At 45.6% G+C, this 72,089-nt stretch overlaps 1 long non-coding RNA gene across 6 annotated transcripts; it reads left to right on the forward strand.

Annotated features, from left to right (window-relative positions):
• Positions 1–7,381: 7,381 nt before the first annotated feature.
• On the forward strand, positions 7,382–37,154 carry LOC116572324. Of its 6 annotated transcripts, none has more exons than XR_004278230.1 (5): positions 7,382–7,516; positions 8,245–8,353; positions 10,293–12,513; positions 14,346–14,412; positions 14,834–15,126. It is a non-coding gene; the product is annotated as an uncharacterized LOC116572324 (long non-coding RNA). The 6 variants fall into 6 exon arrangements; XR_004278229.1 differs by lacking the exon at positions 7,382–7,516 and adding an exon at positions 7,825–8,149; XR_004278227.1 differs by lacking the exon at positions 7,382–7,516 and adding an exon at positions 7,825–8,115.
• Positions 37,155–72,089: the final 34,935 nt, after the last annotated feature.

The raw sequence follows: 72,089 nt of genomic DNA on the forward strand, positions 1-72,089 counted from the left end.
TTTTATGAGTATCTTTAAACAATGACAAGTGGAAATGGTCTTCCTTGATGGCCTTGGGATGCATGATCTATCCTCTACTATGTCTACTTTGAAAATGTAGGGCTCTAGTTTGCCCTTCTTGGAGTGAGGACCCATGGCATCTACATTGTAGTCTCACTTGAACATTTCAGGAGATTAATCTGACAAAAATTGGTTAAAGGTTCATTTGAAAGATAGGAACCCAGTGGCCAGTGTGTCCAAAACAAATAACTACCCCTAAGTGTCCTGATATTTTTACCTCAAAATGGCGGATCTATTTACCAGGGAGCTGAAGTGATTATTGAATTAAATACCAGACTAGAAGGAGGCTGATATATTTGCAGATTACTCATGGGAAATGCAAAATACAAAACCATATGACTTTATGAGTGAGCAACAGATTGTGAAATGATTAAAAAGAGAAATTTTGGATCAGTAAATTACACATTGTCCAATGACTCCTGGAATTATTGAACTAGAGGAGTTCCAACCCTCTGAGGAGGAGTCCAACCCTCTGACTTTCCAGGCGATGGGAATGCTTGGTGGCTAAGTGATCTGTCCAAGGTGATCATCCAGGAGAGCAGGAGGAAAACCATGGCTAAGAGTTTGGGTGGGACATCCCACGTCGGTGTTTCCCACAAGGATGTATTGATCGCTGAGCCATGTCTTCATTAAGCCTTGTAGGAGTTTGCAACTTAATGTAATTATGACAACATAATTATAACAAAAAGATCATACATACCCATTACGTAATTAAACATATTCTTAATACGCATTTGCTATATATCACACTCTGCCAGATATTTGAGATGGAAGGAAAACTGTGTTCCAGTGGTTACCCCCAAGGATCTTAGTCTAGTTGGCGAGACCAACATGTAGCAGGTAATTCGAATCCATTTCAGTGCATGGTTAGGCACAAGGAACTGAGGCCATACATGTGTGGGGTTAGTGCATCCAGCCAGGTGATAATGGGAGAGACGTTCATTGAAAGAAGTGATGTGTGGGTTAGTCAAGCAGAAGCAAAGCACGGTGTCTGTCTGCCTGTCCATGTCCATCTGTGACATCTTAGTTTAGAAAGTGCTGATGCAAAGGCAAACAGTAGCCCTCTTTGGAGGATCTCTAAGCAGACTGGCCCTTTTTCTTGGGTGTCAGGTTTCAGACAAGGACTGAAAAGGTCAGCTGCACGGAGCACACACAGCTTCCCTCACACTGCACGGAAGCAGCCCTGCTCCATTCGATAGTACAGCTAAAAGGAGAATAAAACCAGAGAAACAAGTGGGAAGACAGTGGGTATAAATACAATGAGGGAGGCTAGGAAGCACTCAATGGAAGAAGTAACGTATGAGAACAAGATTAGGGCGTCCCTGGTGGGAATCCAGGACGCAGACAGAAAAGCAGGGAGCTCCGTGTGGAAGGAGGCCGGCCGGGGCACCCAGAGGAGAGCGGCTGCCGTCGCTGCTCAGCCGTCCAGTCGTCCGCTCGGAGGAGAAGTCGCGCTCCTCAAGGCAGGAGACCTTCCTTCCAGAACACACCCCGCTTCAAGGAGCTGCTGTGTCGGAAGCCCCAAGTTATTCCCTCCCGTGAAGTCAGGGGTGACCTGCTCAGTCAGACGCTGACACTCTGACGACACAGCACCAACCACAGACCACTGAACCATAACAGGAAGTTGTGAATGATGGAAAACGTGTGGAACTTCTAGAAACCTATAGAAGTGATGCTGGAGAATTGCTTCCATCTCAGGCAAAAACACTGACAAAGAGAATCGGCCCTTAACAGGCACTGGTTAGCGCCGCGCTGGAGAAACCCCGCAGGGACCACAGGGCTTCGGGAGAAAGCGATGCAGAGATCAAGTCACTTCCTGAGAGAGACGCTCGGGAAAAAATGTGAAGACCTCGAATACTTGTTTGCCAGGGGACGGGCACTGTTATGCCGCAGAAGGAAACACGAAGACGAGGAGCTACAGCAGCCTACCTAAAAATGTGTCTGAAAAATCTTACCAGAAAACCCCCCAAACCAGAAAACAAAAACAGCAAAAACAAAAACTAGTAGCTCTTCTTGCTATTCCGGAAGCATTTTTTGTAAGTTGTAACGATTCCTGGATTATTGCTACAGGTGAGACAGAACACATCTATTTTCATATTTTGTTTTCAAAGTTCCAGGTAAGTGTCATCTTCACAAATTACTCAGTGGGACACGGTGGTCTTCGGTTCAGGGGGTGCACCCCATGTTACTGGGAGCACCAGGGACCCCCCAGGCTGTGAGACCCCTCAGGGGGTCCGCAAGTCCGTTCAAGCACGAAGGACTAATGAGGCAGCCCCTCTCTGGACTCAGAACCGTGGATGGCTTCCCGCTCATCCCACAGGAGTGAAGGTCCCCGTGTCGCCTCGCTGGAGGACACCCCAGCCGGCTCCCAGTGGCAGCCGGTCCTGCAGCCTCCCACGGAGCGTCCGTCAGAGGGCTTGCTGCCGTCCCTCTGTAGCCGATGCCTTTCCTCACAATCAACGCTTGCTCAGCCTAATTGGCGGACAAATAATTATCAAGGAGTTCCTGAGGGCCCACCTGTTCCAGGCAGGGGGTCAGGCACCAGGGATAGAGCCATAAAAGTCACAGTCATCATCCTGGCTCCCACGGGGCGGCCGCGCCAGAGGCCGGGGCCAAAGATCCACCAAGAGCCAACAGATGGAAGCACAACCTCGTGACCCGCGAGGAGGGCAGTGAGGGGAAGAGCCGGTTTCCAGGGGAGGGACGAGAGCGCGCCGGCGCCATCCAGGGAACGGCTGGAAAGCTGGTGAGGAGAAGGCAAGGCTTCGCGTGTGAACTCGGTGTGTTCCAGGCTCCGCGGGAAGCCCGGTGCGGACAGCGCCCGCGGTGACCGCGGAGAGAGGGCCCGGGGGGGGCCAGGCGCCCCACGGCTCTCTCGGCTCCTGCGGGCTTTCGCCGCGTGCCTCTCCCTTCCCAGTCAGCATCACATGGGTTGGAAAGCCCTGAAAGGCGAGCAACGGACATACAAGAAAACGCGTCGCCCCAGGCTCTCGGGGGAGGAAAGCCGCTGTTGCCCGGTCGGTATCCCAGGGCACCATGCGTGAGTGTGGAGGCTTCAGACGATCAGGAAGCAGCTTCTACACCGACAGCAGCTGCAGGGACTTTACTCCGTGCCCCAGTTTGTGGGCCAGATCTCGCCAGCCCTTCCTGCACACCTGCTCCTCCTCACCCGGGCTCGGGCCCCGTGAACCGGCCCCATGAACCACACCTGCCCCCTGCCCCAGCCTTGACACCTCACTGCTGTCCTGGGATCCTCCTTTCTGTCCACACAAGCATCTTCCCTCCCAGGCTCCTGTTGGCACACAGTCAAGCGGCTGGAACACCTCACCTCTCCCACATCTGGCCCCTCTGCGAAGCCCATCATCACTTCGGCTAGGTCCTTCCCAAAGAGCCTCCTCCCTCTTCCCCGCCTGCAGAGGCCCCCTTCGGAAATCCCTCTCCTGCAAGCGTGGAAGAAGTGGTGTAGAAATTAAAATAACATTTGTTCATGTGCTCAAAGCCGAGGAACTCCCCTCCTGCCCAGATGTGCTCAGCAGAGTGGCCGGCAGGTGATAAGGGCTGGCCCACACACACAGGGCAAGGTCCACGAAGGGTCCTCGCTGCTACCTATGGGATCCTGAGACAAATGTCCTCGACTTGTCTTTCTCGGTTCCCTTCTAGATGTGTGACCTTGAGCAAGGTCCACTCCCTGGGCCTCAGGCTCCTCACTTGTAAAGGGGGTCATCGTCTGAACCTTTGAGGGCAGCGGTGAATTTTAACTGAGATGGAGTGAGTAAATACTCAGCATGACTTCGGGCCTCCAAGAGACAGAGGCGTGCCCCCATTGCAGTACTGCTCAGTGTCACTAGTGGACGAGGAGTAATGGAATGAGGGTGCAGGTTTTGCCAAACGTAAGTACGCAACTGGATGCTTCCTTTTATTATTTTCACGCGAGGAGGAAGTGAGCCCTTCTTTGGCATATGAATAATTGATGTGGAGGGTGAGGTAGAGAGCCGGTAGCGCCTAACGTGCTGGAGCCATGGGAGCACGCGGGAGCCCAGGGCTGAGTGCCTGTAGCCTGCTAGGGAGTGCGGGCTGGGGCTTGGGCCGACCGGGGGCCAGGTGAGCAGACCGGGGGCCGGGTGAGCAGACAGGGGGCCGGGTGATTGAAGGGGCACAGGTGAGAACCTGGCTGGCCACTGCCCCCGCAGAGCGACTTCAGAGTCAGCGCCCCGGTGAGGAAGACCTCCAGGTAAGAGGGACTCCCCGGCTGTTACTGCGCGGGCTGGGGCTTGGACCGACCGGGGGTCATGTGAACAGACCGGGGGCCAGGGACTCCCCGCTGTTACTGCGCAGGAACACAGACATCCCTCCGGCTGCTAGCACTTCCAGTTTCAGTGTCTCCCCCGAACGTTGCACCCTTTCCTCCTCCTAAAACAGAGATGAAGGGACCTCTGTAACCCTTGCCTGGCCCGCTCCTCCTTACGGATGCTGTCCTCAGAAGGAGCGGAGGCACCGGGCCGGTCCTCTGTGTCCCGGACGCTGGTCCCTCCTCTTCCCATCTCCCGCCTCTTCTTGTTCCCCCGTTTTCAAGCTCCTGCTCGCAAGGGCCGCGCGCCCGTCCATGAAAGCACAGGCCCTCCCTTCCAGTCTGTTGTTTGTCACATTTCGGGGATGCGAACACCAGCTTCTAAAGATGGTTGGAACTGTGTATAAAAGAAAAAAAAAAAAGCGCAAATAAGCCCTAAGGGAACACCCGTGGGGCCGATGCACACAACGCCCCAAACAGCGTATGGCCGTCCCGTTCCTCAAAGAACGTCTGTGTGTTTCTTAATTCCGCAAGTGTGGGCGGGCAGGGAGGGAGGATCTGCCCGTGGCTGGGTCTGGAGGCCACATCTGGGCTTGCACCTGCCTTCTGCTCATCCCCGGGATTCTTCATGACGGCCTCCCCGTGCTGCGTGGTCTGCCGGAGAGCGAATCCGGCTTCCGTTCAAGGCTGCCATCAGCTGCCAGCACAGGACCAAAGTCGAGGGGAACGTCCTCCAAAGTATTCGGAAGCATGAGGAGGAAGTTTAACTTACGAAAAGAAAGGGAACGGATGCAGACACGAACACAAGACGAAAGCCCGCTGCCCTTCAGGCTCTGGAAAGGTCTTCGGGATCCAAGGATACTCCCAGCGTTGGCTCACAGCAGGCGATCTCTCCCGGATTAATGCTCGTTGAAATCCATTAAAAGAGTATCAAGAACAATTTGTGTGAACACGTTTCTGTGTATTTCCAAGGCTCGGTCAGGACAGCACGGAATCCATAAGCAATCCCGGTCGCACAGACAGACATCCACGGGTAAGAAGCAGAGATGGAGACCAGCGCGGCCGTGTTCAATGAGCTGCAAATGAGTGGAACGCTCTGTTTTCACAGTCCGGGAAGCCCGGTCTCCAGCACGTTTCGGGGCAGACCTGGATGGGGCAGATTTCCCTTCCTTGCCCTCCTTTGTCATGGGGGGCGTTTAGGCGTGAGGAGAAGGGTGTAGGGACCTCAGGCCGACTCGGGTTTGCCTGGAGGCTTGCCGGTTATTAGCTATGTAACATAGAGACAATTCTTGAGTTCTCTGAGTAGAAATGCACACGAGATGCAAATACGAAAATCTATCTGGTAATTTTATTGACCGATTAAATTGAGGAGCAAAGGTGAAGTTTCTGGCAAAACCCACTGTTCAATAGATATTAGTAATGGTATTCTAATATGCTACCTGGTTGAGTCCAGAGAACAACAAAATGGTCCGTAAAGGTCCAATACCCATGAGAACCAGGGGAAGAGAGATGTATGACATACTTAATGTACTATTTTAATTCTATCTACCTTCCCAGGGCAACAATTGAAAGAAACGGTCATAAGATGTGACATCTATATGTTTGCTGAGTTTGTACAAAGTAATTAATGTTTTGATCAGATTAAAAAAATCTTAATTAGGCCTGTGAGATCTGACGGGATATATCCTTTTCCCAGTGGGTCTGTTTAGAAGGCCAAGGATCACTGTTTTGTGGGCTGGCTTGTCTCCCTTGATGTGTACCCCAAGAGTGTACCCTGATTCTAACTCCGTGCCAGCCACCTGGCAATGACCTGTCGCTGCTTGCAGGGACACGGGGACTCAGTGGTGGGATATTCCCTTGTCTGCCCTCGAATGAGGAGACGCCTTCTGTACCTCTGCTGCATATGTGCATGGCACGTCATGGCTGGGTTTTCTATTTTGTGCACACGGGTGTGGTTACAAACAAAGAGGGAGTTAGAATGAGACACTCGCTGGGCCCACACACGTCTGCAAGCGAACTCATCTGTCTTCACTTCTGTTCTTCGTGCTTCTACTTTGCAACTGGTTCAAGCCATTTGTTCCCAGTGAGCCACTAACTTCTTTAAAGTTTTATTTACGTATTTACTTTTTTAGAAAGGGGGAGAGGGAGTGAGAGAAGAGAGGCGGGCGGAGGGAGAGAGAGAATCTCAGGCAGCCTCCAAGCGGAGCACAGAGCCCGGCATGGGGCTCGATCTCAAGACCCCGAGATCATGACCTGAACTGAAATGAAGAGTTGGATGCTTAACCCATTGTGCCACGGGGTGCCCTGAGCCACTAACTTTGTAACTATACCAAGGGATAGCCCCGCGTAACTTTGACACGTCGTTTTTTATCAGTAAAATAGGACTAATACAGACGTGGGCGGATGAGAGGGCTTTGCCATAAGTAACTTTGAAAGTTGCTAACTCACTTCAATTCGGGGTGATCTATTTGCATTTAATAAATTCTATGGTAATGTTTCCAATCAACTTTGTAGTCATAACCACCTACTTATTACCCTTTGATAAAAGAAAACAATCGGCCCTAAAACTTGATAAAATGTTAGTTAGAGCTTAAGTTCTGAAGAGAGAAGAGCAATGCATTTTCCATTTGCTTATGCTGCATTTAATGGAAGTGGGCAGGGGTTCATCTCACCACACCCGGTGTGTTGCTTTGAGGTCTTTGCACATAAGAAGTCTTACAAGTGTAAAGAGAGCTGAGTCTCTAACGGGAGATGTCAGGTCCTCAAGCATCAGTGCCCTTTTATTAATGGCCTGAAGAGCCTATGAGACCATCTCAGAGATCCCTAGAAAACAAGCTTCACGGAAGTCATCTAAGCCCGTGTAACTCAATATCCTTGGGTAGTAAGGAGTCTTGAATGATTTTCTACAGTCAAGCATGTCGGCTGTCCGAACGGCCCCAAAGGAACCCCAGTGACCCGGTGGTCTCCCAGTCCCCCACGCACGTACCCCGGAGGTTGCTCCTGACGGCTGTAGCAGACAAGTGACACTTTGGATCTCATACTTTATATTTGTCTTGATATTGTTATCCAAATCCTTAATAATATCCAGCATTTATGAGTAATGGTTTTTCTCTTCAGATCTTTTCATAAACATTAAGGATTAATCCTTCTTGCACTTCTGCAGAAAGGGTGTGTGGGAGGCTTCACAGTTGTATATAGAAGCAGCCGAATTCCCTTTGTTCCGACTCTGCCCAACCCGAGGCTTTGGCCCAGAAGGCACATCCGAGGCGTCTCCCTGAGTCTTTCAAGGGTACAAAATGGCACAGTTTTAACATCACTTCGTTTCCCAGAAAGTGTGTTTGTGATCTGCTGTTGCCCTCGGACACCCCTGAAATGAATCCTGGCCTAAGAAATCTGGTGATTCACCCTGGTGCTCTGAGCTCTCTCTCCCTGCAGAGCTGTCCCACACGGCACGGAGACGAGCCAGGGACCCGGCTTTCCCGGGGGCAGACCTTAGCCCGGAGCTTCCACGGTGCCCGGCCGGCGTGGTGACCCTGGCAGCCCCTGCGGGGACCACCAAAACTTTGCTCACCCGGACCTTGGGAGGCATGGAGAGCACAGGCTGTTTGGGGGTTGAGCTTGGCAGTCAGGAGGTCCCAGCGTTGGCGTGAAAGCCCCAGGTGACCTTCCCAACAGCCTCAGGGAACTTTCCTCCAGCAAGAAGGCCGCGCCTAGAGCTGCTCCTCACAATCACCCCGATGGCGGGCAGGCTGTTCTCGGGGTAACAGGTGCCAACCCTGACAGCGACTCTATGCTGAGAAGGTGTCCCCGGTAACAGGCGTGATGCGCGGTGAACCGAAATCTGCGCATGTCTGCGCTCCGTGGGTAATCGTCTCTCTCACCTTCTCCGGACACAGCATTCGCCATGGAGGTGGCCCAGAGCCCGCGTCCCCAGCACCGACACAGGCAGAACACCAGAAGCCCTCCACGGGAGCACCACCGCGCTCTGGTTTCTGGGCTGTGCAGGTTTTGTTTGTTTGTTCCCCTTTCCTTTTTCTTTCTTTCTTTCTTTCTTTCTTTCTTTCTTTCTTTCTTTCTTTCTTTCTTTCTTTCTTTCTTTCTTTCTTTTCAATAACAGGAAATAAACTGGCAAAGACTGAAGACCGTTAAAAGATCCTTCTGGAATGTGGAAGTGCTCGTTCCCTGGTTCCTTCAGGAGTTACACTGAGAGGAAACTGTGCCTGAGCCAACATGCCAGCGCGCCATCTGTATAGAGGGGGAGGGGCAAGCGTAGAGGGGAGGAGGGGAGGGGGGGCAGGGGAGGGGGAGGAAACGGAGAGGGAAAGTGGGGGAAGGGGGAGGGAAGGAGGGAGGGAGAGAGAGCGGGAGAGGCTGGATGTAGGAGGAGGGAGAGGGGGAGCAGGGGCAGGAGAGAGGACAGACGACGAGGGGGAGGCTCACGGGCGAGAGAGGACGGACGGGCTGCCAGGCCGAGAGAGGACGGACGGGCTGCCAGGCCGAGAGAGGACGGGCTGCCAGGCCGAGAGAGGACGGGCTGCCAGGCCGAGAGAGGACGGACAGGCTGCCAGGCCGAGAGAGGACGGGCTGCCAGGCCGAAGGGAAGGCGGCGGAGGCAGAGGGCTCCGAAGGTTTGGGTCGGTCCGGCTGAGGCGACGTCCGGCTTCTCCGTGGAGGGTCCCGGCCGGCGCTCCGCTCCTAGAAGGGCTCTCTGGGTGTCCCAAGGATCACTTCTGAATCTTCCAGTCACTTCGTGGGTGGCCTCCGTGCTGGGACTTTGGGCCCTTCCTCTGGCCCTAGGGAACCATCTGGTGCAGCCCAGCAGCCCCCAGGGGTCGGACTTGACCCCCAAGGCTGGCGGCTTCGAAGGGCCCTTCCAGACTTTCGGGGCCAACTTCCCCAAGTCAAGGCTTCGTGCAGAGGTGCCCCTCGGGGCCCACGCCCCACCCAGGGCCTCTGTTGCTTTCTGGCAGGCCCCTGCCCCTGGAGGTATCCAGGGAGCCCAGTTGCCATGGTGACCGAGCAGGTTTGCTCCGCCCGCCTGGAAGGAGCCTGGCCAGGAGCCCCTGCCAGGACTGCACTGGCTGCTGGGAAAAGCAGGGCCCGGTGCCAAGCAGGCCCTTGTTCTCTAAGGCTCTCTCCCCTCATTTCCATTTCTGCCCTCTGCCGTCCTGCTGCCCCTCTGGGCCTGTGGACATGAGAGAGGGGCCCACCCCTCCCACAGGAGCGTTTTAGGTGGTTAGCAGGTAATGGGGTTCCGACAGCCAGGCCGCTGGCTGCAGGTGGGGTGCGGGCCGCTGTGGGCGCCCGAGCCGCTGGCTCACTCCAGAGGCTGCTAACGTGCTGGCAGGCAGCCGTGCTCAGGGATGCGGGTTGCGTGGGGGCCTGGCTCAGAGGCACGGCTCCCGCTTGCCAGGCCTTCCTAGCCAAGCTGGCCAGATTTTTAAAAAGGACCGACCCACCCTCCCGTGTGTCGGAATCTCCACTTCTCTGCGTGCACGAGATGGCAGGAATGGTGAGCTCCAGACATTAAATATAGAGTCTGAGTGTTCCTAACAACAAATCTGGCCGCACCGTCTGGCCTCATTGGCCTTCCAGGCTTGTGCTGACAGCCCGGGGCTCACCCAGAGCCACGCAGTGTCCCCGGAGCCGGGAGGACAGGGATGCTGTCTCCGGGCCGGCAGGGGCCCGGGGTCAGCATTTCCCACTCTTTCTCCTGAGACATCACAGGGATCTTGTAGGACACAGTGTAGCCTCCCGAAAGGGGCCCCTGGAGTGCTCCTGCATTCCCTACGGGAAGTGCGTCAACTGTCATTCCGCACCTGCCCACCCCCGTGGGGCTCGCCGCCCACCACCACGTGGTGCAAGGGCCCTGGGGGCTACTCTGGGGGGGAGGGACCTCCCTCCCTGCTGCATTTTTGACCGACTCAGGTTCCTCTCTTATTAGGAGACATTTTATTCCCGCAACTTCTGGGACCCCTTCAACAACTGTGAGTCTGTCGGGAACCCAACATCGAGGTCCGAGCCTCTGCCGACAGCGCCGCTCGCTGCTTACCCATCATAATTCACTCAAGAAGGTGCCATCCCTAGCAGAGACAGATGTTTCTGTGGAATTGTTCCTAATATTGTATTTGCAGAGTGATAGGTTGGTCCACAAAGTAACAAAGTGCCATAGTTCCTGAGCCTAAATATAATGAAAAGAACCCAAGCTACTTGAAATAGGTTCAACCGGATAAAGCGACCAAGAAATAATCCAGCGTTTTATTGTAATGACCAGTGTGGGGAATGTGCAGTCATGGGGACTGATGTCTGCTGCAGAGTCTCTGATTCTTTCAGGAGACGAAAAAAGAAGTCTTATAAATCTGAGAAAGAAAAGATATAAAATCAAGAGTAGAAAATACAAAATAAAGTGCGCATCAAATATCCGTCTGTGTTTCAAGCAGCTGTGCGGAAGGACCACACACGTATCAGCTACATGAGGGTTTGGATGAAAATCATCTCTCATTTCTCCTCCAACTCTGATGTTAGATTATACGTATGTTTTCTGACATTTCACAAAGCCTTTGGACAAGAAACATCAGCTATCATGGATGACTGGGCTGTTTCTCCCCCTAGAAATGTGGGTCCTAGGAAAGTGACGGGGTTTTCTAGAGCAGCAGTGTTGTGGGGGCGCGGATAAGTGAAGGCAAGAGGAAGTTGAGTCCTAAGGCCTTGCCCGTCCTGGTAGCGATTCTTCTCTGTTCCTGAAGTCCAAAGGCTGGGGAAGGGGACGACTTGAGAGATAGCCAGACAGCCCCACGGATGGCAGAGCTGCTCACCGGACATGGGCTCCCATGTCAGAACCACTTGGGTTGGAATCCTTGACCAGCACGCACGAGGCAAAGCCTCGTCCACTTCCCATCCATCCTGCCTTTCTCTTCTTTGATCATTGACTTGTGCATCTTATCCCAGGGGCAAGAAGTGCTCAAGGGGCCACACAGATAAAAACCCCTGGTCTCGCGGGGCTTACAGTCTGTGGTGGGGAGAAAAGCACAAACAAAACCAAATATAAACATACCCCATGTCAGGTAGTGGGCAGCACTATTCAGGAAATAAAAAGCAGGCTAAGCTGAGAGGGATGTAGGCAAGGGGAGGTGATATTACGACAGAAATAAGGAGACCCACATGGCGTGATGTGTGTCCCCCGAGCATCTCTACCTTGTCACCATCGCCAGTGTCCCCGCACACCTGTGCTCAGAGGATGCGTCGCTGTATGGCACAGGGGAGCTGGTGCAGGTGGCATTTCCCACAATGCAAGTGGAGGGATCCACACTGCAGGCCTGTGCAGAATGGCCATCATCTTCCTCTGGACACACGAGGTAAGATGATTCCACAGAGGCCAGGAGGAAGCTGCCGTCTCATGTCCCTAGATAGAGGTATGTTCCTTGGCAACCTGATTCAGAAGCTGGAAATAGCAGTCTACACTGGTGTGCCATAGCTTATAATCCACTGTGAGATTTTTGGGTCAGAAAATGCCCTGTGTGGACTGGAAGCCCTCACCCATGAGGGCCAGGGCTGGGCACCCTGTGCTCCCAGGTCTCCTAGGCAAGTGGAATGATTGCACCCGTTTCGGGTTGACTTGGGTCCCCTAAAAAAGGTTCAAGACTTAACTGCTGGAACCTCAGAATATGACCTTATTTGGTTAATTTGAGGTCGTACTGGGCTAGGATAGGCCCTAACCCAATGTGGCTGGTAACCCTATAAGAAGAGAGAAAGAATATAGTATAGAGACCCAAGGGGGAAGACAGCCAGGTGACGTCACGGAGGCAGAGAACATAGTGATGCGTCTGTAAACCGGGAACACCAAGGTTTACCGGCCACCACCGGAGGCTGGAGGGGTCCTGGAACAGATTCACCCTTAGAACTCCATGAGGAACCAACCGTACTACCCACATGTGGCTCTTGGACTTCGGGCTTTTAGAAGGGAGGGAATGACTGTGGCTTTTAAGGCGCCCACATTTGTGGTCCTTTGTTACCAAAAGTCCAGGAACGTAATACACTCTCTTTTTACAGATGAATAATCTGCGGGTAAGACAGCTTGTCCAACTTGGCCAATGAGGGAGAAACAAGGGCTAGAGTTTGAAGATCAGCTAGACTATATGCACGCAGACCCTTGGCCCATTTGCAAAGTGAGAACCACTTATATTACAAATGAAGAAACATAGAAACCAATCGACTGGGGTTGGTAGCTCCCTTTTTCCTTTTTTAAAAGCTGTGACTCATGGCTGAGTAATTGAAAATGACAACTTTATTTCAAGAGACCCCTGGCACAAGTGCACCTAATAGTTTCATCTTTAGAATTGAAGTGTCCAGGTGAGAAGGGGGTGCACGCCTTCTGAGGCGGGTAACACCCCAGGCGAGGGGCTCTGTTCTGCTGGGGCTCTGTCAGAGTCGAACATGCCCCAGGCAAGTGTTTAAAGGTCAGTGGGACAGATTTCCAAACCAAGTTAGAGGCATAGGGAGTTTTAAAGGTTATCTAAGCCTTGGGGGTGTCATATGGACAGGAGCCAAATAGCACCACTGGCCAAACCATCAAGAATTCTGATCGATTGTTCTTCTGCTGCTCTGACCCTCATTCTTCCCAGAGCATTATGCCTTGCGCCAAGGTGAGTGGGGTTTCTTCTCCATTTAGAGGTGTGAGATCAGTCTGAGCTTTCTCCCCAAACACTGTTGTACTCAGGGATCTCCAGAGAAAGAGAATCAGTAGGATGTGTGTGTCTGTGTGTGTGTTTGTGTTGGTGTGTAGTCCAATGTCAGTCTCAACCAGAATTACCCTCCCAGATGCCTCCTGTCATGTTCCAACGAATATCTGGGCATCTTGTGTACCAGTCGAATCGACAAATAACACCACACTTGCCTATTGGTCGAGGACGTCTTTCTTCCTGAATGGCCAACAACCTCATTTCCTCATGGGCCATACATCTTACACTTAGAAGCACTACCTCGCATGCTTATATTCAAAAAAAGACATTTGCCCCTCAAGCAGCCGTATTATTTCTAATAGGATAGCGCTCTACCTGTGTTCTTTCCCTTTGGTATTTAAGCATGTGAGTGGTCTACTAGCCACTTGTCCCTAAGGCGTATAGATCATGTAGTTGTTGAGATTTAAATTTTATTTAAATTTTGACTCCAGCCATTATTTTTCAACCAACCCAAAGGTGATAGGCTCTGCATTTGACCCTAATATTCCAACCTATGAACCAGTTTCCTTAGTGTGAAATTACAGTATGTAAGAGGCTCCCCTTTGTCCATTATCCGGGCATTTCAGTGACAGAGCTCTCAAAGAGGCGCGATATTGTAAATCAGGAGGGGCCAGGAGGTGGAAGGGGAGAGAATAATAGTTTTAAGGCCACCATGGTAATTTCTTCTATTCTTAATGCCATAGAAAGAGCACAGTGAAGAATGGATATGAGGTGTTTCTTCCTGGCAACTTGTCAAAGGAAGAATATTTTATGCAAATGGAAATATTCTATTCCGAGAAATAATAGATCTATAGTGATTTCATTCTTGTGTTTAACTGGACAAGGTTTACCTTTAAAAGATAGGTTGGCCCTTACCAGTACTACTTGTTGAATAAGGAAGGAATGCCGAGAAGATATTAATTGTACGACATTAAGCTAATAGCCAGCAACCCACATGCCGTACTAGAGAGGGGTCATTGATAGAAATTGGTTAAAGAATAATTGGGTGGGCTGAATTACTTAAATAGGTATTGAAAATGACAAAGTCAGTGCAGAAGGAGTAAAAATAAAAGGCATTGAGAAAATGCTGGAATTCTGACCTTCGGCTATCAGCATTGCCTTGTAACGGGGGAAATTGAGTCACAAATGAAATGTTTTAATTTTTTTTCCCTATTTTGAAGCTGAAAGTCTCACCAATAACCAAGACATGCTATAAATAAAATGAAAAAAAAAAAAAGGAAATTTGATTTTCTGGCTTTTTTGCCTTTACTTACTTCTAGTTCCCATGTGAAGTCATACAAGGTCCATGGCCTTCTGGCAAGATTCCTTACCACATCCTTGGCAATGGTAAGTGGCAGTCCTTTCCCAGTTTCAGTCCTGAGAGCTGTTGGTGGGATGGTGTCCCAGTGTGGGATCGAGGAACAGGATGTCACAGTAGCCATGCAGAGTGCACGATGCCTTGGGTTCAGCATTCACACGAAAGACCTGAGGAATTTAGTATCATGTTGCAAATGCTTATGTGTGAAGCACTGTGATAGTCACAACACATAAGAGGCAAATTCTGTTCTTGCTGTTGGCTTGAAGTCAGCAAGGAAGAGAGAAGATAACTGACTTTGTTACAGCATGTGTGTGTGTGTATGTGTGTGTGTCCTGGGGTTGAGGAGGAGGGTACAGACAGAGGAACCTATGAAGAACCCGGTAACAATGGGTGTCCACAATATTTAGATTCGGAAAGGTTTTCACACTGCATTTCTTCTCTTCTTAACAGCTCAGTATTACTATCTAGTCATTTTTAGATACATTGTATGATGGCCACAAAAAACACCTTCTGGTCCAAATCTGCAAGGAAATGGGTAGACAGAGATGCTGGGAGTACTGCTCCCAACTAGGCGGCAAATTTCCAAATGCATTTGGCTGGCGGGTTTGGATGCAACTCACTCTATATTGAAAATAAAGCATTAATTCTACGTATCACTCCATTTGTTCTCTCAAATGAAAAGTGAAAGATTAATTCGTTAGAAACAAATCCTTTCATAGGTCACTAGGTAACCAGTATGATTTTTTTTTGATGGAGGCGTATCAATTCTACATTAATTTCTATAATTTATACTCATTTCTTGAGGTTTTGAGATGTTATGTGCATTTTTAAATCATACGCTGTCTCTAAAAATGTATAGTATATAATAATTTTGATAATGCTATTTAAAAATACGAAATAAAAATGTATTAACAATTCCATGCTAAATACGATTTACTTTGGAAATACATTCTTACGATCAAGGAAAATCTTCCATATGTATACATTATGCTAGGTCCTGCATATGCTATTGAATCAGAATGAAACAGAATTATTCTGAATTTGAAGAAAAATGAAAACTTTGTTTTTTTGAGGGAAAAAGATTCTTAGTGGAACTACAAAATTGTTTAGAAACCAGAATACATAACAACCAGATTATCTTCTTTGCTTTTAAAGTAAGTTGAAGGCCCTATGAGGGAGACCTCCAGACTTTTGAAAGCCATGTTGATATTTTGAATGAATAGATCTCAGTTAAAATAAAACAGAGTGTCTAAAAGTCAGTTGCTAATAATTGAGCATGTTTCAGAAGAACTTGCCAGTGGTAAATTTCAAAGTAGACCACTTTTTTTTTTTTTTTTGACAGACAGAGATCACAAGTAGGCAGAGAGGCAGGCAAAGAGAGAGAGAGGAGGAAGTAGGTTCCCTGCTGAGCAGAAAGCCCGATGCGGGGCTCGATCCCAGGACGCTGGGATCATGACCTGAGCCGAAAGCAGAGGCTTTAACCTGCTGAGCCACCCAGGCACCCCCAAAGTAGACCTTTTCAATTCAAGGTCTCAACATCCAAATGGCCATTAGAATTCTTCCCAAAGTCCTCCAGCAATATCATTCTGAAAGATGTGAACCCCAGGAGGATATTCTGTAGCTCCTAAACCAAATGTCATTTTCTTGAACATCATCAATAATTATTCTTTTACCCCCAAATTAGTATGAATATATATATATGTATATTCATATACATATGTATATGAATGTATATATGTATGTATATTCATATACATACATATATTCATATACATACATATATACATATATATATACATATATATATTATTTTGGAAGAATAAGAAGGTAGAGATTCAAAAAAAGAAGGAAATTTAAAAATATGATCTGTTGTAGTAATAGCAAAGACATAAAGTTACTCTTGTAAGTCATTTCCCTTTGCCTGCTCACTTCCACCTGACAACTCTTCGAGGTGGTCCAGCTGCTGCCCTCCCAACTCACCAGCAGAGTGGAGGGAAAGGGGCCGGATACCCATGGGGTAGGGAGGGAGTAGCACAGCAGGAGGCTCCCTCCCCGTTATCTTGGTGTTGACTTTGCCCTGCGAGATGGAGAAAAACATTATGTCTGTGCATGTTTGTTCAAAAAAAGGGGAGGACAGACATACCTTTTTGCTACCTGCCCTTTTCACCCTAGGATAGACGATGCACATCTTACAGCAATTATGTCACCATCTCCCTTTTGACATTTGCATCATAGTCAGTGTTTCATTGTTTTGCAAAATCTCCCCATGGGGTCCACTCACCCCGCTCCTTAAACAGTTAAACATTGTTCCCAGCAGCCCTTTTCTACCTGCGGAGACCGGAATCCCATCTCCACACCCCTCCACAACCGTGCCCTGGGGGAAACTCCTAGGATGGAATTACTGGGGAAGAGTTCATAGATCTCAAGTTTTGATCCATTGCCAGGTTGTGCTCCAGGGAGATTCAGGACACTCGGGCCCTCGGCGGGCACCGGTCACCTTCTAATTGCTGCACCGGTCGACTTCCTCTGGGGCCCGTCCAACAACCTGCAAAGCATCCACGTGTCATCTTTTTCCTAGAGAATGCTGCCTTCCTTCTTCCTGTAGCGCTGCTTTCTGAGTCTGCCTCCAGCCCCGCTGCCTGTCTCACTCGGGTCTTCCCACTGGAGGCCTCGAGGGGCTCCCAGAACCGTACCCCGCTGTTCTGCCCTCCATGTGCTCTGTCAGGTCAGTCCACCTGCTCTCACTCCCCGCCCGCCCCTACACACACAGTTTCCCCTGACTTCTACTTTCCACCACGCGTGGGGCACCACAGCGGTGTTGTGATTTGTAAGCGAGTATCTGAAACCAAAGTCCACGATCTTTTCCTCCGAAGCCTCCTTCTCTTCCAGCAAATGCTTTTTGAGGCTTTTCCCCCATGAAGCTGCTCTGGGAGAAACAGGAAGCGTCTCCTTGTTTCTTCCAGCAGCCCCGGCGGCGGGGACGAGGAGGAAGGGGTGTGGCCGTGCGGGACCCCGGGATGAACGGGACGTGACGAGGAGGCCGGCCTGGCCGTGGACTCCCCCAGCCTCTTGTTTTGTTCAGTTTTCCTACTTTTCCCTCCGGCCTGCTGGGTTATAACACACAAGCAGACATTCAAAATCACTTGATGGATTGCAAAATAAACTATCATAACTGACAGAGATGAAAGAATATCATTTTCAGATACATAGCAGCCCAATTTATACATCAAAGAATGCTATTATTAAGTCAAAGAATAGGGGGAGAAAACTATTTCAAATATGTTAGATCAGTCAAAAATAGTAGCATAAGACTCTCTACCCATGAGGAGCTTAAAATGCTGCTGGGGAGGTGCACCATGTTTACAATTAGTAAGATAGTGACACAGAGTCTGTGTCCGTGTGTGCCCGTGTGTGCCCGTGGAAGCATCCGAACACGTCTGACGCAAGTCTCCATGGCGGTTCCTCTTCCACCGAGAGCATGAACGCCAACAACGGGGTTATTTATGGAGCACGTGCGGGGGCCTTTGTCACCTGTATTTCCCTCAGTCATTCCTTGAGGCTAATTCTTTGACCAAGTCTGCACAGAAGGAAAGTTGCAGAGCCTGGTTGCTTGGCCTCCAAAGTCACGGTAAGCCACAAACCAGCCTAAATGTGGAAAGGACAGCCAAGGTAGTCACTGGAAGATTGGTGAAGGGGTGTGGGCTCGTCTCCCCAAATCACAGGTCATGACAGAGCAGCAAACAACACCAGCAAACGTGCCCCCCGTATGACCCGCTCTGTATTTCTACCCCTTCAGATAACTGAGTCACTTAACCCCTTGGGAGTTTCTCCAACTCCTGTTGATTCCCAATGTTGATTTTCTTCTCAAACTTTTGCCTTCCAAAGTTGTCATCCCTGCTTACGTGAGCGGGTAGGTAGACACTTGACTCTGAGGTAGGCCTTCCCTTCTCGCACGCGCGGCCCCTCGCCTGCCTGCCGCCTGACGACAGACACATTGAACTTTGTGTTCCATCTTCCCTAGTGATCAATGGCCTTCGTCTTCTGGCTGCTGGTCATTCTTTAAAGAACGCACAAGCCAAAATTCCAAGTAACCCGTGGGCATGACAGAGCTCCTTGGTTCTGCACGTGGTGTCTCTGGGGGGTTGAGTGACCAGCTGAGGTGGTTTCCCCTGTGGGGAGCAACGGGCTGGGCAGCAGAGAAGTCATCTCCCCCCCCTTCAGCGCTGTTGCCGGCTGCAAGTGTATGGTGAGACCTAAAAAGGAGAAGGCTCCAGCCCCGAAGCATTTACAACCTCAGTTAGGCATCAAGGAAGCGGCAGCCAGCCCGAGAAACTCCATTTGTGCAGATACGACCGGGACAGAGAAGGCTGCAGGGTTTACAGGGCAGGAGAAGGTGTCCGGTGCATGGAGCCCCAGACGCAGCTCAGAGAGGTTCAGCGAAGAAAGTGGGAGAGGTCTAAGTCGGGGCGGCGATAAGCTAAAATGATCTCCCAGAAAATTGAAGAGAATGTGTTGGGAAGGGGCGCCTGGGAGGTTCAGCTGGTTAAGCATCTGCCTTCAGCTCAGGTCATGATCGCGGTGTCCCGGGATCGCGCCCCACGTCCGGGTCTGGCCAGCGGGGAGCCTGCTTCCCCCTCCGCCTCCTCCTGCCCATGCTCTCTCTCTCACCCACTCTCTCAAATAAAGAAATAAAATCTTAAAGAGAAAGTGTTGGGAGTAACGTGACATGACAACCACAGAGGTGACCCATCACCACGTTTATCATCTTTTACATTGTTACTTACTCGAAATGGCTTTTCCAAGACAACCGACCCTTTGGGGCTATGGCCCTAGTGTCATCGGTTCTGCTAAACACTGGGTGGTGTGAGGAGAGAGAGCAGCGCTCTGTAGCGGTTCTGCCCTCCTCAGTACCTGGGGCATCAGCGCTTGCAGCAGGGTCTGTGGACGGCTGCAAGGAAATGCACATCCTTGGCTCCTGGGAGAGTTTACGGCTGAGGAACTCCTGTATGTATCATGATTAACATGTGTCGTGGTAAGTAGGTAAACCATCCTTCCAAAGGACACAGGTGCAGCGACGACTTTTGTCATTAGAGTTGCTGTTGAAGGGGAATGTTGAATGGTCAGTACAGGAACTGAAGGCAGAGGTGTGACTTTCAGCAAATCTCATGAGCATACGCAGGGGGGAATTAGATGTGACTTTGTACAAAATGTCCATCACAGCGGGGATTTGGGGTGTGTTGTGGGGTTGTCAGAAGGCCCTGGGTGCACGCTCTACTCAAGCACGGGAGAAACAGATCCTTCCTTTTTGGAAGATTCCATAGCTGGACCTCCCTGGCTCTTCAGGAGCACTGGCCACAAGGAGGCAGGAGGACAGCTTAAGCACCGAGAGCATCGGTTACACTTTTTCTAGGAATGGGAGGAGCATACATTCATTTAGGAAATATGCACATTATGGAAAAAAAGGCAACCAGATCCCACCACTCAGGAAAAAGAACGGTTGACATTTTAGTCAACCGTTAGATTTTTTTTAAAAAAATTAGTTTTTATTTATTTGACATGAGAGAGAGAGAGCGCGGGAGGGAGCACAAGCGCGGCGAGCAGCGGACGGAGACGGAGAAGCAGGCTTCCCGCTGAGGGGCTTGGTTTCAGGACTCCCGGGTCGTGACCTGAGCAGAAGGCAGATGCTTAACCCACTGAGCCACCCAGGTGTCCCTAAAGATTTTAGGTAATCTCCGCACACAGTGTGAGGCTCAAACTTACAGCACTGTGGTCCGGAGTCACAAGTTCTACCCACGAGCCAGCGGAAGCCCCAGTAGTTTGAGCGCTAACATAGCAGGAGTGTGACACTTTTGCAGCCATTTGATTTTTAATCACTGTCTTGTGTTCTTTTGATTTTTTTTTAAAGAAAGGAAAAACAGCAGACGTACAGTTTGCAAGTAAGGAAAAAAACCCAAACCTACTTGGTAGTTTCCCATACTTTTCACTCCATTGCTGTTCCCACAGCAACCTCCTCTGGAGGGTGACCCCGTGTCCCTTAGGATGTGAGCTTCAGGGCCTGCGGACGTGGGGATTCTTGGTGCTGGTGAGCAAGACAGCTACACAGTGATTCGTTGGTCCGCATGACCATGAGGCGTCGCAAAGCTGTGCATGGAAATACCATAGACACGCACCTGTCTGCCTTTCTCCTCCAGACCCAGGACACCCTCTCTGCACAAGCCTGGGACTACATTGAAAATTAGGGCATGAGGGCAGTGGGGGTTGCAGAGCCCATGACCTTGAGAAAGGCAGGTTTTCCTGGGCGTCCTCGCTGTGGGCCAGTTAACAGGGTAGGAAAGGTCCATGCAGTCGCTTGAAAATAACTTTCCATACGGAAAAACAACAGCAACAACAACAAAAACCCTCCATACATTTCCTCCACGTGTTCTTAACACTCCGTTTCTCCTGTCCTTCTGGGGGTGACGTATTTTTGCTTCTCTTGTCTTCTGCGGTGAAGGATTCTTCTCTTTATGAACTTTTCGTTTCACTTCTCTGAAGTTTGTCCGTCTTTGGACATCTTGAGTCCTGGTGGGGATCCGGGTTTGGTAAAACCCCTCATAGCCATGTGGGGCATCGTGGTTTTCAAAACCCCATTATCTGGGGGACACGTGACTGTATTTTCTCGCACTGCGTTATTCAGATTTGTTGTTCTATTTCTAGAAGAGCGATGGTAAACACCTGAACTCTGTTGCCTCACGTCTCTGAGGCTTTAGTCCAGCTAAAGGCTTTTTAGCCACTTTTAAGACGTGTTGAAATGCTTTCCCCCCAAACGGAATTCCTCTCTTTGAAACCATACGTTTAATCTTTTTATGATCACTTCCGATACAATCTGACTCCTGGCAACTGCCTCTTCCTTGAAAAGCAAATAGAAAAGATCAAGTCCAAAGAGTCACCTGTCTTGTCTTCTAAAACAAGCAACCATGCCCCAAAATACTTCAAGGAAGTGTCTGAAAAGCTGTGGTTTTACTATCGTGTTCCTTGTTTTTGCTGATGGATTTTATTCTGATTCTAGCCCAGGGACCAGCAAACTTTTTTTTTTAATGTCCAGAAGTACTTTAGGTTTTGTGGGCTATACGGCTTCTGCCACAACAACTCAATTCTACCATTGCCACATGAAGCTGCCGTAGACAATATGGAAGTGAATGGCTGTGGCTGTGTTCCAATAAAACTTTATTTATAAAAATGGGCAGCGGGCTGTACTGGGCCCACAGGCCTGTTCTGCCGACTGATACTGGAAGCGATGAATTAAACTCCTCTTCCATCAGGACCTGGTTCGTATGAATAACCAGACAAGGCGTTTGATTTTCCCTGTTCACATTAAGGGATATAGAATGATAAAACATTAGGAATAATAAAATATCAGCATTTGATAAGTGGCCTGCCTGAGCACGAGGAAAGTTCAAAGAACTACCCACATTAACATGAATCTTAAATGACGCTTCTCGGAGGCAGGTCCCTGCCGAGTCAGCGTGGCGGCTCAGGGACCTCCGGCTTCCACGCATCCCTCTTGGTAGTAACTTTAAGACGAGCTGAGAACCGCCGGACGCCTCGTGGCTTCCGCTGTAGGCTTGCTCTTGGTCCCCTTGCCACATTCGCTCGGGTCCAGTATGTTCCTTCCGTTTCACAGGTTTTGAAGGAAGTGATGATTTTCTCTGCCTTAGAATATTCACGGTAATTATTTAATAACAGCAAGACAGACGGTGTTTGCTCTCAGCTCCCGTTTTGGATCAGGGGTTGGGCTACTTCAGCTCTACAGTTTGTTTCCAATTTTTACAATGATTCTACAAAAGCTCTTTGTTTGAGCTCTTTGTTTTGTTTGTTTGTTTGTTTGTTTTTCTTTTACTTTGCCCCGGGGAAGAATGTTGACTTTCAGAAAACTTCACAGACTCACCTCAAATCACACAGATTTCTACACAGCAACTTCCACACATTTTTTCATACGCCCCTTGTTTAAAAATTCTTGATCTAATCACCTCTTTTTTCTGTCCCTTCAGTGATACCATCATATCTCACTTTTCAGATGAAGTCCGAGCAGTGATTCTGAGCTAAGACCCCGGTTCCTGTTCCTTATTTTTCAAGTCTATAAGACCGAGCCATGGAACATAGCCCATCTACAAACACTGCAGTGATGTTGCTGCCATGGATATTTATGGAAAATAGATATTCGATGACAAAAGGACACTTAAGCAGCTGCAGTGTGACGAGCTTTAACGGGGCAGCTGCGAACAGGGTGGAGGGCAGGAATCCCTCCGGGGACTGGAGAAGAACAACTTCCAGCAGAAGGCAGCATGATTGGGCACTGCTGGGACCTGCCTGGCACAGAGCAATCAGAGCTGGGTGGTTCTTTGAGTGCAAGAGAAGCCAGCAAACATGAATCTAAGAGATAGAAATGTCAAAAGTTACAAGCGGTGCAAATAGTCGCTCTAGTTGTGGGCCAAAGGAAATGTCTTCACTTGAGTAAATGTAGAAGGAACTTCTGGCAACGGATACTCAGGCATAGATGAAAACAAGTAAATTAGAACAAACTAGAACAGCATCGGCAACAGAAAGGCACCTTCAGGTGCACCACTGTTGGACAGAAAGGACAACACACTTAAATTGGTGTAATGAGGTTCACTCAATCTTGCTACCCAAAATTTACCATGGAGTTGAGAAGGCAAGACATACATTCATGCTCCTTGGAATTCGGTGGCAGTATTTGCAAAAAGATGGCCCTTTGCCTATTTATCCATTTCTACTTTCAAATAAGGTGGGATTTTATTTTTGTTTTTTATGACCGAATAGGGAAGTTTGGGGATTTTTCTGGATTGTTGCATTTTCTTGTTCGTTTGACCTTTCTGTTTTGTGAAAAATGAGTGATGTCCTCGGTTTCATGCAGCCTTTCTTTGGAGAGAAATTGCTGTGTCTTCCTGATAGAGCTCACGGTATGTAGGACTACTGCATGACCAAATGGGAGTTGGGATCCTGGATTCTGTGGTGCTGAGTCACCCCGCGTCGTAGGACCCCGCGCGTGGGTTAATGGTTGCGAGGAGGAGGACAAAGGCGAGGACACGGGACGAGCTGCGTGGACGGCCGGCCCGACGCTGCTATGGCGCCCGCTTGGGAGGGAGGCTTCGATGCGGCGCCTGCAGCCAGATGGCTTTCACCGGCGTTGGTCTGAGTGTCTCAGGAAAGAGACTTTCAACGACCCAAATCAGTTATCGCTTCAGTACATGTGTTTTTAAAATCCTTTTTATGTTTGGTGAAAAAAACCTCTGCTTGAGTAAACAGTTACATCACTAATTGCTAAATATGACATTATCAGATTGTTTTGACTTCCTGGGGGTGAGGGTAAGGAAAAAAGGTTAATTACAATTACTTTTGTCTCTAACTAATGGAAAGCAGTGTTAACATCTGTGTGGTGCCTGCAGAAGGTTGGCAGTAATCTCTGTGTATTAACCAGAGTAGAATAGAATGACCCAAAGTGTGGATGTCATTGCGTTACCTGAATTTACCCAGCAGCTAACAAAATAGGTCTCTTTCGTTAAAGACTAATTTTCACATAAAAAAAAAAAAACTTTATTATGGGCCTAGTGCAGTTAAATTGCCTGACACAGTGGGGAATCTACACTTAGCCTGATAATATTGAGCACTGAGAAATGCCTCAGGTGATGATCAAGCTGGGCGATAATTCAGACCCCTGATAATTCCCTTCCAAGCAAATGCCACCAGGTGGCACAAAATGTCTCAAGCAGCACTGAGCATGCTCTCTCTTTGGACCACAGTGAATCGTGGAAAAAAGATTCAGAATCGCTAAAGATTGTAATAAGCTTTCCCTCCTCCTTCCAAATGCACACGTTCTTATCCTCAAACAGCTTTTTGAAAGACCAAAAAAAAAAAAAAAGTGACAATATATACATTCGATGTATTCACTGAAATTCACCCTTTGAATAATGCATAGGGCTACTCAGTAGAGATAAATAAAGCAGGTGGGAAGAGAAATGGAGATTTGCAAAGTTGCCAAGTCACCAAACCTAAAGTCATCAAGTCTGTAGAGAAATCTTAGTACAAAATCCTTCCATGAGTTTAAATGCAGGATCATTCATGCAAGTGGTAAATGTTCTGGCATGTTGAGAAACTAGAGTGATCTAAAGATCTGTAGTGTTTAACCGAAGCCAAAATTGTTGCTCCTCAAAGCCCAGGGCAAGACTTTATGGAGGGATGAAGTAGGCTGAGACGGTTTTCTTTGTTCTCGACTCTGCCACTCCTCCTTAAGCAGGGGTCTAATATTCGCCCAGCACGGGGAGAAAGTGTTTGCTGGAAAGGGGTGTCAACTGAGTAATTAGACAGCGATCGCAGTAACATGCAATCCCACGTGCTTCCCGCCCCGCGAACAGTGGGGGAGGGCTCGGGCTCTGGGCCTGCGGAGGGTGGCAGGAGTACTCTGAGGAGGGGCTTTCCCCGCTTGGTCATGGCACCATCCTGCCGCCAGAAGGGTCAGGCAGATGCATGGTGAAAGAAAACTTCCCAGATAACGTTAAGTGTTTTCTAATTAGGAGATTTAAATGTAAGGTTTTCGGGCGTTTTGGGTGATGATCATGGGTGGGTCCCCAGAAGTTCCATGCTAACAGACCCTTCCCAAGAACCAGGGAAGACCAGTACCCACGAGTCGATCTAGAAAGAAATCTAGTGCCTCTTCCTTAAAGAGAAATTCTTCATTTCTGTCTGGAGATGAAGGAGTGTTGAGACCTGTGACATTTCAAGCATGCTTCGTGTTCACCGTCTCTGAAGGAATGGCTTGTCCCTTAAGGAAAAACAAAATATGAATACATAAGAATATAAAAGAATTGTTCTTAAAGTGGAGTTTGAAAAATGCAAACTTGAATATTTTGAGCTGCAAAAAAATAAGAACAAAGAATCAGAAAATTAAGTTATGTGGAAGAATTAATACTTCGCTCATTCTAAGAGGAATGTGGGGTATCTGGGGGATAGTCAAAGGAGGAGAGCCTTGAATTTTAAAGTAAGGTGTTGGAAGTTTCTTCACTATGAAGCCAACAATGTTTCTGTTTCAAGATATAACGTGAATTGTTTTATACATCGGGAGGTTTAAACATGACAGCTATATGTAAAATGAATTAGAACGAGAAGAGATTGAATTAATACTTTTACCGAGTTCTTTCTAGCACTAGGCTTTGTGAGAAGTATTGACGTATATTCAGCATTTTACTTAAACCTTATAATGACTTTGTAGAGTAGGTGATCTTATTACCAGTTTTAACTACAACAACGATCAAGGCTTAGAGAATTGCATACTCTGCCCCAATGTATAATTTAAACTGGTGGGACAGGAATTAAAACCCAATTCTGTTGGACTTTAAGATCCCCAAGCATAAAGGTTATATTGAGCCATCTAGGAAAGCATGTACGAAGAGAATTAACAGTAATTCAGGATGGAAGTGATGAATTAAAAAACAATTCCAAGAGGAAAAAAAATTCCTAGCGAAGTATAGCGTAAAGCTTTTCTCTACTAGAAATTAAACTGCAGAAATTACATCTGGAGCAAAAGTCAAAGGAATTTTTTAAAAAACTTTAAAAAGTCAAAGGAGTTTTAAAAACATTTGTGTAGTCACCAACATTGCAAGTAACACATGACGTCACACATTTCCGGGTCTGGCAGCAAAGCTGCTGTACAAGAACACTTGTGGCTCTTCTGGTCTTCCCGGAGCAGCAGCGCAGCTAGTCCGCCAGGTCCTGTTTTCCTTGAGCGCCTGAGCTCCGTAATTCGTTTTTGCCAAAAGTCCAACTGCGTTAGACTGTCAAGGACATAATGTGCTTAATCTAAACTCTAAGAATGCTTGATAATTGTACTGAGGTGGAAAACTATCGTCTTTGCATTTACATACTACCTCGTTTTGAGAAGAATGGATGTTCACGTCATTAATTAAAGAGACTCTGCATTGAACCAAGAAGAGACTCTAAGCCCGGGTAGGCCTTGCTGGGTTTGCTTTCCTCACCTGTAAGAAGGGACTGACCACGCCGGTCACACTAGGCCTTTCACAGGGAAAATGGGAAAACCTACAGTCGACAGGTGCCTCACAGGCGTCGGCATTCAGTCAACGACAGTTGTCTTCTACCTTCAGGTTGTCTGGCGCTGAATGTGAACTTCACCTCTGGGCGCCGGGTGTCTCCTCAGGGTGTAAAGGTGAACACAAGGCAGGTATTCAGCCCCTGGTCCCTCAGCTTCATACACTGTTTACTCATTCATTCACTGACTCAGTGAATGTGTTCACTGACTCAGTGAATGTGTTTCGGAAGCCCTCTGTGCATGGCACTGGCCACTCACGGGTGAAAGCAGGTCAGAGAACGGTACAACCCTACGCATACGGAGCTGTGATAGCCAGAGGGGAGCTACGGAGAGTGGAGAGGCGTTACCCAGGGCAGTCCGCAGGGCTCTGAGAACACTCTTGGGGAAGGGATGTCTGATTTGGATTTTGAAGAATGCATGTGAATTACCCCGTAGAAGACAAGGGGGAGGAGGCAGAAAGTGATGTCTAAAACAGAGAAATTCTAGGTTCCTTAATCAGAAAAGCCTTCTTACCTTCCTAGTGAAAGGGTAACTGTCTGATATGTATTTTAACAATGACATCCCTGTGATTCCTCTTTTCTCTGGATTCTTTCTCAGATTAGTCTTGGGCCAATTTAAGAATTATTCACATTTGAATTAAGGGGCTATCACTAATCTCTGTTGGCCAGTCAGACCGGTGCTACAGATAGCAACATTTTCTACTCTATTTCTTAAACATAGCAATACAATATTGTTGGTAGATGAGACCTACAGATCTCCTCACTTGAACTTGATTATTTTCCTTTTGTTTTTCACCCTATCTCACTGTTGCCCAGCACCCCCACCTTTAGTGTGGGATGTTGTCACAATATCAGAATCGTATTTGAAGTTATATGACCAGTTTCAACTTCAATGTGTTTCATTACACTTAGTTATGTATTGTTGGTCACATTGCTTTAAAGCCCTTAATTTTAAGTAGGAGCAAGAGTTCTTGTGCTCTCTTTAACATCTCTGATGAAAGGGGTGATGAACCAAAGTCTTTTCAAACTCTGGAAACAGGTGATCCAAGCTATGATCATACAGTTGATCTGAACCATTTCCCATCAGAGGAGGTAGCTGGACTTGCTGGGGTCAGAGAGTCATATAGAAAGCTCTAGAATTGAGCAAATGTTCTTTTTTTTTTGCTTTCCACTTATTATTTGGTTATTTTGTAGGCTTTTCATGCATTATAACTAGTCTGTTTCTTTATTCCAATATGTTTATTTAAGTATTTTTGGTTTTAAAATAAATACATTCTAGGGCCATTTTTTTTTTGGGGGGGGTCACTTTTTAGGTTTCTGTCACTTTGTTTCCGGTATTACCAAATAGCATTTAAAGCGATGTTCATGAACGGTGTGATACATCACACCCTATTCTTATTCACCACTAAGTAGTGAGTTTTTCTAAAGTAGAGCTCATCTCTTAGTCATTTTCATAGGTTATAAAACATTTCTCAACACATACTACCCATTTATAAAATTCTTAAATTTTTTAGAGTGGAATTTTCTAAAATTGTGTAGCTTTCATGAGTAGAAAAATTTCTATGCATATATTGCCAGTTAAGCTCTGGCATGAAAGGTTTCTGTCAGCATTTTCATAGGGTTGGTCTATGCAGTCAAAGCTGAGCAGATGACTGTATAAATTATCAGATAGGCTTGGTCCAGCCAAAGAACATTTGAGTAAACAGAAGCTCTATGTAACTTGTCTTAGCATAGTTGGGTTTTCAGTCAGAAAATCTGATCAGAAGCATGATATCTTCTTTCTCTCACACGCATTCACAGACTAATAGAGACACAGAGACACATGGACTGGAAGGTATACAATAGATTAGCTTTCCCTTCCTGGCATCTATTCTCTCTATGGATTTGCTAATTCCCAGGATAATTCTTTTAGCATGCTGTTTGAAGAGCTTGAAACGCCGTTCCGAGTACAACACCTGGCCGACCGAGGAGAACATACAGCATGGCAACCAGTGGCTCATGTAGGACGATGATTTTCAATCTATCTGCCAGGAAACAGAAAGTCTGAGGTTTGTTCTGTTTCTGAAAGATCAGGAGTTGTAGCCCTGACAGTGGTCTCACAGACTGGAAAGTCTTGGTATTTCTGGAACTCTTCAAATGGTTAATTAGGAAGAGAATTTCATCTAGAGAGGTAGCATGAATGAATTGAATCCTTCCCAAAGACTAGCCCCAATACTGGCACACTCATTCTTAATTTCTCTCTCATTAGTTTATTCAGTTCCTACACAGGAATGGCAGTTTAGGATGTACTGATGTGTAATGGGCATTTATAAATCGTTTTATCTGCCCAGCATTTGAACCTTGCTTTGTAAGTTTTGGTAAGGTACAAAAAGTATCTCCTCTTTAGGTACAGAAAATGCTAGTGGTTGACTTTCCCAGCCTTCCTTGCTCTTGGGACTCAATATGCACGTAGTCTCCAGCAGTCAGACTCACTTTCACTGGACCTTGATTCAAAGCCAGAGGCACAAGCAGGTGGGCACCAGGACAGCAGCTTCAAGGGGAGGCAGTTGTCTGCCTGCGTGAAGACCCAGCACATGGAGATAACACCCTGGTGTGGGATGTACCCTTGAGGGCTCAGTGTTAGCAGATACGGCTTCTCACCGGTCTAGCACACAGCTTACTTGGGGTACTATTTCTAAAACAGTAGCCTCTGCTTTGAGCCCTAGCCATTGTTTTCCTCAATTGCCTAACATCCTCTCAATACATTTTCTGCTTATGTCCATCTTTTGTTTGCAATGAGGAATCTCATCTAATTTCCTGTGCTGGGCCCTGAGGGACCCCAGAGATGAGTAAGGACCTCTCTGGGACCTCTGATAGGTGAGATGAGACAGTTTCACTCTCCGCGGAACATGTATGTGATGATCCTCTCCGTGAAACTACTCAGGCTTGGAGAGAGGATCACTGGCGTGGGTTCTCGGGGAGCCATGGATGCCTCCAGGCTATCTTTCTGGGGTGGGCAAGTTCCGTTCCTTACCCAGAAAAGAGACACCCCACATAACCTGCCCCTATATGTGTGAATGGCCAAGAAGACAGGCAGAAGAGAATCTTGCCTTTTGTGTGAATGTATTTGTGGTAGAATGAAATCTGGGGCTAAGTTAGCAGGGAAGAGCTTGCCTCGGCTCAGGCCTGTGTGGAGTCTACACAGATGGCACTCCCAGTAGGATTACACATCCCAGGGAACTTCTGAACCATATGGAGGAGAAAGTTCCCCGGCTGAGAGTTCCGCTCCATTATTTCCCATTGGAAGTAGCGCATTGTGATCAAGCTTGAATTCTCAGATGCAAGGCAACGGGTATCAAAATGCTGTATTTGCCAGAGTTTGGAACCACTTATTTTCAGCCTAATGATTATAAAGAACATGTGGTGATAGCATATTCAGAGTTATGCTACCAGGGATCATTTACAACATTTCCAAGGGCACAGTCGTGTAACTGTGCGAAGAGTGTCCCTGACTTATAGCAGAATTCTGGAAAGAAGGATTGTGCCACACCACTGTGGGACATGCCTTGGCTTCTGAGAGCTATTTCTTCCTGAATCTCTGTGATGGAACATTAAACTTCATGGCCAAGGAACATGGTGTCCTTGCTTTGCCAGCACTGGGTCCTGGTGGCACTGCCACCCCTAAGAGCATCTGCGTGGAGCCCTTGTGTGGCTCTGGATGGCTTCATAAGCCAAGAGTGGAGAGCACCAAAGACAGAATGGTAGGGATGTAGGGAAGATAGAGGGATCCTGTTGTCCCCACTGTGGCTGACTGACCCAGGGCACATTTGGTGTCAGCATCCCAGCCTGGGAGATGCACGTCTAGGACCCATCGCCATGGAGAACTGCATCCTCCAAGCATCACCACAATATGCCCATAGGTGTTTGAGAAAAAGGAGCTGCTGGGTCTGAAAGGTGGCCTCCTGGGGGGAGCATTTCATTTGGGGAAACCTGTGAGCTGGGTGTCTGAAGCAAGGAGACCAGGGAAGCCCAGGAGCTGCAGACCAGCTGACACGAGTTGGACGGCAAACATAAGCTTGTCTGCCATATGCGTGAGCAACTTCTAGAGACTTCCATAACAGGGGACCTCTGCGGGCCTGTGCCTGTGCTCATTCATCTCCATCTTTCAGGGCCTGGAAGAGAGAACTCTGAGCTACACAGGTTCCCACTGGACTGTGCTCACAGCCTGCCTCTGGAATGAAAAGCACATGACTCCTCTCCCAAGCTGGGCCTCCTAAACTCTGGTGGTCTTCCCTCCTATTTCCAAATGTGTGGACTTCCTTTGAGTAGATTTCACCATCGTTACAAAGCTCAGGTATGTTAGAAGATACAGCCTACTTCGATCGGGGCCACTCACCATCAGAGCAACAGTGGGTAGAGTCTGGCCTGACCAGAGTTGGGTGTGCCTGCCTTCTGGGGTTGGCAATAGAGGCATGTTCCTCAGGTTGCAAGTGCAAACTGAAAAAAATTTAAAGAGTGTTTGGGTTCAAGAAGGAAAAGAGGAACAGAAATTTCCTGGGTGGAACTCTTTTTCCCTTGAGGAAGCCATGTGAATGAAACTAAACTTGCCAGCCCAGGGGGTAAGCTGGGCACAGAAGAATTTTAACTTACCCCTCACTGGCATACATTCATTCTCTTCTGTCCTCCTTTACTCTTCCCTAAGGCACTTGAGAAAGTCCCAGCCTGTCTTTATTGTACAGGGCAACTGGGAATTTTTAAACTTGGGGTTCTGACTGCTAGGGGAATATTCCAGAATAATTGGAATAGCACCTGAGTGCTAGAAGCAGGACGACGGATGAAGGTACAAGATAGGAAGGTAGATCAACAGAGTTTGGTCAAGTTAGGGTGTATGGTCATAGTCTATTCAGCAAAGCAGGGATTCCCTTACATGGAATTGGATATTTAGGATTTCTGGGACACCCGCAGCAGTAGATGTATTGGCTGTTTCCTAGATTCTCCTCAAAACCACATGACCAGGGGCGCCTGGGTGGCTCAGTGGGTTAAAGCCTCTGCTTTCGGCTTGGGTCATGATCCCAGGGTTCTGGGATCAAGCCCCGCATCGGGCTCTCTGCTCAGCAGGGAGCCTGCTTTCCTTCCTCTCTCTCTGCCTGCCTCTCTGTCTACCTGTGATCTCTGTCTGTCAAATAAATTAAAAAAAAAAATTAAAAAAAAAAAAACAAAACCACATGACCAGATTATAGATCTAAGGAAACAAGTACTTGTCCACTGTGTAAGACTATTTTAAACACTTTGTGAAGGTATTAGATGAAATAAGCAATATTAGTAGGAAGTGTTCAGGCAGATTGAATCCCATCCAGAAACGCAGTTTAAATGTCGGTTACAAATACTCTTGCTGAGTCTAGACCAGACATAGATGATAGATTCTCACCCAGTTATAAAGCAATTACCCCCACGGCTTTGGGCCAAAAGATTGGATATTTGAGACTCTGAAATGATCACCCTGTAAATGACCGTAATGTGGATAATTAAAAATAGATTATTGGATTAAGATTTGAATTACTTTTGAAGACCTTGCTTTTCCTTGGTGTATGTGGTTTTTTGTGTTTTGGTTTTTTTTCTTTATTTTTTCTCTCTGAGTGATCATAATTGAATGCATCTTTAGACTACAAATTGTAATTTTGCTGTCAGCAATGGTACTTTAATCTCAGATGTTTATTAGAAAATTTCTCTGCACTAACTGTGAATTTAGTTAACAAGAGGCACTTGAATCAAGTGAATGGACTCCTAACAAAATTAGGAACTTGGTAAAGCTCTGTGTCAGTAGCTACTACAGTAAGCTTTGATAACTATAAATTTCAGATTTTCATATGTAGGATTTTACTAATAATCAGGATAAAAACAAATGTATTAGTGCTGAGATTAGCTCTTCTCTAGAAAAGAGAGATTGAGTAAAATGCAGTTATTTAGGTATTAAGTAATTGGACTAAAAGAAATTGGGGGGTAGAGTCCATTCTCAATGAATTTGATTAATGTAAATAATTTATCTGGATCTTTCCACTCTGACACCCTACTTATTCCTTAAAATATAGGGCATACTTTCCTTAAATAGATTTTCCTCCCCTGCCTCTAATTCACAGAAGACTCCACATAGAGCCTACAGTAGGTAGCCAGCAAAGGGGACCCGAACCCTGAGGTCCAGTTTCTCTGTCTGGTTCCATCCCTTCTTCCTTGCACATGCATGGATATGCTCCATCTCTCTGCTCTTCAGTCTCCTTGTTCTGAAAAATGCAGAGACTGGACCAAATGAAATTTACAATTTGGACTCTACTTTTCCATGAACAGTTTCCAGTCACTGTTTCTGTGAAGAGCAGAAGGGATCTCTACTCTTTGCTCTTAAAAGAAAGACAACATATCCTTAACCTGTGTTGACTGGAAAATAAACTGCAAAGTTTCTCCAGAAGTTAAACATATATTTACTGTATGATTCAGCAATCCCCTTCTAGGTGTTTACCCAGGAGAAAAGGAAATTTATGTTCTTACAAAAAGTTGTACTCTAATATTTATGACTGCTTTATTTATCTACCCAAATGTGAAACAACCCACATGTCTTTCAATCGGCAAATGGATTAAATGAACTGCGATATAACTGTTCAGAAGAATACCACTCAGTGATAAAAAGGAAGGCACTATAACACACACAACATCACAGATGAATGGGAGAAAATATTTCCAAATCACATAACCTGATAAGGAGTTAATATCCACAAGGAACTTCTATAACCCAACAGGAAAAAAAAAAAGACTCCTACTTTAAAATGGGCAAAGGAATTGAATAGGTATTTCTCTAAAGAACATACACAAATGGCCAACAAGTATATGATGAGATGTTGAGATGCTCATTATGACTAAGTCAAATCCGCAGTGACATGTCATTTCACACAGGTTAGGGTGGCTTTTATTTATACATTATATATAAACAAAATGAGCATTGTCAAACATGTAGAGAAATTAGAACCCTTATACACTGTTGGTGGGAATGTAGGATGATCTAAGTGCCATAGGAAATTGGAAGCTCTTCAAAGAGTCAAAGATAGTACTTTATAGGATCCAGCAATTCCACTCTTGGATGATTATTCAAAAGAATTAAAATCAGGGTCTTGAAAAGATACCTGTTCTCCCATGTTCCCTGAAGCCTTATTCACAGTAGGCACGATGTACAAACAACAGATGAATGGATACAAGACATACGGTAAATATATTCAATGGGATGTTCTTCGGTCTTAAAAAAAGAAGGAAATCCTGTCCTATGCAACAAACATGGACGCACTGGGGCATTATTCTAATGACAGAAACAGTCACAAAAGGACAAATACTGTTTGAGTCCACTTATGTGGAATACTTAAAGTGGTCAAAATCATAAAGACAGAAAAGCAAAATGGCAGATGCCAGGGGCTGGGAAGAGGGAACACGGAACTGCAATTCAGGGAGTATAAAGCTCCAGTTTTGCAAGACAAGCCAGTTCTAGAGACCTTCCAGACTGCACCGTGCTTGCTGTTAAGAGTGTTGTACGGTGCACTGCGGAATCTGTCAGATGGCTGGATCTCGTGTTATTTGTTCTCATCACAACAAAATAATGCACATAAATAAATGCATAATTTCCCTTATAAAAGGGAAGGAAGCACACAAACGTGTGGATGAAACTCAAGCGAGTTATACACTCAGGAAAGGAAGCCAGGCTCAAAAGTCTACACACTGTATGATTTTATTTGTACGGCATTCTGGAAAAGGCAAACCCATCAAGAGAGAACACAGCTCAGGGGCTGCCAGGGGCTGGTGGTAGGGGCAGGGGGCTGACCAGAGGTGCGGCATAGAGATGTTCTCCAATATCTTTGTTGTGAAAGTGGCTGAGGGACTGTCATTTGTTAAGACTTGCAAACTCCTACACTAAAAAAGAGTGACTATTATGATGTAAATTATAAATCAATTAAAAAAATCAACAGCATAGATCTAAGGTCTGATACTGAACTATGCTTTTCCTTAAATTAAAATTCTAAAATTTTTGAAGTTGTTTTTTAAGCTAACTCAAGGGCACAGTCACTTGTTTCCCATCTCCTTCTCACTGTGGTGCGCAGGTTAAAAACGGAAGTCGATTTTACCAGCCGGTGGATTGAAATGTTCCGTAGTGCATTGGTCTGACCAGGTTTAAGTGCTGTCCTCAAACACATGTCTGCCTCTGAGGTTCCTGAAGGTTGCTTTCTGCTCCCCAGAAGCAGCTCTCATTTGCATTGAGTTCCTACAACTTCCCTCAGGCAAGGCCCGGGAGGCACACACCTGCATTCATCTGCAGGCTCCTGCCTGCGGGCTCAGGTATGGTTCAGGGCAGCTCCCTCAAGAGTTCTTCTGTGCTTCAAGACATAAGTAAGGACCGACAGAATCTGTCTTTCAGGACATCTGACTTTCAAGGCAGACATTGTGCAGCTGGAGGGCTTCTGGTGTTATCAACCCAGGGATGGTAGGTACCTGCGCTAAAAGAATATTTTATACAGATAAAGAGTTCCTATTGGATGGTCTAAATTCTATCCCAGGCTAGAAGCTCTATGAAAAGCATTGGTAGCATTTGATTTCACTCATCTACGGAATTTAAGAAACTAAATAGATGAACATATGGGGAGGGGGATGGTTAGAGGGAAACAAACCACAAGAGACTCTTAACTGTAGAGGAGGAACTGAGGTTGATGGGACGTGGGTGGGGCTGGGCTAGGTGGGGGCTGGGTATTAAGGAAGGCCCTTGCTGCGATGTGCACTGGGTGTTGCATGGAAGTAGTGAATCACTGAATTCCACTCCTGAAGCCAACGTTGCCCTGTATGTGAACTAAAATTTAAATAGAAATTTAAAATAATAACATGCAAAAAAAAAAAATAAAGAAGAAGAAGAAGAAGAAGAGAGAGGGAACATAACAATGGTTATGCTTTTACAAGTTAGGACTCAGATTTTATCTACCGTTTAGACAACAATGTGGTAGCATTTTAAAATATAAAAAATTGATGAAAAATATTTCGCAGTTGGTAACTGCATGGTACGAACAAGGTCCTTGTAGGTTACCAAGTGCTGACACACATGCCTGTGTAGGTGATTGACAAGAGTTGAATGCTTTGAAGAAGCTTCAGATTAATACAGAGACTATGTTATAAATGTGTTGCATGGTGTTTTTTTAGTCATAGCAGTCTCTCTTCCCCTATGTAAATATGTATTTTTAACTAGTTGGTTCCAGGGTGATACGATTGGTGGTCATGTGATACTCAAACTCAGTATTTTGACTTCAGATTCATTGAATCACAGGACTGAAAAGTTGGAAGATTGGAAAGTCCCAATCCTCATTCTAAGCAAAAGGCACACCAGTGGCTTGTCTAGGTTGGCTAGACTACACACGGGTATGTTGAGGGAGAGGAACTCATGACTTCCAGAGGCAAATCACGCCAGCGTCCTGTAGGTTGGCCTGACATAAATTTTGTCCTGAGCAAGGGTGTAAACCACGAGGCTCAAAACAATTCAGTTACTCTGGTGCAGGGGCATGAATGACATGCAAAATAAAGGTCCATGTGGGAGGTTGGGGGACAAGGTGGTGGGTATTGGTGAGGGCACAGATTGCACAGAGCACTGGGTGTGGTGCAAAAACAATGAATACTGTTACACTGAAAATAAATGTTAAAAAAAAGGTACAAGTGTAAAAAAAAAAAAATAAAAGAAAACACACTAATTGAAAAATTATAAAACTCAAGTAATGAGTATACATCTATTAAAGGAAACAAAAATCCAGTATGACATAATAAATACAAGCAAATATATAAGAAAAAAAAGAGTCAATGTATATTTAACTATAAAATAATTCAAATCAGTTTCAGTTAGACAGAAATATCAAGCCATAATATTTGTATGTTTCAAGATAAGCGACCTTTAAAAATTGTTTTAAAACTGTTTCCCCAAGGCATTTTACCAATAAACTGTTAAAAATTTAAAAAAAAATGCTCATAATAAATCTTGCAAGCCTACTGAAAAACAAGACAAGAGGATGATGGGTGCCTAAATGCAGAGGACCCTGGGTATTCACTGTAGTCTGGCCACGCAGGATGCCTGCAGGAGAACAGGCAGGTCAGCTGCCCCAGTAGGGCAGGGAGTAAAATTGTTCATCCTTGGGTGAGTTAAATTATCTTATAAGAAAAATTCTTGGATGCCTGGGTGGCTCAGTTGGTTGAGCGACTGCCTTTGGCTCAGGTCATGATCCTGGAGTCCTGGGATCGAGTCCCGCATTGGGCTCCTTGTTCTGCAGGGAGTCTGCTTCTCCCTCTGACCTTCTCCCCTCTCATACTGTCTCTCACTTTTTCTCTCAAATAAAGAAATAAAATGTTTTTTTAAAAAAAGAAAAATTCTCAAAACAGATAAACAGAAAAAGCACCACAAAAAAAAAAAAAGAAAAAAGAAAAATTCTCTCCTTTCCATAGTGCCACATCACGGCAGAATTCTCATAAAAGGATGTTCCATGCAACCAGAAAGAGCCATGGATAAGCTGGATCTTCAAAACAGTGGCACCAAGGTTGATCCCACATGGCCGTCAGTGGAACCCAAGCACACCTTTCTCCCCAATCCTGCCTCCCAGTCCTGCTGGACACACTTGTGGTATCCGTGACCCACTGACCCAGTCTGGTGTGTGTGGAAGCCTGTTTCCTACGTGAGTATAGAGAGAGCCATTGCCTAAGCCAGCCTGGGGGAAACTACAGCCTAGTGGCTCAGTCCAGCTCCTTAACTATTTTGGGGGGACCCGCAAGCTAAGAAAGATTTTCCAGATGAATGCTTGCAATCGGTTTGATCACAGAGAAGGTTAACTCTGAACACCAAGTATGTGAAGTGTAACACCACAGAAGAATCCCCTGTTTTTCTTTAGCCATACACCTAAACCATTGTACTTTATTATTATTATTGTTACATTCTGAATTTCATCAGAAGATTTGTGGACATTTGTCTTCTCTTTGGGTATGTAAACACCTAGATGATGTCTTTAATTTTGCCCCTTGGTCTGCAAAGCCTAAAATATTTATGTCTGCCCCTTTCCAGAACAAAGTTTGGGGACCCCCTTGTCGAAGCAGTATCTGATCACTAAGCGGTATAAAAATCAGTTGGCAAGACAGGGCAGGGTGTGTGTGTGTGGGGGGTGAGTTAGACAAGAATGAAACAGAACAAAGGAGTGGATGCCTTAATGCTTGTAACAAAAGCCCGAGTGGGCGCCGTTATTGCGACTGGAATTCATCCAGGATGCTAGGATCAACTCAGAATGCCATGAGCTCTTTCATGTCACTGAGCGCTCAGGTCTTTACTTTTATATCCTTTCCAAAAGACAGAGCTCCTCCACGCCAGGTTATTGGCTCGATATGACGACGGTAAATCTCTGGTGACACTTCCTGCAGCACATAAGAAGATAGTTCTCAGAAATGACCAATAATTGACCCAGCGTGACCTGCCTAAGCATGTGAGGTCTAACAGGCTCTAACATTAAGTATAGAATTATTTCCCAATAGGTACTTTGCATGTAATGCTATTCGGCTACTCAGAAAATGAACAAAATAGAGTCAAGTAAGAGAATAGACTCCCTTTTATCTCCCAATGATAAATGAAATTGAGTTTTGACCAATTGATGGAAAAATTACCTCTTATTATTTCTAAAATCAATGATGGAATAATTAGATTTAGCAAATGGGATTTAAAAAAAATCCCTTTGAGGTCACCGGGGCTATTTCCTATACTTAATCTAGCAGAATTCCCTAAACTGAATTTTCTAGGGTTTTGTTGGGTTTAATAAAAGACTTCAACTTCATTGTATCGGTACTGCTGAATAACAAATCTCACCAAACGACAGCTTAGAGCCGCGATGACAGTGTTCCTGTGCTTCCTGGGTTGGCCGTGTGGTTCGTGAGACCAGGCCGTGGATGCCTCCGACGGGGCTGGATGATCCGTCGCAGCCACTCTTGTATGCCTGGGGGCCACTGCTGGACAGACTGGCTGTCTCTCTCCCTTCTGTGGTCTCGTCACAGCCTCTACCCAGCATGGTAAAGGCTTCTCAAGAGAAGTTGTGCCTTTGAATAAGAGGAGCTTCAAATAATTTTTGGCCTTCGACAGCCTACCTTTTTTATTCCTGTGCATTTATCATTGTGGACCCCGAGAGACCAGTTAAGACCCAATGAAAGGAGTCTGAAGATCCCGGAAGGTATCCTACAGTGCTAATATGAGTTCAGTGGCTTTAGCAGAGGAAGTATCAGAAATAAGACAGGAAATGCTGTCTTCTCTTTCATGAAATTGTGGAATCTGTTTATATGCACTTCGCTTTGCCCTTCCTCCGTTTACTCAACTGATAGCCCAGAGCTTTCTGCTGGAGGCCAGACTGTCCCACCCAGAGCTGCTGTCTGCTAGCTGCCCGATTATGGCACAGGCAAGTCAACCCTCTTGCCTCCATTCCCCTCTCCCTGTAATGGAACAAGAGCAGTGTTTACTTGACGGGTTTACTATGAGGATAAAACAAGGCAGTGTGTGTGGGGTGACCAGCATGATGCTGGGCACACAACAGGAACACAATTAACATAAGCAATACCTGTTATTCTAATAATTCATGGTCCTATTACTGACCTCAACTAGTTGATGCGATTTGTTAAGTCAAGAAATCAAGGGTCTCTGATGAGATGAGCTTTACACTGACACATTTCATTCCCTTTAATGCTTAAGCCCACGCTTACAATGGTTTTGTTGAGTCACTGGATAGGCTAGGTTAGAGCAAGACACAAAGTAACCACGAAACATGGAAAAATTTGCTTCTCACTCATTGAATAGCAAAAAGTTTGTTTCTCACTCATCGAATAGCCAGTGGCATATAGGCAGCTCCCTAGGGGAGCTGTTCTCCAAGCAGGGATGGGGAGATAGGGCTGCTGTCCTCGCCCTTCCAACTGATCACAAGGCCTCCTTGGTCACTGACACAGGGCAGATGCGGTGGAAGAGCACCAGACTTTTCCCTAGCTTGGCCTGGAAATAACAGCCAACACTTCTGCCCCCATTGCCTGGGAGTCACCTTATGGCCCCCTGACTGCAGGCTGCTGGAAAGTCTGGCCTTCCGAGTGCTCAGGGAGGAGAAGATGGGCCTGGAGTTAGCAGACACATGTAATGGTCTCATAACAATAAAGATTTAGTCTGTATTTTGTTTCACAATTTTCTGAATTGACCCATTTGGCCATTAATAGTTCTGAATGGCAGCAAGACCTGCTTTCTATGACATATAGATCCACAGGATTTTCCTATTGGGTTATAAAGGACAACCCTAATCCCTCTGTGTTTTGAGAGCTGTTCCAGAGTATGAAGAAGACAGATGAACAAGCAGCCGTGGTCACCAGAAATGTGGGAAGCAGTTGAGGCCGATGACTTTCTCGTCCCAGGCAGCCCTAAGGGAATTCAACCTTACAGTTTAACCCTCCTCCATAGCTTCAACCATTATAAGAGTTCACGTAAAATATCATAAAGGGAATATAGTTCTCATGACCTTACCCTACGGGAGTGCCAAGTTCTATGTTATATTAGTTTTCTGTTGCCACTAACAAATTACCTCAGCCTAAAACCACACCTGTGGTTTAGCTCAGCAGTGTATAGGTCAGAAGTCCACATGGGCTCAACTGACTTCTCTCCTTAGGGTCTCACAAATCCAAAATTACGGTGTCAGCTACGCTGGACTCAACACAATGCTAGGAGGAGATGCCTCTTCCAAACTCAGGCAGATTGTTGGTGGAATCCAGTTTTTCTGTGTTCAAAGCCACCAATGGCTAGCCGAGTCCTTCTTAAGCTTGGAGTACCTCTGACTTCTCTTCCTGCCACTGGCTAGAGGAACCTCTGCTCTTTAAAGGGCTCACTTGATTGGAGCAGGAACCTCCCTAGCCACCCTCGGGGCATCCCTTGATTAGAGCTTGATTGAATAGCTAGAGTTCAGAAACCTTTGGGACATCCTTAGAAGGCCGACTGCTGCATAGGTTCACTGTCATGTACTCCAATTTCATTCTCTATGAATGAGAGCTAGCACTCTCAGAAAGCTTTCAGTGTGCAGGCACTCTTCCCAGGAACCCTATGAGCAGAGTACTCTTTCCCTCATTGGACAGATGAGGAAGTTGAGGCCCCTGAGGTCTCGTTCTTGGCTTACACTCAAACAGGACATTAGGGGGCACTCTGCCTCCAGTAGCCACTGTCCTGTGCAGTGCCCTGGGCTCTTCTCTACTGAGCTCTAGAAATGGCTTTGAGATGAACCAGCACAGGTGGGTCTCCCCAAGCACTCCTCCAGACCATAGTCTCTCCAATCTCCCTTCCTGTCTGGAAGAGCTCATGAAATGAGCAAAATGCAGAGAGATTTTTAGTAGCTGATTGGGTTGTTTAATCTTAATTACAAAGAGTGGCAAAAAGAACAGACTCAACAGATACAGCATTAGCTTCTCTTCTTGCCTGTTTTCAATATGACAACATTTAGAATGGTGCGATTGAGAGATAGATGGCTGGACAGAGGACGGATGGATGGACGGAAGATGGATGGATGGATGGATGGTTGGGCGGTTGGGTGGTTGGGTGGTTGGGTGGATGGGTGGTTGGGTGGATGGGTGGTTGGGTGGATGGAAGATGGATGGATGGATGGGTGGTTGGGTGGTTGGGTGGTTGGGTGGATGGGTGGTTGGGTGGTTGGGTGGGTGGATAGATGGAAGATGGATGGATGGTTGGGTTGTTGGGTGGTTGGTTGGGTGGATGAATGGGTGCTTGGGTGGTTGGGTAGTTGGGTGGGTGGATGGACGGAAGATGGATGGATGGATGGTTGGGTGGATGGGTGGTTGGTTGGTTGGATGGATGGGTGGTTGAGTAGATGGGTGGTTGGGTGGGTGGATGGATGGCTGGTTGGGTGGATGGGTGGTTGGGTGGGTGGGTGGATGGTTGGGTGGTTGGGTGGATGGGTGGTTGGGTGGTTGGGTGGTTGGTTGGGTGGATGGATGGATGGTTGGGTGCATGGGTGGTTGGGTGGTTGGTTGGGTGGATGGATGGGTGGTTGTGTGGTTGGGTGGATGGGTGGAGGATAGATGGGGGGAAGGAGATGTATGAAGGATGGAATATAAATGATAGATTTAATAAGTGGTTTTCTCTTGTATTTCAGAGTCACTGTGCCCCATTAACAAAACCTGTGCCCCATAAGAAGTGAGCAAGGCTCACGTTTTAAAGGAATGTTCTCTCTGGACTGACTGCTAGCTGGCATCCCTCACACTCACACCGAATCCCCATGGGACTACCTCATATTTACCACCATGATGCTTTCCAGAAAGCAGCGCATAAATCCACAAAGCTGATTAAACAAGAAAGGGCCACTTTTTCTCTGAGGAGCTTGCTGGTTAGAAATAAGGGAGACTGGGATTCCAGAGTCCAGGGAAGAACACTAAGTGGAGAGCCCAGTGTTTTTTCTAATGAAAACAAATGTGCACACGAACCTTCGTGAAGTAAAACGTTCACTCTCCAGGTACTACTTTGGTTGGATTTTGCTGTTTTGTTAACTGGACTACTTTCAGCATGAAGCTGATACTGTGAAAATCCCCTTCCCAGTGCATCCTGGAGGTGTTCGGATCCACAGGAATTCTGAAGCTGTGGTGTTGTCACACATCTATTTATGCATTTAGGATGTTCAAACGATGCGTTATTTATAGAAAGCTAGTGGATTTTTGAACAAAGAAAGTTCTAATTAAATCTTCACTTTTTGCCATGCTGTAGCTGATGGTCAACGGACACCCCTATTTTAATCACATCTATTTATACCGGCTTCTGTTGCTTATATCTTCATGTAACTGAACCCAGGCACTTGGCAGCCTGACTTAATAAAATAGATTTGGAAACAAGACTTAAATCCATTTCTCTCTCCCCCCTTTTAAAGTTCTAGGACATTCGAAAATGTGCTTATAAAAATGATCATTTGGCTTGGAATTTTGGTCTGTTCCTACTAAAAAAGTGAATTAATCTTAATAATTGCAAAGAAATCATATATGGAGTAGTCCTCGGAAGGGTAATTACTCAAGTGCAGTGGTTTTCATTAAAAAGTTAACATTTATCTTATTACAGTAATTACCTTATTGCAGTAAATTGGTGATATTTTCCTATTCCTTCAGTGAGATAGCATGGTGAGATAAGTTCACTGCAATGAGATGTGTTTGAACTTATTAATGAGAATCATATGAATTATTTTTAAGCTTGGTTTAAAAAAGGCAAAAACACACTTTATTTTTTCTGTATGAAACCACATTAAGTTAGAAAACTGTCATTAGATATTATCCATCCATCTTACAAATGACTCTCCTTTGAGAAATGACCATACTCGTTGTGTTTGTATTCAGGTAATATATTTCCTGTTCTCCTCGACTTTGTATTTAAGAAATGAAAACATCACCTTAAATGAAAGATGCTGTGCTCATCTCCAAAGGTTTACTGAGTTTTAAGGATTCTTCAAAAATGTGTCATTCCATATTATTGTTTTCATCATAAGATGTCTAAAGCACGATGACATTACGTTACTGCACTTATCCTCAGTCATGTGGTGGGAAAGTGACAGAGTAACGATGGGAATCCGCGTCTCCCAGCTCGGAGGGTTCTTTCTCATGTGCCCCATCCCTAGTGTGTGCGTGTGGTCCTGTGTGTGCAGGTGCACGTGTGCACCCGTGTGTGCCTGTGCGTGCGTGTTTGCTTGTGTGTGCATGTGCTCATGCATGTGTGCTGTGATATGTCCATGTCTGTAGCTAAAATGACCACACGGAAGCTGCAAGGTCTTTATGTCTAGCCTCACGTGGCTCCTAAGAAACCGCAGTGCATTTTGACTTGAACTCCTGGTCACACGTACTGTGCAGCACGCTTGTTCAAAGGGAGCTGACCATCCCGGGTTATTCCAGTTCCTCTGTGCTCCACAGACCGCTGAAGGCTGTCTGTTCATGCGTCCTGCCAGGAAAGACCTCTGTGTGTGTGCTCATGTCTCTGTTTGTGCTTCAGCTATGGAGTTTTTTTCCTCAGTACTGGTGACCCAGCTCGGTCACTTAGTAACAAGTTTCCTGGCTGTTGTGATAGGAATGCATGAGGAGCCATGCGAAAAGCCTGACCGCTGTCACTGAGTTGAGGGGCTGAGCCGGTACAGTAGCTCCAGCCTACCCTCAGGGCCAAGGCCCCTCCTAGAGGTTCATCTTCAGAGTGGGGAGAAACCTAAGCTCACTCACAGAGCCAGCATGCAGGATGAGACTCCATGCACCGCCTACCTGAGTAATAGCCATGTCCAGAACATGGGTGTCCTCTCTCTCTTAAGCCAAGGTAGCCTGTTCAGTGCACCTGCTCAGACCCCCTCCTGGGGGAGGGCACAACCACCCTGCCAGGCACGTGTTCTCCCCGCCCCTCACTCTGTTGAGGACTGAAGCACACACAGTAATCACACTGCGGGGACCACACATGAGTCCCAGCCTCGAACTCACTGGTGCTCCGTGCTTCCCAGACTGGCCAGTGAACAAGAGTCTGAGCAACATGCCCTCCAACCTTTCTGGTACCTTAAATTCTTCTTCTGGATGAACCAGACCAGCAGGGACCTGGATACACAGGTGTCCTTTTCTTCTGCCCTGGAAGAATGGCCCGACCTGAGCAACACTTCCATGTTCTGTCTCCAGACTACACAGTGGGATGTTCCAAGAAATGGTCCCTATGGGGGAGGCCCTGAGGCCTCTGTGGCCTGCATTATAGGATGTCATCTTCACGTGAACTCATGAAAAAAATTCTCACTAGCTGTCATCATAGGGATGATTATGCTTCTCCTAAGCAAATATTTTTTAACTTTATAGACTTAATGAATCATGTAAATTGTGTCTTTTTTTTTCTTTGTATCGGCTGGCCTGACACTCATGGCCTCGTTCATAGCCACCGCTGACAGGTGCAGACTCCGGAGCCAGTGGCTGTGTATTAACTCAATCTGTTACTAAGTTTACTTCTTATTTTCCTTTCCAGGAATGTCTTCACTTACCTCTTTTCTGTCACTTTGTTGCATTGTTTATACTCTTCTAAGCTGGCTTACATTACTTTTAGAACAAGGCAAAGAACAAAATAAATAAATATACAGATAACCCGCTACCGATGTGTTAAAGATGTAGGACATCCAAGTTGAGGAGAAAACCACCTCATAAACCACCTAGACGTCTGGAACAATAGAAGTGGGAGTATGCCACTGCCTCCCCTAGTGACAGCTTACGTCTGGATGTGGCCACACTAATAGATCCTGTTTAATATTACTAGAAATCTGCCAGTCCGGAAAGGCGTTAAGAGGCACTTACACCTAGCATATCTAGTTCCTGTTCTCTGTGAAAAACAGACATCAGCTCATTCTTTAGGCTCTGGAAGACGATTGTGGGGGTTGTCGGGAAGCAGCTGACACTTGCCTCCCGGCATCCTGTGGGAGAGGGACGGGGAAGAAGTCAGCCTCTTCACCCCTCCTCCAAAACAGGACCTGAACTTCCTGTCTACAGGAATAGCTGGGCAAGCACAGGAACCCAGGTAGCCTTGACTCCCTTACATTCAGCTGAGCCAGGAAGTCCGGCCAGCCTGGGCAGCGTCTAGTGGTCACACAGGTGCATGGTGGGTGCCTATGGCCCAAGGGCCCTATCTCCTAACAGGCAGAGAAGAAGAGACCTTTGGAGAATTTACTGTCGGCATTAGCCACGGCACTGCATCTTCATGATCACTTCACACATTTGCTATTATTATTTTCATACATTAGATATGATCTACGTTCTAAGCACTGAGCAAAAATAAGAGTTAGGCACAGGCTTTGCCTCGCGTCTCCGCAGACGAAATTTGATCGACAGATAAGAACCAGACGTGAGTAAATGGTGGGAACACAGCTTCCTGTGTGTGCAAAGGAATGAAGGTATTCAGGGGAATAATGTTCTTTTAGGTTTTCAGTCAGGCAGGGAGAGAGGCAAACTCCTCCCACACGCAGCGGTTCATTTTAAGGAGGAACGGCATCAAAATAGAATCGCAGAACTCACAGGGAGCAGGAAGACGAGCAGGGCATCGCGCCTTCTGGGACGCCCGACTGCAGTCCCCAGGAGCAGATTATTTAAGTTGGGGCGACCCATGCGTCTCACGTCTTGTGTCTGTCTTCCTCCTGTTCGCTTTTCAGCGGGCAGACACTGCAGGGAGCATCTGCACCGCAGACAGATAGCAGCCATGGAGGTGCAGGCACAGCGCACCAAACTCAAAGTCAAGGCTAACCTGTCTTTGAGGGGCTGAGAGCCTCTTGGGGTAGAGAAAGGGCTCTGCGTCCCCCTCACAAACGGAGAAATCGTTGCTATTGTCCCTCCGTGATGGGCAAGTGGGAAGTCTCAGGGAGGCCGTGGTCGAGGTGACCGGCTTAAGCTAAGGAACACTTGAGGTTGCTGGCTGGAAGCAAGGCCATTAGAGACGTGTTCTGGAGCACGTCTGGAGGGGTCCAGGAGAGCTCTGAACACAGTGCCCCAATCTTTGTTTTGAGAGATAATTGACATATAACAGCACAAGTGGAAAGTCAAGGGCCAGCAAGTGTCCACAAGAATGCAGAGAAAGGGGACCCTTGTGCTCTGTTGGTGGGAGTGCCAATTGGTGTGGCTACTGCGGTAAATATTATGGAAGATCTGCAAAAAACTAAAAAGAGAACTCGCATAGGACCCAGCCATCCTACTTCTGGGTACTTACTTCTCCAAAAGAAATGAAAACAGGATTTCGAGGACATCAGGCCTCCTTAAAGAAAAACAACCTATATTAAGTACCACCATTATTACTAACTCAGTTTTTCTTTGCCAGTCCGGCCTGTGGAGTAGTTAAGAAGTGGCGTAAAGCGTCTGAACTTGCCGGGATTTCCCTGGCTCACGCTTTCCTGCCTTCCTTGCAGGAGACATCTGAACGGCAAGCTGGCCACCCCTTTCCGAAGCCGGTGGTCCCAGTGCCGACTCTCCCGATCACTTGGAAGGAGGAGCCCGCGACGCCAGGGTCTTCCTCACATTGTGAATAAGGGAGAAAAAGACCTGGGTCAGTTGTCGTACAACTGCATGTATTCCAGACACTAAAAGTGATACAGGCGTCAGAACGAGAGACGCAACACATCGAGTCTTGGGTTAAAGACTCGAGATGAAGCGAGTAGCCCTTTGCAAACATTTCCGAATAAAACTCCTGAGTCTGAAGTCCGGTGCCATCAGACAGGTCATTGTCTGACTTCTTCTGGTAAGTATGGGAGAAATTTTCCAGGCTGGTAGAAGTTTAAAACCTCTCTAAAAGACTGATGGATTACTCGCTAACTTACATTCCTTTCCATGCAAGGAGACAACTATTTTTTTTTTTTTAAAGCCACCTGACTTCGAATCTGTTTCTATTAAATGCCAGTGCTTCCATATTACCACCAAGACTTAATAGAAATGATGGGACTTTTCTTCTTGTCATGCAGGCCACTGAAATCTCTTTTTCTTATTTCTTTTGTGTTAGGAAAGAAACCTTTCTGTAAAAAAGTAGTGTTCTTTTCCTGGCATCCATTACAAACAGTTCCACAGACCTGCCTTCTCATATCTTTCTAGCTCTCTATTTCTTTAACCACTTGTTCTTTCTGATACAATCTACTTGACTCTCAACATTTCAGTTTACAAAGAAACATGAATCATCAGGGGGACAGAAGTTTCAAAATGACTTCTTTTTTTTTTTTTTTCCATTCCTTATATGCCTACAGAGACTGCTTTGGAAGAAGGACCGCTGTAGGATATGGCTTGAGCGTGGAAAGGAAGTTAGGAGTGATGAGTTATTTCTCATGAACTAGATGATGTAGTTGAGCATCTTATCTTTCCATACCTTCTTTCCATACTTCTTCATCTGCTAAATAATACTTTCTCAACAAATATAGTGCTAGTGCAAAATATAACACATTATCACCCTTATATAGCTCATCAATATGAGTAAAAATATATTCCACAAATTAGAAATGTTTGGCAATAAATATAATTAACGCTGACTCTGAATGTTCATAGTCTTTGGAAATAGTCAATGGCAGCCTTGGGACCCAGCGCTGGGTTCGAGGTTGACTTGCGTCCTTCTCTCTGTCTATGGCGTTGTCTTCGTCGCACTCTCTCTACCTCCTCTCTTCTCACTGGGGCACTGGTCACCGTGGATAAGGGCCCACCTTGGGCACTGGTCACCGTGGATAAGGGCCCACCTTGGGCACTGGTCACCGTGGATAAGGGCCCACCTTGGGCACTGGTCACCGTGGATAAGGGCCCACCTTGGGCACTGGTCACCGTGGATAAGGGCCCACCTTGGGCACTGGTCACCGTGGATAAGGGCCCACCTTGGGCACTGGTCACCGTGGATAAGGGCCCACCTTGGGCACTGGTCACATTGGATAAGGGCCCACCTTGGGCACTGGTCACATTGGATAAGGGCCCACCTTGGGCACTGGTCACCGTGGATAAGGGCCCACCTTGGGCACTGGTCACCGTGGATAAGGGCCCACCTTGGGCACTGGTCACCGTGGATAAGGGCCCACCTTGGGCACTGGTCACATTGGATAAGGGCCCACCTTGGGCACTGGTCACCGTGGATAAGGGCCCACCTTGGGCACTGGTCACATTGGATAAGGGCCCACCTTGGGCACTGGTCACATTGGATAAGGGCCCACCTTGGGCACTGGTCACCGTGGATAAGGGCCCACCTTGGGCACTGGTCACCGTGGATAAGGGCCCACCTTGGGCACTGGTCACATTGGATAAGGGCCCACCTTGGGCACTGGTCACCGTGGATAAGGGCCCACCTTGGGCACTGGTCACATTGGATAAGGGCCCACCTTGGGCACTGGTCACCGTGGATAAGGGCCCACCTTGGGCACTGGTCACCGTGGATAAGGGCCCACCTTGGGCACTGGTCACCGTGGATAAGGGCCCACCTTGGGCACTGGTCACATTGGATAAGGGCCCACCTTGGGCACTGGTCACATTGGATAAGGGCCCACCCTCATTTTAACCTGATGGCACCTGGAAGGACCCCCATTTCCAAACAAAGGTTCCAGGTGGACACAACCCGTGGGGGACACTACTTGGCCCAGCACAGCTTGTCCCGTGTGGTCCCTCAGACGGAACCGTTCTCCCCAGCTCTGGGATGCTTTCCCAACTTCTCACTACCATGACCCCGGGTCTGTGCCAGCGGAGACCAGTGGGCAATATTGCTCCTTCCCTGTCTTTCCTGAAAGTACCTGAGTGCTCAGGGACCCAGAACAAAGGATCCAGTGGAAGATTGAGGACCTTCCCTGGGACACCCCCACAGGCAGAGGCAGCCCTGGGTGGGCACACCGCTCAGCTCCCTGGTGGTTGCACTACCTACCCCTGGCCCCGGGCCTCTGGGGGCTCATGTGGTGGCTTAAGAGCTTTATGAGGCCTTTGATCCTATGGTGGGTCTTTTAAAACAAAAGGGTGTAATTTGTTGTTGTTCCTAAAAGCTACTCAGAGCCTGGAGATACGTTTCAAGAAAGAATAAGAATGAAGTAAATTTGCGAGATGTAGGGTAAAGCCAACAGGAATTGCTTTATCTAAGGAAAAGCAATACAATTTACTACACATTTCTGCTTGAGTTTTACCAAATATCTTGGAGATTTCAATGGACTAAATGTTGGGTAATAAAAAGTGGGAAAAAAAGGGCTTGGTGGTTTTAACGGGAGCCAGTTTTGTCAATGAGGGAGCTCCTATCTGGGAGTGAGGCCTCTCTGGAAACCCAGGAACCTCCAGACCCACAGTGACCCTGCACCCAGTCTGCTTAAAGAGCAGCACCGCTGATGCTCGTCTTCCTTGCGTGGGCGGAAGCAGGGACCCTAGCTAACATGCACGGACGCTGTGTCAAGGCTGCAGTGACCTTAGCAGTGGTCCAGCCATCATACCCATTTCCTGACGGAAAGGTGAAGCTCAGGGAGAAAGAGTGACGTGCCCACGGATGCTCTAGAAAGGGTCAGAGCTGGAACACAGTCTGGGGTCCATGACCCGGGGCTCTCTTCCACATGGCCACTTGCACAGGAGACTGGATACGCTTCCTCTTTCTCTGACATGATCACACCCATTTAGAATCAGTTAAATTCACAAATACAGATATGAAAAGGATATCAGAGAAAGCCCGATGCTAACTCTGGGAGGCACAATGACCTATGCTCTGTCCCCTTCTGGCTTGACTAGATGACTCACGTTAAATTACAGTATTTGGTACTGGCCCTCCCCAAATGTCTAGATTCGTGACATTTGGCTACCCGAAGTTGTTCACCAGAGGGAAAAAAAACAGTTCAGCTTTCAAAATACCCCAAAATTTAACACATTAAGAAACATAGACTCTGGCTTATTTCACATAATAGAGTGCAGTGTTCGTTTAAGAGTTTCAGGAATCAATGCTTTCAAAATTTGACTTTTTGGTTTCTGGCGACCTGAGTTGCTGTTCCACAGCAGACCTAGGGGAGGAGGGCGCACGGAGTGTGAGGTTTCACGGAGGGCTAGCACATAGACCATCAATAGGTAATGAATGTCGACAAATTACAATACCTTGAAATCAACTCACTTGACGATATAGCAGTCACCCCAGGACCCCGCGGCATCGCACAGATGACAGGGCTACGGGACACTCTTTTGAAATGGCAGCCAGATCCTCCACCTCCCGTATTATCCCTCTCACTTCCTTCCTTATGTATCTAGCCCGCCGTGAGAGCAGACAGCCTCCAGGGCCTCGGCTTGGCGGGGAGCAAGGAGCAGAGTGAGCTGAGACAAAAGGTTTGGAGTGCGATGTCTGCTCGGGCAAAAAGGTGCACCATGGGTGCAGGGCTGCGCACGGAGACACTTTACGGGCGCCATGGCCCTTCATGCTCACAGTCACTGTCAGGTGTAACTATGATGATTTCCCCCATTTTTATCAATGCGGCGACAGAGGCAGAGGGAGCGTGAGCACCTCACCCAAGGCCACTAGGGTGTGACGTGCACCGGCGGCCTCCTGGGTCGCCCTCCTGTTCTCATCACCCACCTGTGATGTGCCCTGGAGGCCAGGCTTTCCTGCCCTAGAGCCTGGTGCAACCCTGGAGCCTGTCGCGTCTTCCTCCTCGTGCCGCCTCGAAGTCCCTCCCTAACTCCCGCCCTTGCTCCTTCTTCCACGCCACCAGACTCATGTTTCTCTGAACCCTAAAAAGCCATCATGCCAATTCATGTCTTAAACTCTTCTAGGAGCCTGTAAGCAGCTCTGGATATAAGCTGTCTATACTCTTCCTGATACAGCCTGACCCAAAGCTCCCTGCGATGCCTGCAGCCCTAGTCCATTCACACAGCAGCCACCCTGGAGGCTTCCAAATGAGTCAACTGGCCCGGGCTCAACCGCATCTCCTGAATTCCCTTTCTTGTGTGGTTTGCATTTGGAGGCCCACAGGAGAGGTGCATGGGAGGACCGGAGCCCCACACATGGTTGTTCTTCTGCAGACCCTCCTGGGGGGCAGCCGCTGGGCAGGGGTGCGCCACATTCTCTGTTCCAGGGCCAGATATGTGTGTGTTCTTGTGTATGTTTATTTTTTTGTGTGCTTTTGTGTGTGTTTGTGTATGTATGTGTGCTTTTGTGTTTGTGTGTGTGTTTAGATGTGTGTTTGTGCACGTATGTGTGTGTATGCCTTTGGGTGCATGGGTACAGATGTATGTGTCTCCTAGTGGTCCTATCATCTGGTTGGCCACTTCAAGGTAGACCTCATACTCTTTCTTGCTGCCACACTATGCAGGAGATGCTGTCTCTGTTTGTAAGGCCCAAACCCCAACTTCCATCCCTGGAAAAATCCAAAACATCTCCCTGACATTCTATAAGGCTTAATCAATCTCTCATTTATGATGTCTCAGACCCTTTCAAGTACCTCTATAATATAATTACTCCTGTTTTCTTCTTCTTCTTTTTAAAATAATTCACACTTTAGTTTCCACTGGATCTGAGCATCTCAGAGATTGTGGCTTACTTATCTTGTTAACTGTTACTAAATAGAAGGCAATGTGATTGTCAAATCAAAGAAAACACATGATTGAGGAATGAACCAATGGACAAATGAATTCATAGCTATAGAGATGCAAAACAGAAGAGGTAAGAGTACAGGATGGATAGATGGTATGTTTTACAGTGTCGTGTTTATTTTTGATGTCATAAGGAAAATTAATTTTACAACTTCAGAGAGTTTATGCAGAGGATAGAAAAGTCAGAAATCATTTTCTAATCTCAAATGAATATATTTAAATTATTTTCAAATAATTTCTGAAAAGTTGACAGCAACCTTGGGGATATTTAAGATGATTTCCATATTTCCCCCTCCCAGTCACCCTTGCTTCTTAAGGTCTTTGATGCATAACTATTTATATGTAGAAAGAGCTGTTCTCCTACTCATCTACTTTTTGTAGAACAATTTCCCTTTCCCACCACTGAAAAAAGATACTCCTGTCTCCATTTTTATATAATAATCAATGATCCACAGTCATTCACCCACAAGAACCATTAGTTTCCCTTTTGGTAAACTAACCTCATCTGAGATTCAGCCAACTACTTACTTATGAGCATATTTGTGCTTCAAACAATGTTGACTGGGTGGTGTGAGGAATTCAAGAGAAATCTGACATGTTGTGTCATCAGCAGGCTTACAGACTAGTCAGAGAGACAACAAAACACGAGATCTAAGGTTAATAGAGAAATGTGTCCTGTTTATAGTTCTATCATCCTAGAATAAAAATGTTTAAGTAAAAGCTTAAAAAGAGATTTTATTTCATTTTCCATTTTAGTATCTAGGAAGTGAGGTATGGTAAATAACTATTAAATAATGATGATGGCGAAGTGATTACGGTGACGATGATAGTGGTGGTGATGCTGGTGATAGTGATGATGGTGGTGGTGGTGGTGAGGATGATGATGGAAGTGATGATAATGGTGGTGGCTGTGGTGGTGGTGATGATGATGATGGTGGTGTTGGTGGTGATGATGGTGGTGGTGGTGATAATGGTGATGGTGGTGGTGACGATGGTATTGTTGGTGGTGATGGTGGTGGTGGTGGTGATGATGGTGATGGTGGTGGTGACGATGGTATTGTTGGTGGTGATGGTGGTGGTGGTGGTGATGATGGTGATGGTGGTGGTGACGATGGTATTGTTGGTGGTGATGGTGGTGGTGTTGGTGATGTTGGTGATGCTGGTGGTGATGATGGTGTTGTTGGTGGTGATGATAATGGTGATGGTGGTGGTGATGATGATGATGATGACAGATGTGGTGATGGTGATGATGGTGGTGATGATGAGATAGATTGGCTCTCAATTTCTCCAGTGGAACTGAAGGGCTGGCAGTTTTATTTTTACAAGCTCTTTGGCAGACAACCTATAAATACAACCTTGGTCTTTGAGGAGGCACACATCTGATCAGCTTGGAAATACGATACTTTACTTACATTTTTTTTTTTTTTTTTTGGTGGTGGTCTGACTTCTTACCTAAACTTTCCTCTCACGATAGATTGATTCCTTGCCCATTTTTCATGTCCTGTGTACTCACCACTGAGACTTTTGTTCCTCCAGTCATTAATTAGATCAACATACTTAAAAATATAAACTTTCACAAAGGCTAGATACCATAATCATTTTTTTCCTGAATTCTCTTGTACTATTTTATTAGCCTATGTATAGTCTAAAAGCCATAATATTCTGCTTATCTATTTTGTTCAGTAATTTTTTTTTACCATTTTTCATGCCACAGATACACATGTACTTCAGAAACTTGAAGTGAATATTTTTACTTTATGTGGCTCTCTCTTTCTGCATAGGTTTCTAGATGACAGGATTGTCTTTTATTCTTCTTTTATCTCCCAGCACCTAATTGGACCTTAAACATATTTTGTAACTAATGGGTGTTTATTGAGTGAGAGGATGAAAGAACAAATAAATGGATTAACTCAACCTCTATTTCATTTATTTGGTACATAGACCAGGTGCTTATAAACTATGGGTACGTGAGAATTGAAAAATGTATGAATTTTTTCAATATGTATTTTTTTTAAAGTTTTAAGACGAATTGTGAAACATGTCTATTCTTAGTAAGTTTTTGCATCTAAATAGGATGCTGCTTCTCCTGCTAATGCATTGGATTCTGAATTAACCCTGTATATGGAGCACCTGGCAATTCCCCATTGTCCATATGGATGCATCCTCTCTGAGAAAACAGAAACAATAGCTGTGCTGCCCAGGATGACCTGATACAGAGGTTTCGTGCAGTTGTCACTATGAAGAGCATTGGTTTAGATTCGGAGGCATGCTAGCCTGGCTGAAGCCCTTATTTGCTATGACCTTGCAGGACCAGGTACATCATTTGCAGGACCTAGTACAAAAGAGGAAGGCAGTTCCCTTGCTCAAATATCACAAGTAACTTCAAGATGATGATAATAGAGTCACTAAACCAACCTCAGGGTCCTCTGGGAGCAGATTCCTGTAGGACTGCACTGGCTGCCCAGTGGATTAGAGTCCTGGGGATGCCCTAACTACCTACCATGGATGGTTGCTTAAAACAATAGAAATTTATTCTTGCACAGCTCTGGAGGCAGAGATCTTGGTAGAGTCATGCTCCCTTTGAAGGCCACAGGGGAGAATCCTTCTTACCTCTCGAAGCTTTTGGTGGCTCCAGGTGTTCCGTGGCTTGTGGCTCATCATTCCAAGCCCTGCCTCTGTCTTCACATGTTCTTCTTTGTGTTTTCTCTTTTTCTGTTTCTTATAACAACATTTGCCATTGGATTTAGGGCCCATCTGGATAAGCCATGATGATCTCAGCTCAAGATCCTTAATTAATTACATCTGTAAAAAACACTTTTCCAAGTAAGGGCACATTCAGTTTCTGGATTTGGGGACACAGACTGCCTCTTGGGCAGACATCATTCAATGCACTACAGGTATTCATGAAGCCAGCCCTGACCTCCGACAGTCGTCTTCATCTGTCCCAGCTTCAGAGGCTCAACAGGAAGATGTAAACAGTGAATGCCCTATCGAACTTGCACGGGAGGTGTTTACAGAATGAAACCGGCTGATGTACATGAGAGCGTTACAATGTCATATGCCATTCAAATATAACAAAAATGAAAATCACTAGAGTCAAACATAATTTTCTGGTCCCCCGTTCCTGCACTCTAATATAAGCTCATTTCTCCAGTCCTCTCCTTGGCAAACTCCTGAGACATTTTCTACACCAGGTGAGTCCACATCTCCTCTCTCTTCACTCTTTTGACCTTATCCAGACTGGACTGTCCCTCCTAGATGTCCCCACCAACTACTGGGAACATCCTCACCAAGGTTACCAGTGAATTCCTGCTTCTCGGGCTGAAGCACCTCACCTCCAACCTGTGACTTGGTCATTCTTTAGTATTCCATGCTTGACCTTTCTCTCTGGAGGACTTCTCAAGCTTTTTTGATTCTCTTCTTTCTAGCTGCTCTGTTTTTGGACCCTTTCTCTTCAAGATGATATCCAGATTTTAGATTTCCTAAAATCGGTCCTGTAGTCTCTTGTTACCTCACCCTGTGCTTTCTCTGTCTTTGGATTACTCTTTTTCACAAGGACTTCACCAGCATACCGTGATCTACAATGTTTATCTCTGCCACCAACCTCTCCTCTAAACTCCAAACGTATTTCTCCAACTGTGTATCTGACACCTCTACCTGGCGCATAACATGTTGAAAACATGTTGATAACATGATACCTATCCACCTCCAACATGTGTAAACACCTGCAAAGACATGTACACGCATGTGTCATGCCACTTTAAGCTATGTCTGTCTCAGATTCTTTTATTTCCACACAGTTACTCAGATAAAAGCCTTGGTATTGCCTTCAGCCCCTCCTTCCCTTGACCTCCCACATCACAAGTTCCTACAGTTTCCTTTAACGCATATTCGAATCCATCTACTTCCTTCTATCTCTTTCTCTCTCTCCTAATTTTTTCCTTTGCTTGTTTATTTTGTTTCTTAAATTCCACATATGGGAGAAATCATATGGTACTTTTCTTTCTCAGCCAGACAGATTGTATTTTAAAACACAAATCAGGATAGGGAAACTTGTTACTTAAATCTTTTGGTGACTTCCATATTCTGACGTGACTGACAGCTTTGTATCCATCTCTTGCCCAAACCCAGTCTCCTCACCTGCACTGTAGCCAAACTGGGATCTTCGTGGGTCCTAACACCTTCCACTGTGGAATCATCTTTCCACTGTCTCATGGCTCCTGTTCTTTCTTTCATTCTTTATTTGAGGGAAAACTTTCCTGATGATGTGAAGAAAGTACCCTTTCTCTAGGTTAAGTCCTGGTCTTCATCCTGGTGTCTCATTACATCATCACTCTGAGATCAAGTGTTCATTGGCTCGTTACTGTTCCTGGTCTGACTTTTCTAGGGCAGCATGTCCCTCTTATTATCCTATGAGAAGTGCCTATAGCAGAGCCTAGACATGGAGCTAGTGATTGGTAAATATCCAGGGAATGGATTTGAATAAATAAATGGAGGAATAACCCACTTTCCTTTAAGGATCTAACATTTTAACATGAAATTACTGAGCTTATGTGATTCTCCTCACTTCACTTGTGAAGACATGGCCAGAAAAGGCTGGGGACCTGTGTTGTTCTAGGAATGATGGGAAGGACATGGAGCATCTGTAATGAGATGCACCTTCTGGAAAGGGATAGACTTTAGGAAGTCAGACTCATGTTCTGGTGTCGGACAAAGTTTGGTCCTACAGTTACTGGGGTCTCAGGAAGGCTGGTGAATAGCTAGCAGGACCCGACCAGGGTGCAGAAGCAGGGACAGTGAGGGAGAAGCCAGAAGAGATCTGGCTGGTGGAGTTGCCCACAGGTCTAGGCAGCATTCTAAGGTGTTCTTGTTCCAAACCCTACTTTTGAGCTTGAAGCCTGGTGTCCATGGCAGGACAGCTAAAGAGCCAAGGCTGAGTTCCAGAATTTCAATGTGGAAATGCGTTTCCCTAACTTACTTTGGTTAACAATTGTAATCATGTGGCCCGACAGATCCCTTTAAATTCATTAACTATTTGGCCTTGTTTGGGGACATACCTTTCACCTACGCCTGATTCCACTATGTTTTATCTACTGACCTAAAATATTTACCGCATCTTCAAAAGAAGAACCATAATTAATTCTCTCTTGCCTTAGAGTATTATGCAAAATATATTTTTTTCTTCCAAAATCCGTTTTTAAGCTTTTTTTCACAGAACGGTTTTAAGCGATTGAGTATTTGGTGATGCATTCTTTCCAGAGAGTCAAACTGTGTATTTTTGAAGCTTCAAAATAAGGAGCCCTGAAAACGACCACCATATTTCAACCATGGAAAGTATCTAATAATCATGGACTCAGGATGTTTTCCGTAATATTTTTATCTTTATCTTGAATGACAGTGATAGCGTGTCCAAAGAATGTGCAAAAGCAGCGGCATGTCAGGGGAAGTCTTTTTTGTCGGTGGAACTGTCTCATGTGCTTGCATTAGAAAGTGTTATGATGTCAATGCAAATGCAGGTGCCATTACAGTGTCAGCGGAAGACGTCTCCCCTTGCTTTTGTCAGTTTCAATTAGATGCTTGATGTTACCATAATGCAGTTTCTCCCCCTCCCCCACATTTAATGTACTTAAATTCCGAAAGTTACCACTTTTAAGAACCGTGCTCTATTTCCTAATGGCACTCCACAATGAACCCATATTAAAAAGTAATACATTTTCCATACAGAAAGGAATATAAAGTAAGTTCCATAAAAGTACAACACACTTACATTTTAAAGTATATAACATTAAATATATTAAAAGCACATTGTGTCATACCATATATATTAAATACCATGAAAAAAGCCGGCTTTGCAATTTATTTTAAGTACATGAGAACTGCATTTAATAAAATGTTTAAAATATAATTTATTACTGTAACAATTTATTAATAATGATAACTAAATGCTCTTGAAGAGGTTATTCATGAAAGAATGGTTTGTCAAAAGAAAAGACTTTTCCATTCTAAAGATAAGGGCAATAGTCAGAGAGGCATAAATTTTGCCCTTCTTGGTAATTTAACAATTCTAAAAGAAGCGTGCACATTAAAAACCTTTCCCATAACTGTTATTCTTTAAAACACTGACAGTGGTGAGATCTTATTCTGTACATAAACTGATCATTTATTCTGTGGGGTTCCCCGTTTTGCCTACAAAGAGTGGCGCAGATAACTTCACTTGTCCTTATTGTAAACACTACCTCCCGATTTAAGTGATCGTTTGGGTTGACGCTGGAGTACAAATATTTTACATATTGCATCACGTAAACGTCCTTACGTCTCCTCCTCTGGGAGAGTCGGTGCGCATGGAGCATTTGTCAGGCCTGAAGCTCGAAGCCCGGCAACGATGCCAGATCTGGAATAGGTTACTTTGAGCTTTGCGTCTTGTGTATTTATCACTCAGGCTGGTCTGTAGAAAGTGCTGTAAAATGTGCGTACCGTACCCAGAAGATGATCTGTGCCGAACAAATGACAGACCCCTCCTCCAGAGGCAGACACACCTGACACAGTTGGGAAGCGATAAGAAAATAAAAAACAAACCAAAAAATCCAAAACCAACAAGAAATATGCCAAAGAGGGAAATCAAGTATATATTGATAAACAACTGATATTTCCAGGTTTTTTCAGAAAACGATGCTTAAAAGTGAGAAAATGTTCATGGTGTGTGTTTTCCCTCAATGAATCATAATCTTCTAGAATATCCTACAGGAGAAAAATGGTAATCATGTTAACAGTGGACTGAGTTTTTCTCAGCTTGTCCACCAAGTCTGTTGAGTAGATAGAGCTCCTTGTATACGCTCACCAGTCTCGGCCTTCACTGTCGTAACACAATTCAGTGGGCAAATCTGAGTGACCGCTCACACTGTAGCAGAGATGACACCAAGACACAGATGTTGTAGAAGTTCAGTTGTGCCAACAGAATGTGGTTTGCATTATTCTTCTCCCCTATGACTCAGTGAGTCCAGTTGTCGAGCCTAGCATGGGAGCTGATGGAGAAAAGTATAAGAACTGGTAAGTGAGTTAAAAATATTTAGAACTGTCTCATTAGCAAGCTGTTTTGCTTGAGTTTGGACCCTTGTATCTTCGACAAAGACTCACAGCTCTTTACAGGTAAGTTTAGGGGAGTCAGTTTCTCACAAGGACAGGCAATTGCATGGTCCTCACCACTGATCACTAATGTTCTAGAACTGCAGACTCTGGGCTCTGGACTTTCAAAAGGTGCAGGTTTGCTTCAGTTGCTTTTTATTTTCCTCCCTGCTGATAAGACCATCCCAGGCATTTCAACTCTCCTGCTCTGAAGATGTTCCAGCCAAGAGCCCTGATCTTAACAATGGAGGCTCACTCTAGACCTAGACGTGCTCAGTTTTTGTGTCAGAGCGATTGCTTAATAGGAAAAGAGAACAAAAGAGGTAAAACACTGCAAAATATTTCATCCATCTGTCCTTTTCTATTCTTCAAACGTCCATCAGCGGACGAGCAGATAAATAAAAGGTGGTATATCCATGCAGTGGGACGTTCCTGGCAGTGAAAAGGAACGAGTGATGATACATACATGCTATAGCATGGACGAATTTTGAAAACAACATGCTATGTCAAATAGGTCAGTCACAAAGGACCACACATTACGTGATTCCACTGGTTGTTTTCTAGCACGGAGGAGCTGTGGCTGGGGTGGCTGTGGCATCAGGTTATAGGGCAGAATTCCTGGTGAAGCATGCAAATGTATGTGCATATACTACAATCCGTTCACTTCTGCCTTTCCAGTGAATTGTGTGGTCTGTGAATCATACCTCAGCAAAGCTATTTAAAATTATAAAGAGTTCCAAAAATAATCCTATAGCACTGAGGATCAGTGGAACTCAAACTGGCTTAAGTAAAACACAGAGATTCGGGTCAATCCAATTAAAAGGCTAAGATGAGGCTAACTCCAGGCTTGCCTGGATACGGGTTTTAAACAGTATCAAGAGACTTTTGTCCTCTGTCTTGCAGTTTTGGTCTCCTCCAGAGGGCTTTGCATGATGACCTCTGGAAGTGCTGTGCTCCCTGAAGAACCTCTATAACCAACCACCTTGCACCTGCAGGTCAGGAAAAGGCCAGGGTTACTTTTCAAATGGACCCAGAAAAATATAGCATGAATGGAGAGTTCAGGAGAGAATGGATCCTAGGAGGAAATAAGGTAGTGGTATTAGATGTTGGGTGAAAAGGAAGAGAGGCAGAAAGACAGACAGAGCACACGGGGGTACAGAGAAAGAGAGAAAGATGGTAGATAGGTGCTAGGTAGATAGGTGTCCACAGCATACACTTTTGAGAAAATTTCCACTAATCATTTGTTCTTATGCTAGAACAATGTACTTTTAATTATTGTACATTTCAATATTTTTATATCATGAAGTAAATTTCTTCATATAACACTTATTTTCCAGACTGTTTTTAGATTTTCTTCTAGACTATCTAAAAGATGCATTTAATTTCTGATTTTTTTAAAGCAAGAACATAGTCTGGGGAAAAAGTAAAATGAAAGAGAGAAGAAATACCCCAAAATATGGAAATTTCTCATACCCATAGATAATTTCATGAGAAAAAATCTCGGTAAAGCAGGGGATCACATCCTGAAGATCAAACAACAGAATCACTTGGAAAAGGAACATTGCAAACCTAAGAATGTACAGCAAGAGCTGGAGATAATCTCACTGTAGAACTAGGAAGTAGAAGCCAAGAGCCACCATTTCCATGCTCTGGATTTTTACATTTTCTCAAGAATTATTTTTATTTGAAAGATAGAAGAAAAAAAATATAAAACTATCTGGTTTTGGTCGCTTTGTTAGAAATAGTTACTTGACAACATTTTTAGTGCTTTCCATTTTGTCTACTCAGGATTTCTGTTTCTTCTTGTGTCAAATCAATCATAAGAAAACAGTTATTTCTTCAAGATTTTGTTATTTATTTGTCCATAAATAATCTTTTCTTAGATTATTTACATAATATTTTCTTAGATTAATTTTTCTCTTTACTTCTATAATTATATCACCTTTTTTGGTTCCTAATACTTGCTATTATGTTACCTGCTTTGTTTCTCCTCATTTTCCTTCTTCAACCTCTTCAACCTCTTTCTTCCTCCTGTCTTTTCTCCAGCTACATTTGCCAAATACTTGTCAATGTTAACATCTTGGATTTATCAATACCACTTACACTATTTACTCATTTGTTTGTCCTTCATTACTTCATTTGATCCTCATGACAACCCTAAAGAGTAGATCATCTATTTCATTTTACAGAGAGGAAAATCAAGGTAACTTTTCTAAAGTCACAGGAACAGCATGTTGTGAATCTACCCAGCCTCGGTTCAAGCCTCCATACCACCTTGCCACTGTTACATTAACTCCATTGTTTATAGAGTTACATTTGTAAAAATCTTAACTTACTTTTGCCTAATGTCATTGTGGAATATTGAGTGAATCATATTCCAATTTCTTACATTTTCTTTCTTGTCATTTAAAAATTTCTGCCCCAAAACCTTCAGACTTGGCAATTTAGCACAAGAACATCATTTCTCAATCATGTAGATCTCTGGGCTCCTGGGCAGCCTTTGGCTCTCCATGAATACCTGGGTTCGTCCAAGAAGCAGGTGAGCATGGAGATCCTCACAGCATGGGAGAGCAGGGCTGGCTGGGCTCAGCAGGGCACAGTCACTGTACCATTGGGCCTCTCAGTAGAGCAGTGCACTCTGAACATTTTGTGTGGTGGCTGTCTTCTACAAGTGTGCATTCCAAGAGAGTGAAAATGGAAGCTTCCAGATCTTTTAAGGACTGGGCCTAAAATTGGTCCAGCATTGCTGCATTCTTCAGTCAAAGCAAGTCACCCAGCAGCCTGGATTCAAGGGGAGGAGAGACAGACACACACTGCTGATAAGAGACCAACAAGCAACTACAAAGCCTTTTAAACAGTTTGGCTGAAAAGTCATGCTGACGTCTATGGGAGACATCTGTGATGCCTCTGCTCACATCTACTATAGAATGACTAGTCTTTGACTGTTGTTTCATGATGTAAAGCCTACCTAGAATGTTGTGTGTGTGTGTATGTGTGTGTGCATGCATGTGTGCATGTGTGTGTGTTTTAAATTCCAGATAAAATATATGGTGCAATGTTTATGGATGTTATCTGGAATTTATCGCAGTGAAACAGAAGAGGAACAGAAGTTGATGAGGACATAAATGAAACCATATTAACAATGATTTGATCATTTTTAAAACCAAGATGTTTCCATGGGGCTCATTCCATTATTTTTTTTTTCTATTTTTGTTTGGAAATTTTCCATTATAAAAAAATTAAGATAAAAAGTAATTCCAGTTCTAAATGATTTGGAATAAGTGAAGGGTCCCCCAGATTCATCACTACTGCTTAGTGTTTAAGCAGACTATCCTTGATGTTGGTGTAGGTGTTTAATATTGCTCACGTCTTAATGGGAAGGTAGTAAAACACCTATCAGGGCCTTCCTGCTATCAGGATTTCTCTCATTTTTATTTGGTCTTTGGTTTGATTTGCTTTTGATTGTTTAATACTTAAACAATTTTAAATTATATTTCATTATCACACAAATAATATACTTCCATGGGGAAAAAAAAAAAAAGAGGAAGAAAAAGAGGAGAAGAAGGGAAAGTAGAGTCCAATGATCCAGAAGGAACCACTTGGAAGTCAAGTGATGGGCCACTTCTAATCTGTGTCAGGTGTTCAGCCAGCCGCCCTCGCCACGCTGGTAAGGCAGCCCTTCTGAAATCCTGCAAGATATTGGAAGAAAGGTCTCAGTAAGAGACACGTGGCAGAGATCTGTGGAAGTCCAGTCTGTCAGACTTTACTCAGTGTTCAATGACTGTCATAACTGTCTGTGCCCACCTGAGAGGACAGTCAGTATATTGGCAACAGTCAGGTTGGAGTCCCTTGTTGCCAGAGTCCATCCAGGAGCTGATGTCCCCACCTTTCTGAGAGCCACTGAAGTGGCAAATGTGTCAAATGCTGGGCTGCTCTGGTAAATAAGTGGCTGGAGTCTAATTTATTGGGCATTCTTGATATGGTCGAGGTCAGGGAAACACTTCTCCAAGCTGCCCTAGTGCTCAGGCTCCTGCAACAACAGGTGGGGGCAGGTCTGCTGTGGTCCTTTCCTCTGTAGCACCTCACACTCTGACTCCAGTTCCCTCCCTCTATCAGCCTCCCCTTTTGGGGTTTAGCCTTCAGTACTTCCAGCAGCTAGTGGGCTTGCTCCATGGAGAGGAGGAAGCAAGGGCAAGGTTCGGGGAGCTCCAGAGGGACTAGTGTCACCCAGTTCAGCAAGCCCAGAGCCCATGCTCTTTCCTCTGCTGTGTTCCCAGGGGAGATGTGGATAGACTTACCCTGGACCCTGTGTCCGTCTGTGGGACAATCACTGCATCCTATAACAAGGTCTGTGTCACTCTCTGTTCTCCCACTCAGTGTGTTTGGGGGCTTTGATTGGCGTGCTCGTGAACGGCAAGAATGGAAGGGATTATCCCTCCTTCTGTGAGAAGATGGGTAGAGTCGTCTACATGGGCCGCCGCGGCGGAACACCACATATGGGATGGCATAAAGAGCAGACATCTGCTCCTTATAGTTCTGGTGACTGGAAGCCTAAGGTCAAAGTACCAGCTGGCTGCCTTCCTGGTGAGAGCTCAGCTGTTGGAGGGAGAGAGCTCTGGTGTCCCTTCCACTTCCATCAGGGCAATAGCCCTACCATCCGAAGCCTCACCCTAGGACCTCGTTGGCTCTATCCCCATGAACAGGTATGTCGGGCAGCATATTTCCACCCACGAAGTATGGGGACACAAAAGCATTTGGTCTGTTGTCACAACAGAGGAAGGGCCCTCTGGGCCCAGATACAACCACAGACACTCTTCTGATTGGATTTTTATAGACAGCAAAAGAGCTACAAAAGAACAGGATGCAATTGGCTACACCATTGGCCTTAGCATACATTTGCATAAAAGAACCTAAAAGCGATGGGCAGACTCAGGTGAAACCCAGCCAGTGGACCTCTCGTCCTCCTCCAGGCACAGGTACTGACACGTCTGAGGCGGGTTATCAGACCTTCACCCCTCACATCTCCCAGGTCCCATTCATGGACCTCCTCCGCGCACCACCTCCTCCCACTGGCCAGTGCTAATCCCAGGAGTTCCTGTCTCCATTTGGAACCGCCCTGTGTTCATAACTGCAAAGTGTAACATCTGCAGCAATGGGAGGGGTCATCGTTGCTGGTTCTATTTGCTTCTGTGCAGATCCACGTAAAATCTGGGAACGGACGTTCCTCTGATAGGGAAAACATGTCAGCTATGACTCAAGGAACTAGCAGTACCTTCCTCTCTACATGACTTTGAAATGCTCCAAAATACTCTGGATTTCTAATCACTTTTGGTGCATTTCTCATTATTCATATTTTTTTTTATTACTTCCTGGTTGTCTTATAATCATTCACGGGCTGAGAAAAAGATTTAGGGCCACTTAGATATGTGCTGCTTATGCTCGAAAGACTCAAGGACTTCTTTGTTTGGAAGATTGGAGAGAAAAAAATGTACCAGCCTGATTATGGAGATTCGATTTAATACAATACTCTGCAGAGGGTCTGTGGCAGTGAATCCAATCCCCGCCTGGGAGGCAGGAAGTGAAAGATCTCATCCCAGATTTTATGATGGGAGCAACTTCCAAAAGTATTAAATCACAAACAATGGCAGTTTATAAGGATGTTTTCCTTGTATCCACTGTTCGAACTGAATGGATGAGATTCAACTTAAACTCTGTAAAATGATTTCATCACCCCCCTTGATAGAGAAAAAAATGTAATTAAATATGACTTATATCTGCATATGACTGTATCTGCATAGGACATCATGTAGATGAAAACAAGGCTCCAGATTTTGTAGAAAATCGGTCTTAAAGTTATCTGTTCATGTGATTTAGCCAAATTCTGGCTGCTTTATTTGTCTGATTTCTTTCTTTTGAAGTCATGTTCTCATTTTTATAAATTTTATTTATTTTTGAGTATGCTTTTATTCATGAACTTTACATGACACTGCATGTTACCAGAGCAAACTAAGTGACACGCAGTGGTCGCGTCCCTGGGTGCCCTAGGTCAGGGCTTCTTTCCCTGGGGTCTGTGGATTCTCCCGGGCCACTCCTCAGGGGTGGGTCTGGGGGGAGAATTCACAGGAGCATGTGGCCCTGGATGGGCAAAAATCACATCATAATTTTGCACTGGCCTCTAACTGAGAAGTGTCCTCTTTAAAAAAAAGAAAGAAAGAAAGAAAGAAAGAAAGAAAGAAAGAAAGAAAGAAAGAAAGAGAAAGAAAGAAAGAAAGAAAGAAAGAAAGAAAGAAAGAGAGTATGGGGAGAGGCCGAGGGACAGAGAGAGAGAGAATCTCAAGCAGACTTCCTGCTGAGCGCAGAGCCTGACACGGGGCTGGATCCCAGGACTCTGAGATCATGACCTGAGCTGAAATCAGGAGTCAGACACTCAGTCGCCTGAGCCACCTGGGCACCCTGGGCAGCATCATCTTTTAGAGATGAACATGGGCCGCAGATTGTGGTTTTGCAACGTTGTCAGCAGCGGAACTCACAGATGTGTTCCTGTTGTGCTGGCAGTACAGCAATAACTCAGAATGTCCTTTATTCCCGTCACTACCTCAAAATTCTGGTATGGTTATTCCAGTTAGTTTGATTTACTTAAAATTATAAAAGAAACATATTCCGATTTCACAAATATTTTTAATATTGTGATAGCTGAATTTCAGTATACTCAGTTCCTATGCTAATCCTGTGCCATCCTTTTTATCCATAGTTCATAAACATTACCGGGAAAGGAGGTTCACAGGCACAAGACTGTGAAGGGGTCAGGCCCTGATCTAGAGGAGGGGGTCACCCCTCAGTAGAATTTCCTAATCTCTGCAGTTGGTCCTACCGACTTCTTTCTTGTTCTGTGCCTGTTTTCTGCCTCCTGGTTATATGTTCCTTCCAGGCAGAGAAGCAGTGCCTGGGGCCTCAGTGCCTTGGGATGTCACTGAGGGTCTGTGACCGCTTGCCTCTCTCAAAGTGCCTCCTCTTTCAATTTAAAGTTTCCTCTAAGCCTTTTTCCAGACCCAGAGAACCCCCATGACTGTTTTGAAACTGATTACCTGAAATGTTTGGAAGACATGATGACATGTCTGCTAACATGGAGATAAGAACCTCCACTTTCCCCACCAGGAAATTTTCATTAAGCGAAAAACAAACAAACAAACAAACAAACAATTCTGATCAGTGGAATCATCCTGTAAATAAGTGTGATCAATGGAGAAGTGATTTGGAGGGGAGATGCTATCAACCTTTCCCATATACCTTAAAATCTGCATGGGAGTGGCCCATACAGGCAATGCCTCTTCCTCGCTTGTCCCAGGTGGCCACTGGACCTGTGGGGCACCATACCCAGCTACGCAGGCATAAACACATCAGGCGCTTTGTGTCCCAGAGAACGGGGCTCTGGATGGTTTGCAGAGTCAGATCATCCTGCATTCCCCAACAGCGGATTCAAATCCTAATGCACAAAGGGAAGGCTTATTTAATTTGTAAGAAAATTTCAAAATACTGTCAAAAATACTTCTGTTCATTTCTTTGGTTTTGTTCTTGTTTCTGCCGCCATGAGAATGTACTACAAATGTAGCCACTTAAAAGTACTCCTCTTTATCATCTCCCAGATCTGAAGTCAGAGGTCCAGGTGGGCTTTTGCACTCAGTGTCTCCCTGGGTGTCACCAGCCTGGGCTCTGGTCCTGTGGCCCCAGAGAGTCTACCTCAAGTGCGTGTATGGTGCTGTGGCGCCCTGGGTGCTGGCTGGCTGACCGTGGGGCTGCTCTTTGCTCCAAAGGCCACTGACATTTATAATGCAGCTTCTCCCTCCAACCAGGAAAGCATGGTAGGTCCTTTTACCTTTCTAACTCTTCCACTTGCCTTCTGTCCTCTGCTTCCAGCCTTTAAGGACTCTTGGGATTAGCTTGGGTCCTCCCAGATAATTCATGATAGTCTCCCTATTTTAAGGCCTATCTGCAAAGTGCCAGGAGCCAAGTTGGGTGACATTCACGGGTTCTGGAGATGAAGATATGCGCCTGTTTGGGGAGCTGCTGTACCTGCTGCAGGGCAAGTGAAGCAATACTCTGTCCCAGCCATCAGCAAGGCTTCTTGTTTGGGGAAGAACTTTCCTATTGATGGAAAGTCTTGATGAGCTCGGACCTTACTGCATCAGCTCATTCATGGTAATCTCTAAGAGGAGATTAATCAGCAAATATATCTGACAAAGATAGCTATATTGGGGCGATCAGATACACTTTTTTCATCTCCAAGCACATTGCATTCATTTATTTTCTTAGTAAATTCAAGCTGTTTCCTTTGAGCTTTCTTCCTCTCGCATTAGCAGGTCATGACACGGGACTGTGGAGCCTTGTCCCTCTGGTTCCCCGACAGCGCCATGAGTCTCTCCAGAATGGTTCTGGCAGCGCCGTGAGTCTCTCCAGAATGGTTCTGGCAGCGCCGTGAGTCTCTCCAGAATGGTTCTGGCCCCGCCTTCAAGCTGATCACCAGGTCTTCTGAGTTCCTCCAATTAACCGATTCCTTTAAATACTTTCACTCAACTGGCAATTGCCAGGCATGGCTGGACATCTACGTCTTGTCACAAATTAAGACTTTTGATGATCATTCCAGTTGTTTTGTGTCTATTCGTACTTCAGTTTCCTAGGAAATTGATACTGGGCCATTTCAGAATCGTTGCTTAAGATCAAAGTTTTAATGACTGTGCCTGTTGTTTATTGATGCTACCACTACGCCTGGTAGGGTGTTTCCCTCAATCCCCCTTCTTTCTCAGAGTCATGAGTTTGGTGGTTCTTCCATGAAGCTGGAGAAGATCCCCTCCAGAACCGGAACCCTAAATGCACCATTACATTCTTCGAAGATATGTCTTCAAGAGTGGGTAATTAAGGTATTTGAGGATAGTAGAAATAGCAAGTGTCAGTCCACATCTGCAAGAATATTCACTATGTTCTTAAATATACATATTTATATCAGCACGAGCTAAGAAAGAGTATGGAGGCTGTTAATCTTTCTAAATGCATAAATGTTATACTTTGCATATGAGTAAAGTTCTTATTATAATACTATACTAAATGCATATATTTTCCCAGGAGGAAATTTTCCTCTTGAAACGTGCAATAAAGAGTGTAGTTAGGCAATATATTTAAATATCAGAGAATATGGATAAAATTTACAAACTAAATCTAACGTGTGTGTCTATGATCCTTTTGGTTGTTTGATGGGTGGAACTGGCTATTAAGCAATGCCATGAAAAAAAGTTTGATTGAAATTGTTCTAAATTAATTTGTTCTGTCAATTAAATAAAAATAGTGGGACCAGCTAGCATATATGCTGAGACTTGAAAAAATACATATTCTTGTTCAGCATATTTGATGGTTTGAAGTACATCGATGCATTGGCTTTGGGGAAGGCAACATGATTCTCAAATATTTATTGGTTTCTCAATTGGGAAAGTTAGAAAGAAACCAGAAACCATTATTTAAAGGTAGAATCAGGCCACTGAGAGCATTCAGAGCTATTCATATTTTAATACAGCTTTACAAGAGGGCTGTTCGGAGCATAGGAAGGATGAGGATATTAGAGACCCTGGTGCCAAAGGAAAAAAGGGGGTGAGTTGACCTGGCTTTCCAGGGGTTCTTTAACAATGACCTTCAGACCATACTCTTCCCAAAAGAATGATTCAGCAGTCTAATAGGAGGGAAACTCTCTCAACCACAGAAAAGGTAGACAGTGTAAAAGAATACCGCACATGCAGATGAAAATAAATGTAAGGTCGACCCCACACTATTGAAGAGAAGAGGTGTTCTTTTATGAACAAGATCTGTCATAATAACACTTAAAACATAGCTAAAGGTCTCATGAATTTACAATATAAATACCTGTTTCAAGGGTTTATAACTCGCCCATGAGTTCATTGTCCACTACAATGTGGCAAATACATTTCACTCTAGGTGTGAATGGGTGTGTGTATACCTTAATGGGATTCAAAGAGGAGAACTTGTCCACATTGGGCTTAAAGAGTTGTGGGTACACAGGCTATGCGTGCCACCACACAGAGCTCAGCAGTCTTGCCTGCAAGCTGCTCAGGGAATGTTTCCAGCCTTTGATTTCTGTGTGTAAACATCCTGCTTCCTTCCCTTTCAACTTTTTAGCATTTCTACCCATTCCTCTCTCTTCTACCATGACCTCATTACTGACCCGTTCAGCTGCTGTAATATGTCCTCAATTGTTCCAATACTCTGTTTGGCAGAACAGTCTCCCAAAGATGTCCACGTCCTCCCTCATCCCAGCTACTTGTGAATTTGTTTCTTTCATGGAAAAGGGGACTTTGCAGATGTAATTGATACTTAGGACCTTAAAATAGAGAGATTGTCCTGGCTTATCCAGGTGCACCCGATCTAATCACCGTGGCCCTTAAAGGCAGAGCGCTGTATCTGAGTGGACGGCCTCAGAGAGGTTTGAAGCAGAAAGAAGCTAGTCACAAGACTGCTGCTTCTAAAGTAGGGGCCACGTCCCCGTATCCCTGGAGATAAATCCTGGGAGTCCACGGAGAGCATGGCAAGGAACTCAGGAAGGCTTCAGAGCAAGGATCCGTAATAGTTAGCAAGGGCACCATATCTCAGCCCTAAGGAACTGAGTGTGGCTGATAGTCCCTTGTGTTGGAAGCAGGATCTGCACTGGAGCCACTGTAAGGAATGTAGCCAGGCTCAAGACCCATGGATTTTATCCCAGAGAGACCCAGGTCTCTCAGCAGCCTCTGACCTACAGAATTGCAAGGTAATGGATGGGTATTGTTTCAGACTGCTGTATTTGTGGTCATTTATAAATGAATATAATAATTTTTCAAGACTTTCCTCAACATTCCTAGGAGTTGTTCCTGGGGTCATGTTCTGACTTACACTTAAGTAGTCCACTTCATGGATCCTTTTCTCTCTTCTTCTAGGTTCCCATACTTTAACCTAGGTATGGAATGTAGTTACTCTTCAAAAATTTCCTCTGCATACTCAGAAACAAGGCGTTTTTAGGAAATAGAGTGGGATAAGACAGGCTGTTGTTCAAGTTGGTCTCCAGCAATTCATGTGCTCTGGTGTTTGGATCCTTGTGTGGTTTCTTCCAATAATGAGTTAGGATTAATCTGTATGACCAGTAGAACACAGCAAAATATTAGCATGTGAACCAATGTCTAGTTCATAGAGATATGTGGTTCCTGCCTGACTCTCTCTCAGGTCGCTTGCTCTGTGCCATACCAGCTGCCACGTTCAGAGGACACTCAAACGTCCTGGGAGAGCACCTGTGGTGAAAAGCCAAGACTTCCTGGCCATAGCCAGTTGGGAGCGCCATCTTGGACGCTGTTCCTCCATCTCCCATTGGTCAGATTTTTGGCCCATGCTGTCCTTTCCGACAGCTTGACCACAACCTCAGGAGGGACCCCGTGCCACACCAACCACCTGAGCCACTCCCTGCCTCCAGACCTACAGAAGCTATGTGATACCATGTGCATTTGTTGTTAGACACTGCCACGTTTGGGCTAATTTGTTACACAATGCTATATAAGAAATAAGGCTTAATATCATGGAAATTAAAAAAAATATCTTAGTATTTCCTCTTAGACGTTCTAGCTCCTAGAAGCGTGTCAGCCATTCCAGGCATTGGCATCTTGCTTCTTCGTGGCTGTGTCCTCCATCAACCTCCTCTGGCCCTAATTCCTTGACAAACAATCTGACATTCTCAGGGGGGAAACTCCTTTCTGGCACCTCTTCCATCCTCTATCTGTTTTAGACTCACCCCAAATCCACACAAGAAACATCTGGGTGCTTCCTCAAACAGACACTACTCTCCTCAGAAGGAAGACATTTTCCATGACTGTTGTTTCTGTTGAAACAGAAAGCTTTTACTCTGTGTTTGGTGAAAATGGGAATTACGGTGGACACATTTCTTCGCTCCCTCCCCAAGTCCCCACCACACTTGATGTTGGGGGTTACCTGCTGACATTCTTTCAGCCTGTTCTTATTTAATCTGGTTCCATTTCCCCTCCCTTTTCTCATGAGCTTGGGTAAGTGTAATTTTCTCAGAGAACTCTCTAATTTTTCTGTAGAAATCAAATTGTAGAAAATGAGATTAGACATTGTCCTGAAAAATATATGCTAAAATGGACAAGGGAAGACAGTGTCTTTGACTATTTCTCTATTGAAGAGAAATCATGATTAATTTGAATTAAAATCAATGGTGAGCTTCAATTAATTACAAGTTTCCTTCAAGACCATTTTGCCAATCATTAAATAAAATTTAGTCTTTTACATTACTAAAAAAAAAAAGCCCAAATACTCCTCCTTCTCCCCAAAAGAAACCTATAGTGTTACCAAACAAATTATTGTACATATTATACACAAATAGTGGTTGAGAAAGACTCTTGGCTCTGGAATTGAATCAAACCTCAAAAAAAGCAGCATTTATTCCTACTAATCACCAAAAGAATGTGGCAAGGGTTTTATCAGAAAGAAAAGCACCAGAAACATCTGAGCAATGACATGTGGCTTTCTGAGTGAGTGTCCAAGGGGACGACCATTTGTTTGGACGACTATTTGCTTCAGGGGCGTTTGGTTTTGCTGCTTAAGCCCACTTCTCAAGGTCGGATTTTTCCCCTTAAAATATTGTTTAAATAAAGTTTCATAATTTTAAATGTCTCATTTCTCCCACATTTTTACCCATTCCTGCTTGATTTGTAATCCATCGCAAAAAGTAAGTTCAGTCCCACCTAATTTTAAAGAGGAGAGAAGCACAGATTCTCTTTCCCTCTGTGACCTGCCTATCCATGTGCCAATAAGTGATAAAACCCTTAGATACTCGAATGGTAAAAGTTTTCCTCTCACCTCCTAGGTCTATGGGAGTTGAATTTCCCTTTCCCCATCTACACACTTCTTTTCTACAAATGTCTGCTACTTCCCAGCTTGCTCTTTAATGACAGGTCTGATCTGCACTTCTCATGGCCTTCAATTTGCACTTCAGGTCTCTGGCTCGTTCTTATCTAATTAAGCCTCATCTAATGGAGCTCAGCGACTTCTCCTATGAAATGCTCCTAGGGTGAGCGGGTCACTGCTAGGAGCCCAGGAGGTGACAATCACTCCATGAAAAGGAGCTCGAGCGGGCTTTGAAAATCGCCTTTGAGGAAGTGTCCGCTCTGGAGCTCTGCGGGCCTAAAGAACAGAGAAGTTCTGGGGAACCCCGTTTGACTTGCAGCTTTGCGTCCGTTGGTCTGGTGAGCAGGACTGGGTCCCTTCCACCGGCCCACAGGCAGCAGAAGAGGGCGGGAGGGCGGGCAGACACTTGTTGCCTCGGTCT

This window comes from Mustela erminea, chromosome 13 (genome assembly GCF_009829155.1).
Source record: "Mustela erminea isolate mMusErm1 chromosome 13, mMusErm1.Pri, whole genome shotgun sequence".
NCBI classification, from domain to species: Eukaryota; Metazoa; Chordata; class Mammalia; order Carnivora; family Mustelidae; genus Mustela; species Mustela erminea.